This window comes from Lissotriton helveticus, chromosome 1_1 (genome assembly GCF_964261635.1).
Source record: "Lissotriton helveticus chromosome 1_1, aLisHel1.1, whole genome shotgun sequence".
NCBI lineage: Eukaryota > Metazoa > Chordata > Amphibia > Caudata > Salamandridae > Lissotriton > Lissotriton helveticus.
Window position 1 is genome coordinate 1,643,795,975 of NC_136057.1, and position 72,089 is coordinate 1,643,868,063.

Consider the following 72,089-nt stretch of genomic DNA (forward strand, 5'->3'; position numbering starts at 1 on the left):
TTTATTTTTGAACTTCAGTTCACATTTGTAGGTATATCACAGTTTTAGAGCTAAAATTAGCATGTTTAAAGTGATTTTCATGCTTCCAGGGGCCCGGGAAGTGAATTAAATACCATTTGGAGGCGTTTATTGTTCAAGCAAAAACAGGTGATTTTTGACAAAAGAGATAACACCCCCCATTACGTCATTCTTCAGAAAGGTGGAATATGGTCCGTTTTCAAATGTTTTATTTTTGAACGTCAGTTCACTTTTGTAGGTAGATCATCAGTTTTAGAGCTAAAATTAGCATGTTTAAAGTCATTTTCATGCTTCCAGGGGCCCGGGAAATGAATTAAATACCATTTGGAGGCATTTAATGTTCAAGCAAAAACAGGGGATTTTTGACAAAAGAGATAACACCCCCCCATTACGTCATGCTTCAGAAAGGTGAAAAATGGTCCGTTTTCAAATGTTTTATTTTTGAGCGTCAGTTCACTTTTGTAGGTAGATCATCAGTTTTAGAGCTAAAATTAGCATGTTTAAAGTGGTTTTCATGGTTCCAGGGGCCCTAAACACAAGATTTGTGGAATTGTTAAAAGTGCATGAAAATGGCCAATTTACTCACTCTGAGGTCTCAAAAAGTGTTTCTTCACCCTGGGAAGTGAATTAAATACCATTTGGAGGCATTTAATGTTCAAGCAAAAACAGGGGATTTTTGACAAAAGAGATAACACCCCCCCATTACGTCATGCTTCAGAAAGGTGGAAAATGGTCCGTTTTCAAATGTTTTATCTTTGAACGTCAGTTCACATTTGTAGGTAGATCATCAGTTTTAGAGCTAACATTAGCATGTTTAAAGTGATTTTCATGCTTCCAGGGGCCCGGGAAGTGGATTAAATACCATTTGGAGGCATTTAATGTTCAAGCAAAAACAGGTGATTTTTGACAAAAGAGATAACACCCCCCATTACGTCATGCTTCAGAAAGGTGAAAAATGGTCCGTTTTCAAATGTTTTATTTTTGAATGTCAGTTCACTTTTGCAGGTAGATCATCAGTTTTAGAGCTAAAATTAGGATGTTTAAAGGGATTTTCATGCTTCCAGGTGCCCGGGAAGTGAATTAAATACCATTTGGAGGCATTTAATGTTCAAGCAAAAACAGGTGATGTTTGACAAAAGAGATAACACCCCCCCATTACGTCATGCTTCAGAACGGTGGAAAATCGTCCGTTTTCGAATGTTTTAATTTTGAACGTCAGTTCACTTTTGTAGGTAGATCATCAGTTTTAGAGCTAAAATTAGCATGTTTAAAGTGGTTTTCATGCTTCCAGGGGCCCTAAACACAAGATTTGTGGAATGGTTAAAAGTGCATGAAAATGGCCAATTTACTCACTCTGAGGTCTCAAAAAGTGTTTCTTCACCCTGGGAAGTGAATTAAATACCATTTGGAGGCATTTAATGTTCAAGCTAAAATGGCAGATTTTTGACAAAAGAGATAACACCACCCCATTACGTCATGCTTCAGAAAGGTGAAAAATTGTCAGTTTTCAAATGTTTTATTTTTGAACTTCAGTTCACATTTGTAGGTATATCACAGTTTTAGAGCTAAAATTAGCATGTTTAAAGTGATTTTCATGCTTCCAGGGGCCCGGGAAGTGAATTAAATACCATTTGGAGGCGTTTATTGTTCAAGCAAAAACAGGTGATTTTTGACAAAAGAGATAACACCCCCCATTACGTCATTCTTCAGAAAGGTGGAATATGGTCCGTTTTCAAATGTTTTATTTTTGAACGTCAGTTCACTTTTGTAGGTAGATCATCAGTTTTAGAGCTAAAATTAGCATGTTTAAAGTCATTTTCATGCTTCCAGGGGCCCGGGAAATGAATTAAATACCATTTGGAGGCATTTAATGTTCAAGCAAAAACAGGGGATTTTTGACAAAAGAGATAACACCCCCCCATTACGTCATGCTTCAGAAAGGTGAAAAATGGTCCGTTTTCAAATGTTTTATTTTTGAGCGTCAGTTCACTTTTGTAGGTAGATCATCAGTTTTAGAGCTAAAATTAGCATGTTTAAAGTGGTTTTCATGGTTCCAGGGGCCCTAAACACAAGATTTGTGGAATTGTTAAAAGTGCATGAAAATGGCCAATTTACTCACTCTGAGGTCTCAAAAAGTGTTTCTTCACCCTGGGAAGTGAATTAAATACCATTTGGAGGCATTTAATGTTCAAGCAAAAACAGGGGATTTTTGACAAAAGAGATAACACCCCCCCATTACGTCATGCTTCAGAAAGGTGGAAAATGGTCCGTTTTCAAATGTTTTATCTTTGAACGTCAGTTCACATTTGTAGGTAGATCATCAGTTTTAGAGCTAACATTAGCATGTTTAAAGTGATTTTCATGCTTCCAGGGGCCCGGGAAGTGGATTAAATACCATTTGGAGGCATTTAATGTTCAAGCAAAAACAGGTGATTTTTGACAAAAGAGATAACACCCCCCATTACGTCATGCTTCAGAAAGGTGAAAAATGGTCCGTTTTCAAATGTTTTATTTTTGAATGTCAGTTCACTTTTGCAGGTAGATCATCAGTTTTAGAGCTAAAATTAGGATGTTTAAAGGGATTTTCATGCTTCCAGGTGCCCGGGAAGTGAATTAAATACCATTTGGAGGCATTTAATGTTCAAGCAAAAACAGGTGATTTTTGACAAAAGAGATAACACCCCCCCATTACGTCATGCTTCAGAACGGTGGAAAATCGTCCGTTTTCGAATGTTTTAATTTTGAACGTCAGTTCACTTTTGTAGGTAGATCATCAGTTTTAGAGCTAAAATTAGCATGTTTAAAGTGGTTTTCATGCTTCCAGGGGCCCTAAACACAAGATTTGTGGAATGGTTAAAAGTGCATGAAAATGGCCAATTTACTCACTCTGAGGTCTCAAAAAGTGTTTCTTCACCCTGGGAAGTGAATTAAATACCATTTGGAGGCATTTAATGTTCAAGCAAAAATGGCAGATTTTTGACAAAAGAGATAACATCCCCCATTACGTCATGCTTCAGAAAGGTGAAAAATGGTCCGTTTTCAAATGTTTTATTTTTGAATGTCAGTTCACTTTTGCAGGTAGATCATCAGTTTTAGAGCTAAAATTAGCATGTTTAAAGTGATTTTCATGCTTCCAGGCGCCCGGAAGTGTATTAAATACCATTTGGAGGCATTTAATGTTCAAGCAAAAACAGGGGATTTTTGACAAAAGAGATAACACCCTCCCATAACGTCATGCTTCAGAAAGGTGGAAAATGGTCCGTTTTCAAATGTTTCATTTTTGAACGTCAGTTCACTTTTGTAGGTAGATCATCAGCTTTAGAGCTAAAATTAGCATGTTTAAAGTGGTTTTCATGCTTCCAGGGGCCCTAAACACAAGATTTGTGGAATTGTTAAAAGTGCATGAAAATGGCCAATTTACTCACTCTGAGGTCTCAAAAAGTGTTTCTTCACCCTGGGAAGTGAATTAAATACCATTTGGAGGCATTTAATGTTCAAGCAAAAATGGCAGATTTTTGACAAAAGAGATAACATCCCCCATTACGTCATGCTTCAGAAAGGTGAAAAATGGTCCGTTTTCAAATGTTTTATTTTTGAATGTCAGTTCACTTTTGCAGGTAGATCATCAGTTTTAGAGCTAAAATTAGCATGTTTAAAGGGATTTTCATGCTTCCAGGTGCCCGGGAAGTGAATTAAATACCATTTGGAGGCATTTAATGTTCAAGCAAAAACAGGTGATTTTTGACAAAAGAGATAACACCCCCCCATTACGTCATGCTTCAGAAAGGTGGAAAATCGTCCGTTTTCGAATGTTTTAATTTTGAACGTCAGTTCACTTTTGTAGGTAGATCATCAGTTTTAGAGCTAAAATTAGCATGTTTAAAGTGGTTTTCAAGCTTCCAGGGGCCCTAAACACAAGATTTGTGGAATGGTTAAAAGTGCATGAAAATGGCCAATTTACTCACTCTGAGGTCTCAAAAAGTGTTTCTTCACCCTGGGAAGTGAATTAAATACCATTTGGAGGCATTTAATGTTCAAGCTAAAATGGCAGATTTTTGACAAAAGAGATAACACCACCCCATTACGTCATGCTTCAGAAAGGTGAAAAATTGTCAGTTTTCAAATGTTTTATTTTTGAACTTCAGTTCACATTTGTAGGTATATCACAGTTTTAGAGCTAAAATTAGCATGTTTAAAGTGATTTTCATGCTTCCAGGGGCCCGGGAAGTGAATTAAATACCATTTGGAGGCATTTATTGTTCAAGCAAAAACAGGTGATTTTTGACAAAAGAGATAACACCCCTCATTACGTCATTCTTCAGAAAGGTGGAACATGGTCCGTTTTCAAATGTTTTATTTTTGAACGTCAGTTCACTTTTGTAGGTAGATCATCAGTTTTAGAGCTAAAATTAGCATGCTTAAAGTGATTTTCATGCTTCCAGGGGCCCGGGAAGTGAATTAAATACCATTTGGAGGCATTTAATGTTCAAGCAAAAACAGGTGATTTTTGACAAAAGAGATAACACCCCCCCATTACGTCATGCTTCAGAAAGGTGAAAAATGGTCCGTTTTCAAATGTTTTATTTTTGAACGTCAGTTCACATTTGTAGGTAGATCATCAGTTTTAGAGCTAAAATTAGCATGTTTAAAGTGATTTTCATGCGTCCAGGGGCCCGGGAAGTGAATTAAATATCATTTGGAGGCATTTAATGTTCAAGCAAAAACAGGTGATTTTTGACGAAAGAGATAACACCCCCCCATTACGTCATGCTTCAGAAAGGTGAAAAATGGTCCGTTTTCAAATGTTTTATTTTTGAACGTCAGTTCACATTTGTAGGTAGATCATCAGTTTTAGAGCTAAAATTAGCATGTTTAAAGTGATTTTCATGCTTCCAGGGGCCCGGGAAGTGAATTAAATACCATTTGGAGGCATTTAATGTTCAAGCAAAAACAGGGAATTTTTGACAAAAGAGATAACACCCTCCCATTACGTCATGCTTCAGAAAGGTGGAAAATGGTCCGTTTTCAAATGTTTCATTTTTGAACCTCAGTTCACTTTTGTAGGTAGATCATCAGCTTTAGAGCTAAAATTAGCATGTTTAAAGTGGTTTTCATGCTTCCAGGGGCCCTAAACACAAGATTTGTGGGATTGTTAAAAGTGCATGAAAATGGCCAATTTACTCACTCTGAGGTCTCAAAAAGTGTTTCTTCACCCTGGGAAGTGAATTAAATACCATTTGGAGGCATTTAATGTTCAAGCAAAAATGGCAGATTTTTGACAAAAGAGATAACATCCCCCCATTACGTCATGCTTCATAAAGGTGAAAAATGGTCCGTTTTCAAATGTTTTATTTTTGAACGTCAGTTCACATTTGTAGGTAGATCATCAGTTTTAGAGCTAAAATTAGCATGTTTAAAGTGATTTTCATGCTTCCAGGGGCCCGGGAAGTGAATTAAATACCATTTGGAGGCATTTAATGTTCAAGCAAAAACAGGTGATTTTTGACAAAAGAGATAACACCCCCATTACGTCATGCTTCAGAAAGGTGAAAAATGGTCAGTTTTTAAATGTTTTATTTTTGAACGTCAGTTCACATTTGTAGGTAGATCATCAGTTTTAGAGCTAAAATTAGCATGTTTAAAGTGATTTTCATGCTTCCAGGGGCCCGGGAAGTGAATTAAATACCGTTTGGAGGCATTTAATGTTCAAGCAAAAACAGGTGATTTTTGACAAAAGAGATAACACCCCCCCCCCATTACGTCATGCTTCAGAAAGGTGAAAAATGGTCCATTTTCAAATGTTTTATTTTTGAACGTCAGTTCACTTTTGTAGGTAGATCATCAGTTTTAGAGCTAAAATTAGCATGTTTAAAGTGATTTTCATGCTTCCAGGGGCCCGGGACGTGAATTGAATACCATTTGGAGGCATTTAATGTTCAAGCAAAAACAGGTGGTTTTTGACAAAAGAGATAACACCCCCCCCATTACGTCATGCTTCATAAAGGTGAAAAATGGTCAGTTTTCAAATGTTTTATTTTTGAACTTCAGTTCACATTTGTAGGTATATCATCAGTTTTAGAGCTAAAATTAGCATGTTTAAAGTGATTTTCATGCTTCCAGGGGCCCGGGAAGTGAATTAAATACCATTTGGAGGCATTTAATGTTCAAGCAAAAACAGGTGATTTTTGACAAAAGAGATAACACCCCCCCCCCCCATTACGTCATGCTTCAGAAAGGTGAAAAATGGTCAGTTTTCAAATGTTTTATTTTTGAACTTCAGTTCACATTTGTAGGTATATCATCAGTTTTAGAGCTAAAATTAGCATGTTTAAAGTGATTTTCATGCTTCCAGGGGCCCGGGAAGTGAATTAAATACCATTTGGAGGCATTTATTGTTCAAGCAAAAACAGGTGATTTTTGACAAAAGAGATAACACGCCCCATTACGTCATGCTTCAGAAAGGTGAAAAATGGTCCGTTTCCAAATGTTTTATTTTTGAACGTCAGTTCACATTTGTAGGTAGATCATCAGTTTTAGAGCTAAAATTAGCATGTTTAAAGGGGTTTTCATGCTTCCAGGGGCCCGGGAAGTGAATTAAATACCATTTGGAGGCATTTAATGTTCAAGCAAAAACAGGTGATTTTTGACAAAAGAGATAACACCCCCCCCATTACGTCATGCTTCAGAAAGGTGGAAAATCGTCCGTTTTCGAATGTTTTAATTTTGAACGTCAGTTCACTTTTGTAGATAGATCATCAGTTTTAGAGCTAAAATTAGCATGTTTAAAGTGGTTTTCATGCTTCCATGGGCCCTAAACACAAGATTTGTGGAATGGTTAAAAGTGCATGAAAATGGCCAATTTACTCACCCTGAGGTCTCAAAAAGTGTTTCTTCACCCTGGGAAGTGAATTAAATACCATTTGGAGGCATTTAATGTTCAAGCTAAAATGGCAGATTTGTGACAAAAGAGATAACACCCCCCATTACGTCATGCTTCAGAAAGGTGAAAAATGGTCCGTTTTCAAATGTTTTATTTTTGAATGTCAGTTCACATTTGTAGGTAGATCATCAGTTTTAGAGCTAAAATTAGCAGGTTTACAGTGATTTTCATGCTTCCAGGGGCCCGGGAAGTGAATTAAATACCATTTGGAGGCATTTAATGTTCAAGCAAAAACAGGTGATTTTTGACAAAAGAGATAACACCCCCTATTACGTCATGCTTCAGAAAGGTGAAAAATGGTCCGTTTTCAAATGTTTTATTTTTGAACGTCAGTTCACATTTGTAGGTAGATCATCAGTTTTAGAGCTAAAATTAGCATGTTTAAAGTCATTTTCATGCTTCCAGGGGCCCGGGAAATGAATTAAATACCATTTGGAGGCATTTAATGTTCAAGCAAAAACAGGTGATTTTTGACAAAAGAGATAACACCCCCCCATTACGTCATGCTTCAGAAAGGTGAAAAATAGTCTGTTTTCAAATGTTTTATTTTTGAACGTCAGTTCACTTTTGTACGTAGATCATCAGTTTTAGAGCTAAAATTAGCATGTTTAAAGTCATTTTCATGCTTCCAGGGGCCCGGGAAATGAATTAAATACCATTTGGAGGCATTTAATGTTCAAGCAAAAACAGGTGATTTTTGCCAAAAGAGATAACACCCCCCATTACGTCATGCTTCAGAAAGGTGAAAAATGGTCAGTTTTCAAATGTTTTATTTTTGAACTTCAGTTCACATTTGTAGGTATATCATCAGTTTTAGAGCTAAAATTAGCATGTTTAAAGTGATTTTCATGCTTCCAGGGGCCCGGGAAGTGAATTAAATACCATTTGGAGGCATTTAATGTTCAAGCAAAAACAGGTGATTTTTGACAAAAGAGATAACATCCCCCCATTACGTCATGCTTCAGAAAGGTGAAAAATGGTCAGTTTTCAAATGTTTTATTTTTGAACTTCAGTTCACATTTGTAGGTATATCACAGTTTTAGAGCTAAAATTAGCATGTTTAAAGTGATTTTCATGCTTCCAGGGGCCCGGGAAGTGAATTAAATACCATTTGGAGGCATTTATTGTTCAAGCAAAAACAGGTGATTTTTGACAAAAGAGATAACACCCCCCATTACGTCATTCTTCAGAAAGGTGGAATATGGTCCGTTTTCAAATGTTTTATTTTTGAACGTCAGTTCACTTTTGTAGGTAGATCATCAGTTTTAGAGCTAAAATTAGCATGTTTAAAGTGATTTTCATGCTTCCAGGGGCCCGGGAAGTGAATTAAATACCATTTGGAGGCATTTAATGTTCAAGCAAAAACAGGTGATTTTTGACAAAAGAGATAACACCCCCCCATTACGTCAAGCTTCAGAAAGGTGAAAAATGGTCCGTTTTCAAATGTTTTATTTTTGAACGTCAGTTCACATTTGTAGGTAGATCATCAGTTTTAGAGCTAACATTAGCATGTTTAAAGTGATTTTCATGCTTCCAGGGGCCCGGGAAGTGAATTAAATACCATTTGGAGGCATTTAATGTTCAAGCAAAAACAGGTGATTTTTGACAAAAGAGATAACACCCCCCATTACGTCATGCTTCAGAAAGGTGAAAAATGGTCCGTTTTCAAATGTTTTATTTTTGAACTTCAGTTCACATTTGTGGGTAGATCATCAGTTTTAGAACTAAAATTAGCATGTTTAAAGTGATTTTCATGCTTCCAGGGGCCCGGGAAGTGAATTAAATACCATTTGGAGGCATTTAATGTTCAAGCAAAAACAGGGGATTTTTGACAAAAGAGATAACACCCTCCCATTACGTCATGCTTCAGAAAGGTGGAAAATGGTCAGTTTTCAAATGTTTTATTTTTGAACTTCAGTTCACATTTGTAGGTATATCACAGTTTTAGAGCTAAAATTAGCATGTTTAAAGTGATTTTCATGCTTCCAGGGGCCCGGGAAGTGAATTAAATACCATTTGGAGGCATTTATTGTTCAAGCAAAAACAGGTGATTTTTGACAAAAGAGATAACACCCCCCATTACGTCATTCTTCAGAAAGGTGGAAAATGGTCCGTTTTCAAATGTTTTATTTTTGAACGTCAGTTCACATTTGTGGGTAGATCATCAGTTTTAGAACTAAAATTAGCATGTTTAAAGTGATTTTCATGCTTCCAGGGGCCCGGGAAGTGAATTAAATACCATTTGGAGGCATTTAATGTTCAAGCAAAAACAGGGGATTTTTGACAAAAGAGATAACACCCTCCCATTACGTCATGCTTCAGAAAGGTGGAAAATGGTCCGTTTTCAAATGTTTTATTTTTGAACGTCAGTGCACTTTTGTAGGTAGATCATCAGCTTTAGAGCTAAAATTAGCATGTTTAAAGTGGTTTTCATGCTTCCAGGGGCCCTAAACACAAGATTTGTGGAATTGTTAAAAGTGCATGAAAATGGCCAATTTACTCACTCTGAGGTCTCAAAAAGTGTTTCTTCACCCTGGGAAGTGAATTAAATACCATTTGAAGGCATTTAATGTTCAAGCAAAAATGGCAGATTTTTGACAAAAGAGATAACATCCCCCCATTACGTCATGCTTCAGAAAGGTGAAAAATGGTCCGTTTTCAAATGTTTTATTTTTGAACGTCAGTTCACATTTGTAGGTAGATCATCAGTTTTAGAGCTAAAATTAGCATGTTTAAAGTGATTTTCATGCTTCCAGGGGCCCGGGAAGTGAATTAAATACCGTTTGGAGGCATTTAATGTTCAAGCAAAAACAGGTGATTTTTGACAAAAGAGATAACACCCCCCCATTACGTCATGCTTCATAAAGGTGGAAAATGGTCCGTTTTCAAATGTTTTATTTTTGAACGTCAGTTCACTTTTGTAGGTGGATTATCAGTTTTAGAGCTAAAATTAGCATGTTTAACCTTTTCAGCGCGACCGCGTTTCCCCCTCCGGTGCTGGGCCCTAATAGAAACGGGCGTGGTCATGACAGAACGGTTCCGTCATGAGCACAGCTCAACCGTAGCTCATGACGGAACTGTTCCGTCATGAGCATGGAAGGGGTTAAAGTGATTTTCATGCTTCCAGGGGTCCGGGAAGTGAATTAAATACCATTTGGAGGCATTTAATGTTCAAGCAAAAACAGGGGATTTTTGACAAAAGAGATAACACCCCCCCATTACGTCATGCTTCAGAAAGGTGAAAAATGGTCCGTTTTCAAATGTTTTATTTTTGAGCGTCAGTTCACTTTTGTAGGTAGATCATCAGTTTTAGAGCTAAAATTAGCATGTTTAAAGTGGTTTTCATGGTTCCAGGGGCCCTAAACACAAGATTTGTGGAATTGTTAAAAGTGCATGAAAATGGCCAATTTACTCACTCTGAGGTCTCAAAAAGTGTTTCTTCACCCTGGGAAGTGAATTAAATACCATTTGGAGGCATTTAATGTTCAAGCAAAAACAGGGGATTTTTGACAAAAGAGATAACACCCCCCTATTACGTCATGCTTCAGAAAGGTGGAAAATGGTCCGTTTTCAAATGTTTTATCTTTGAACGTCAGTTCACATTTGTAGGTAGATCATCAGTTTTAGAGCTAACATTAGCATGTTTAAAGTGATTTTCATGCTTCCAGCGGCCTGGGAAGTGGATTAAATACCATTTGGAGGCATTTAATGTTCAAGCAAAAACAGGTGATTTTTGACAAAAGAGATAACACCCCCCATTACGTCATGCTTCAGAAAGGTGAAAAATGGTCCGTTTTCAAATGTTTTATTTTTGAATGTCAGTTCACTTTTGCAGGTAGATCATCAGTTTTAGAGCTAAAATTAGCATGTTTAAAGGGATTTTCATGCTTCCAGGTGCCCGGGAAGTGAATTAAATACCATTTGGAGGCATTTAATGTTCAAGCAAAAACAGGTGATTTTTGACAAAAGAGATAACACCCCCCCATTACGTCATGCTTCAGAAAGGTGGAAAATCGTCCGTTTTCGAATGTTTTAATTTTGAACGTCAGTTCACTTTTGTAGGTAGATCATCAGTTTTAGAGCTAAAATTAGCATGTTTAAAGTGGTTTTCATGCTTCCAGGGGCCCTAAACACAAGATTTGTGGAATGGTTAAAAGTGCATGAAAATGGCCAATTTACTCACTCTGAGGTCTCAAAAAGTGTTTCTTCACCCTGGGAAGTGAATTAAATACCATTTGGAGGCATTTAATGTTCAAGCTAAAATGGCAGATTTTTGACAAAAGAGATAACACCACCCCATTACGTCATGCTTCAGAAAGGTGAAAAATTGTCAGTTTTCAAATGTTTTATTTTTGAACTTCAGTTCACATTTGTAGGTATATCACAGTTTTAGAGCTAAAATTAGCATGTTTAAAGTGATTTTCATGCTTCCAGGGGCCCGGGAAGTGAATTAAATACCATTTGGAGGCATTTATTGTTCAAGCAAAAACAGGTGATTTTTGACAAAAGAGATAACACCCCCCATTACGTCATTCTTCAGAAAGGTGGAATATGGTCCGTTTTCAAATGTTTTATTTTTGAACGTCAGTTCACTTTTGTAGGTAGATCATCAGTTTTAGAGCTAAAATTAGCATGTTTAAAGTCATTTTCATGCTTCCAGGGGCCCGGGAAATGAATTAAATACCATTTGGAGGCATTTAATGTTCAAGCAAAAACAGGTGATTTTTGACAAAAGAGATAACACCCCCCCATTACGTCATGCTTCAGAAAGGTGAAAAATAGTCCGTTTTCAAATGTTTTATTTTTGAACGTCAGTTCACTTTTGTACGTAGATCATCAGTTTTAGAGCTAAAATTAGCATGTTTAAAGTTATTTTCATGCTTCCAGGGGCCCGGGAAGTGAATTAAATACCATTTGGAGGCATTTAATGTTCAAGCAAAAACAGGTGATTTTTGCCAAAAGAGATAACACCCCCCATTACGTCATGCTTCAGAAAGGTGAAAAATGGTCAGTTTTCAAATGTTTTATTTTTGAACTTCAGTTCACATTTGTAGGTATATCATCAGTTTTAGAGCTAAAATTAGCATGTTTAAAGTGATTTTCATGCTTCCAGGGGCCCGGGAAGTGAATTAAATACCATTTGGAGGCATTTAATGTTCAAGCAAAAACAGGTGATTTTTGACAAAAGAGATAACATCCCCCCATTACGTCATGCTTCAGAAAGGTGAAAAATGGTCAGTTTTCAAATGTTTTATTTTTGAACTTCAGTTCACATTTGTAGGTATATCACAGTTTTAGAGCTAAAATTAGCATGTTTAAAGTGATTTTCATGCTTCCATGGGCCCGGGAAGTGAATTAAATACCATTTGGAGGCATTTATTGTTCAAGCAAAAACAGGTGATTTTTGACAAAAGAGATAACACCCCCCATTACGTCATTCTTCAGAAAGGTGGAATATGGTCCGTTTTCAAATGTTTTATTTTTGAACGTCAGTTCACTTTTGTAGGTAGATCATCAGTTTTAGAGCTAAAATTAGCATGTTTAAAGTGATTTTCATGCTTCCAGGGGCCCGGGAAGTGAATTAAATACCATTTGGAGGCATTTAATGTTCAAGCAAAAACAGGTGATTTTTGACAAAAGAGATAACACCCCCCCATTACGTCAAGCTTCAGAAAGGTGAAAAATGGTCCGTTTTCAAATGTTTTATTTTTGAACGTCAGTTCACATTTGTAGGTAGATCATCAGTTTTAGAGCTAACATTAGCATGTTTAAAGTGATTTTCATGCTTCCAGGGGCCCGGGAAGTGAATTAAATACCATTTGGAGGCATTTAATGTTCAAGCAAAAACAGGTGATTTTTGACAAAAGAGATAACACCCCCCATTACGTCATGCTTCAGAAAGGTGAAAAATGGTCCGTTTTCAAATGTTTTATTTTTGAACTTCAGTTCACATTTGTGGGTAGATCATCAGTTTTAGAACTAAAATTAGCATGTTTAAAGTGATTTTCATGCTTCCAGGGGCCCGGGAAGTGAATTAAATACCATTTGGAGGCATTTAATGTTCAAGCAAAAACAGGGGATTTTTGACAAAAGAGATAACACCCTCCCATTACGTCATGCTTCAGAAAGGTGGAAAATGGTCAGTTTTCAAATGTTTTATTTTTGAACTTCAGTTCACATTTGTAGGTATATCACAGTTTTAGAGCTAAAATTAGCATGTTTAAAGTGATTTTCATGCTTCCAGGGGCCCGGGAAGTGAATTAAATACCATTTGGAGGCATTTATTGTTCAAGCAAAAACAGGTGATTTTTGACAAAAGAGATAACACCCCCCATTACGTCATTCTTCAGAAAGGTGGAAAATGGTCCGTTTTCAAATGTTTTATTTTTGAACGGCAGTTCACATTTGTGGGTAGATCATCAGTTTTAGAACTAAAATTAGCATGTTTAAAGTGATTTTCATGCTTCCAGGGGCCCGGGAAGTGAATTAAATACCATTTGGAGGCATTTAATGTTCAAGCAAAAACAGGGGATTTTTGACAAAAGAGATAACACCCTCCCATTACGTCATGCTTCAGAAAGGTGGAAAATGGTCCGTTTTCAAATGTTTTATTTTTGAACGTCAGTGCACTTTTGTAGGTAGATCATCAGCTTTAGAGCTAAAATTAGCATGTTTAAAGTGGTTTTCATGCTTCCAGGGGCCCTAAACACAAGATTTGTGGAATTGTTAAAAGTGCATGAAAATGGCCAATTTACTCACTCTGAGGTCTCAAAAAGTGTTTCTTCACCCTGGGAAGTGAATTAAATACCATTTGAAGGCATTTAATGTTCAAGCAAAAATGGCAGATTTTTGACAAAAGAGATAACATCCCCCCATTACGTCATGCTTCAGAAAGGTGAAAAATGGTCCGTTTTCAAATGTTTTATTTTTGAACGTCAGTTCACATTTGTAGGTAGATCATCAGTTTTAGAGCTAAAATTAGCATGTTTAAAGTGATTTTCATGCTTCCAGGGGCCCGGGAAGTGAATTAAATACCGTTTGGAGGCATTTAATGTTCAAGCAAAAACAGGTGATTTTTGACAAAAGAGATAACACCCCCCCATTACGTCATGCTTCATAAAGGTGGAAAATGGTCCATTTTCAAATGTTTTATTTTTGAACGTCAGTTCACTTTTGTAGGTGGATTATCAGTTTTAGAGCTAAAATTAGCATGTTTAACCTTTTCAGCGCGACCGCGTTTCCCCCTCCGGTGCTGGGCCCTAATAGAAACGGGCGTGGTCATGACAGAACGGTTCCGTCATGAGCACAGCTCAACCGTAGCTCATGACGGAACTGTTCCGTCATGAGCATGGAAGGGGTTAAAGTGATTTTCATGCTTCCAGGGGCCCGGGAAGTGAATTAAATACCATTTGGAGGCATTTAATGTTCAAGCAAAAACAGGGGATTTTTGACAAAAGAGATAACACCCCCCCATTACGTCATGCTTCAGAAAGGTGAAAAATGGTCCGTTTTCAAATGTTTTATTTTTGAGCGTCAGTTCACTTTTGTAGGTAGATCATCAGTTTTAGAGCTAAAATTAGCATGTTTAAAGTGGTTTTCATGGTTCCAGGGGCCCTAAACACAAGATTTGTGGAATTGTTAAAAGTGCATGAAAATGGCCAATTTACTCACTCTGAGGTCTCAAAAAGTGTTTCTTCACCCTGGGAAGTGAATTAAATACCATTTGGAGGCATTTAATGTTCAAGCAAAAACAGGGGATTTTTGACAAAAGAGATAACACCCCCCTATTACGTCATGCTTCAGAAAGGTGGAAAATGGTCCGTTTTCAAATGTTTTATCTTTGAACGTCAGTTCACATTTGTAGGTAGATCATCAGTTTTAGAGCTAACATTAGCATGTTTAAAGTGATTTTCATGCTTCCAGGGGCCCGGGAAGTGGATTAAATACCATTTGGAGGCATTTAATGTTCAAGCAAAAACAGGTGATTTTTGACAAAAGAGATAACACCCCCCCATTACGTCATGCTTCAGAAAGGTGGAAAATCGTCCGTTTTCGAATGTTTTAATTTTGAACGTCAGTTCACTTTTGTAGGTAGATCATCAGTTTTAGAGCTAAAATTAGCATGTTTAAAGTGGTTTTCATGCTTCCAGGGGCCCTAAACACAAGATTTGTGGAATGGTTAAAAGTGCATGAAAATGGCCAATTTACTCACTCTGAGGTCTCAAAAAGTGTTTCTTCACCCTGGGAAGTGAATTAAATACCATTTGGAGGCATTTAATGTTCAAGCTAAAATGGCAGATTTTTGACAAAAGAGATAACACCACCCCATTACGTCATGCTTCAGAAAGGTGAAAAATTGTCAGTTTTCAAATGTTTTATTTTTGAACTTCAGTTCACATTTGTAGGTATATCACAGTTTTAGAGCTAAAATTAGCATGTTTAAAGTGATTTTCATGCTTCCAGGGGCCCGGGAAGTGAATTAAATACCATTTGGAGGCATTTATTGTTCAAGCAAAAACAGGTGATTTTTGACAAAAGAGATAACACCCCCCATTACGTCATTCTTCAGAAAGGTGGAATATGGTCCGTTTTCAAATGTTTTATTTTTGAACGTCAGTTCACTTTTGTAGGTAGATCATCAGTTTTAGAGCTAAAATTAGCATGTTTAAAGTCATTTTCATGCTTCCAGGGGCCCGGGAAATGAATTAAATACCATTTGGAGGCATTTAATGTTCAAGCAAAAACAGGTGATTTTTGACAAAAGAGATAACACCCCCCCATTACGTCATGCTTCAGAAAGGTGAAAAATAGTCCGTTTTCAAATGTTTTATTTTTGAACGTCAGTTCACTTTTGTACGTAGATCATCAGTTTTAGAGCTAAAATTAGCATGTTTAAAGTTATTTTCATGCTTCCAGGGGCCCGGGAAGTGAATTAAATACCATTTGGAGGCATTTAATGTTCAAGCAAAAACAGGTGATTTTTGCCAAAAGAGATAACACCCCCCATTACGTCATGCTTCAGAAAGGTGAAAAATGGTCAGTTTTCAAATGTTTTATTTTTGAACTTCAGTTCACATTTGTAGGTATATCATCAGTTTTAGAGCTAAAATTAGCATGTTTAAAGTGATTTTCATGCTTCCAGGGGCCCGGGAAGTGAATTAAATACCATTTGGAGGCATTTAATGTTCAAGCAAAAACAGGTGATTTTTGACAAAAGAGATAACATCCCCCCATTACGTCATGCTTCAGAAAGGTGAAAAATGGTCAGTTTTCAAATGTTTTATTTTTGAACTTCAGTTCACATTTGTAGGTATATCACAGTTTTAGAGCTAAAATTAGCATGTTTAAAGTGATTTTCATGCTTCCAGGGGCCCGGGAAGTGAATTAAATACCATTTGGAGGCATTTATTGTTCAAGCAAAAACAGGTGATTTTTGACAAAAGAGATAACACCCCCCATTACGTCATTCTTCAGAAAGGTGGAATATGGTCCGTTTTCAAATGTTTTATTTTTGAACGTCAGTTCACTTTTGTAGGTAGATCATCAGTTTTAGAGCTAAAATTAGCATGTTTAAAGTGATTTTCATGCTTCCAGGGGCCCGGGAAGTGAATTAAATACCATTTGGAGGCATTTAATGTTCAAGCAAAAACAGGTGATTTTTGACAAAAGAGATAACACCCCCCCATTACGTCAAGCTTCAGAAAGGTGAAAAATGGTCCGTTTTCAAATGTTTTATTTTTGAACGTCAGTTCACATTTGTAGGTAGATCATCAGTTTTAGAGCTAACATTAGCATGTTTTAAAGTGATTTTCATGCTTCCAGGGGCCCGGGAAGTGAATTAAATACCATTTGGAGGCATTTAATCTTCAAGCAAAAACAGGTGATTTTTGACAAAAGAGATAACACCCCCCATTACGTCATGCTTCAGAAAGGTGAAAAATGGTCCATTTTCAAATGTTTTATTTTTGAACTTCAGTTCACATTTGTGGGTAGATCATCAGTTTTAGAACTAAAATTAGCATGTTTAAAGTGATTTTCATGCTTCCAGGGGCCCGGGAAGTGAATTAAATACCATTTGGAGGCATTTAATGTTCAAGCAAAAACAGGGGATTTTTGACAAAAGAGATAACACCCTCCCATTACGTCATGCTTCAGAAAGGTGGAAAATGGTCAGTTTTCAAATGTTTTATTTTTGAACTTCAGTTCACATTTGTAGGTATATCACAGTTTTAGAGCTAAAATTAGCATGTTTAAAGTGATTTTCATGCTTCCAGGGGCCCGGGAAGTGATTTAAATACCATTTGGAGGCATTTATTGTTCAAGCAAAAACAGGTGATTTTTGACAAAAGAGATAACACCCCCCATTACGTCATTCTTCAGAAAGGTGGAAAATGGTCCGTTTTCAAATGTTTTATTTTTGAACGGCAGTTCACATTTGTGGGTAGATCATCAGTTTTAGAACTAAAATTAGCATGTTTAAAGTGATTTTCATGCTTCCAGGGGCCCGGGAAGTGAATTAAATACCATTTGGAGGCATTTAATGTTCAAGCAAAAACAGGGGATTTTTGACAAAAGAGATAACACCCTCCCATTACGTCATGCTTCAGAAAGGTGGAAAATGGTCCGTTTTCAAATGTTTTATTTTTGAACGTCAGTGCACTTTTGTAGGTAGATCATCAGCTTTAGAGCTAAAATTAGCATGTTTAAAGTGGTTTTCATGCTTCCAGGGGCCCTAAACACAAGATTTGTGGAATTGTTAAAAGTGCATGAAAATGGCCAATGTACTCACTCTGAGGTCTCAAAAAGTGTTTCTTCACCCTGGGAAGTGAATTAAATACCATTTGAAGGCATTTAATGTTCAAGCAAAAATGGCAGATTTTTGACAAAAGAGATAACATCCCCCCATTACGTCATGCTTCAGAAAGGTGAAAAATGGTCCGTTTTCAAATGTTTTATTTTTGAACGTCAGTTCATATTTGTAGGTAGATCATCAGTTTTAGAGCTAAAATTAGCATGTTTAACCTTTTCAGCGCGACCGCGTTTCCCCCTCCGGTGCTGGGCCCTAATAGAAACGGGCGTGGTCATGACAGAACGGTTCCGTCATGAGCACAGCTCAACCGTAGCTCATGACGGAACTGTTCCGTCATGAGCATGGAAGGGGTTAAAGTGATTTTCATGCTTCCAGGGGCCCGGGAAGTGAATTAAATACCATTTGGAGGCATTTAATGTTCAAGCAAAAACAGGGGATTTTTGACAAAAGAGATAACACCCCCCCATTACGTCATGCTTCAGAAAGGTGAAAAATGGTCCGTTTTCAAATGTTTTATTTTTGAGCGTCAGTTCACTTTTGTAGGTAGATCATCAGTTTTAGAGCTAAAATTAGCATGTTTAAAGTGGTTTTCATGGTTCCAGGGGCCCTAAACACAAGATTTGTGGAATTGTTAAAAGTGCATGAAAATGGCCAATTTACTCACTCTGAGGTCTCAAAAAGTGTTTCTTCACCCTGGGAAGTGAATTAAATACCATTTGGAGGCATTTAATGTTCAAGCAAAAACAGGGGATTTTTGACAAAAGAGATAACACCCCCCTATTACGTCATGCTTCAGAAAGGTGGAAAATGGTCCGTTTTCAAATGTTTTATCTTTGAACGTCAGTTCACATTTGTAGGTAGATCATCAGTTTTAGAGCTAACATTAGCATGTTTAAAGTGATTTTCATGCTTCCAGGGGCCCGGGAAGTGGATTAAATACCATTTGGAGGCATTTAATGTTCAAGCAAAAACAGGTGATTTTTGACAAAAGAGATAACACCCCCCATTACGTCATGCTTCAGAAAGGTGAAAAATGGTCAGTTTTCAAATGTTTTATTTTTGAATGTCAGTTCACTTTTGCAGGTAGATCATCAGTTTTAGAGCTAAAATTAGCATGTTTAAATGGATTTTCATGCTTCCAGGTGCCCGGGAAGTGAATTAAATACCATTTGGAGGCATTTAATGTTCAAGCAAAAACAGGTGATTTTTGACAAAAGAGATAACACCCCCCCATTACGTCATGCTTCAGAAAGGTGGAAAATCGTCCGTTTTCGAATGTTTTAATTTTGAACGTCAGTTCACTTTTGTAGGTAGATCATCAGTTTTAGAGCTAAAATTAGCATGTTTAAAGTGGTTTTCATGCTTCCAGGGGCCCTAAACACAAGATTTGTGGAATGGTTAAAAGTGCATGAAAATGGCCAATTTACTCACTCTGAGGTCTCAAAAAGTGTTTCTTCACCCTGGGAAGTGAATTAAATACCATTTGGAGGCATTTAATGTTCAAGCTAAAATGGCAGATTTTTGACAAAAGAGATAACACCACCCCATTACGTCATGCTTCAGAAAGGTGAAAAATTGTCAGTTTTCAAATGTTTTATTTTTGAACTTCAGTTCACATTTGTAGGTATATCACAGTTTTAGAGCTAAAATTAGCATGTTTAAAGTGATTTTCATGCTTCCAGGGGCCCGGGAAGTGAATTAAATACAATTTGGAGGAATTTATTGTTCAAGCAAAAACAGGTGATTTTTGACAAAAGAGATAACACACCCCATTACGTCATTCTTCAGAAAGGTGGAATATGGTCCGTTTTCAAATGTTTTATTTTTGAACGTCAGTTCACTTTTGTAGGTAGATCATCAGTTTTAGAGCTAAAATTAGCATGTTTAAAGTCATTTTCATGCTTCCAGGGGCCCGGGAAATGAATTAAATACCATTTGGAGGCATTTAATGTTCAAGCAAAAACAGGTGATTTTTGACAAAAGAGATAACACCCCCCCATTACGTCATGCTTCAGAAAGGTGAAAAATAGTCCGTTTTCAAATGTTTTATTTTTGAACGTCAGTTCACTTTTGTACGTAGATCATCAGTTTTAGAGCTAAAATTAGCATGTTTAAAGTTATTTTCATGCTTCCAGGGGCCCGGGAAGTGAATTAAATACCATTTGGAGGCATTTAATGTTCAAGCAAAAACAGGTGATTTTTGCCAAAAGAGATAACACCCCCCATTACGTCATGCTTCAGAAAGGTGAAAAATGGTCAGTTTTCAAATGTTTTATTTTTGAACTTCAGTTCACATTTGTAGGTATATCATCAGTTTTAGAGCTAAAATTAGCATGTTTAAAGTGATTTTCATGCTTCCAGGGGCCCGGGAAGTGAATTAAATACCATTTGGAGGCATTTAATGTTCAAGCAAAAACAGGTGATTTTTGACAAAAGAGATAACATCCCCCCATTACGTCATGCTTCAGAAAGGTGAAAAATGGTCAGTTTTCAAATGTTTTATTTTTGAACTTCAGTTCACATTTGTAGGTATATCACAGTTTTAGAGCTAAAATTAGCATGTTTAAAGTGATTTTCATGCTTCCATGGGCCCGGGAAGTGAATTAAATACCATTTGGAGGCATTTATTGTTCAAGCAAAAACAGGTGATTTTTGACAAAAGAGATAACACCCCCCATTACGTCATTCTTCAGAAAGGTGGAATATGGTCCGTTTTCAAATGTTTTATTTTTGAACGTCAGTTCACTTTTGTAGGTAGATCATCAGTTTTAGAGCTAAAATTAGCATGTTTAAAGTGATTTTCATGCTTCCAGGGGCCCGGGAAGTGAATTAAATACCATTTGGAGGCATTTAATGTTCAAGCAAAAACAGGTGATTTTTGACAAAAGAGATAACACCCCCCCATTACGTCAAGCTTCAGAAAGGTGAAAAATGGTCCGTTTTCAAATGTTTTATTTTTGAACTTCAGTTCACATTTGTGGGTAGATCATCAGTTTTAGAACTAAAATTAGCATGTTTAAAGTGATTTTCATGCTTCCAGGGGCCCGGGAAGTGAATTAAATACCATTTGGAGGCATTTAATGTTCAAGCAAAAACAGGGGATTTTTGACAAAAGAGATAACACCCTCCCATTACGTCATGCTTCAGAAAGGTGGAAAATGGTCAGTTTTCAAATGTTTTATTTTTGAACTTCAGTTCACATTTGTAGGTATATCACAGTTTTAGAGCTAAAATTAGCATGTTTAAAGTGATTTTCATGCTTCCAGGGGCCCGGGAAGTGAATTAAATACCATTTGGAGGCATTTATTGTTCAAGCAAAAACAGGTGATTTTTGACAAAAGAGATAACACCCCCCATTACGTCATTCTTCAGAAAGGTGGAAAATGGTCCGTTTTCAAATGTTTTATTTTTGAACGGCAGTTCACATTTGTGGGTAGATCATCAGTTTTAGAACTAAAATTAGCATGTTTAAAGTGATTTTCATGCTTCCAGGGGCCCGGGAAGTGAATTAAATACCATTTGGAGGCATTTAATGTTCAAGCAAAAACAGGGGATTTTTGACAAAAGAGATAACACCCTCCCATTACGTCATGCTTCAGAAAGGTGGAAAATGGTCCGTTTTCAAATGTTTTATTTTTGAACGTCAGTGCACTTTTGTAGGTAGATCATCAGCTTTAGAGCTAAAATTAGCATGTTTAAAGTGGTTTTCATGCTTCCAGGGGCCCTAAACACAAGATTTGTGGAATTGTTAAAAGTGCATGAAAATGGCCAATTTACTCACTCTGAGGTCTCAAAAAGTGTTTCTTCACCCTGGGAAGTGAATTAAATACCATTTGAAGGCATTTAATGTTCAAGCAAAAATGGCAGATTTTTGACAAAAGAGATAACATCCCCCCATTACGTCATGCTTCAGAAAGGTGAAAAATGGTCCGTTTTCAAATGTTTTATTTTTGAACGTCAGTTCACATTTGTAGGTAGATCATCAGTTTTAGAGCTAAAATTAGCATGTTTAAAGTGATTTTCATGCTTCCAGGGGCCCGGGAAGTGAATTAAATACCGTTTGGAGGCATTTAATGTTCAAGCAAAAACAGGTGATTTTTGACAAAAGAGATAACACCCCCCCATTACGTCATGCTTCATAAAGGTGGAAAATGGTCCATTTTCAAATGTTTTATTTTTGAACGTCAGTTCACTTTTGTAGGTGGATTATCAGTTTTAGAGCTAAAATTAGCATGTTTAATCTTTTCAGCGCGACCGCGTTTCCCCCTCCGGTGCTGGGCCCTAATAGAAACGGGCGTGGTCATGACAGAACGGTTCCGTCATGAGCACAGCTCAACCGTAGCTCATGACGGAACTGTTCCGTCATGAGCATGGAAGGGGTTAAAGTGATTTTCATGCTTCCAGGGGCCCGGGAAGTGAATTAAATACCATTTGGAGGCATTTAATGTTCAAGCAAAAACAGGGGATTTTTGACAAAAGAGATAACACCCCCCCATTACGTCATGCTTCAGAAAGGTGAAAAATGGTCCGTTTTCAAATGTTTTATTTTTGAGCGTCAGTTCACTTTTGTAGGTAGATCATCAGTTTTAGAGCTAAAATTAGCATGTTTAAAGTGGTTTTCATGGTTCCAGGGGCCCTAAACACAAGATTTGTGGAATTGTTAAAAGTGCATGAAAATGGCCAATTTACTCACTCTGAGGTCTCAAAAAGTGTTTCTTCACCCTGGGAAGTGAATTAAATACCATTTGGAGGCATTTAATGTTCAAGCAAAAACAGGGGATTTTTGACAAAAGAGATAACACCCCCCTATTACGTCATGCTTCAGAAAGGTGGAAAATGGTCCGTTTTCAAATGTTTTATCTTTGAACGTCAGTTCACATTTGTAGGTAGATCATCAGTTTTAGAGCTAACATTAGCATGTTTAAAGTGATTTTCATGCTTCCAGGGGCCCGGGAAGTGGATTAAATACCATTTGGAGGCATTTAATGTTCAAGCAAAAACAGGTGATTTTTGACAAAAGAGATAACACCCCCCATTACGTCATGCTTCAGAAAGGTGAAAAATGGTCCGTTTTCAAATGTTTTATTTTTGAATGTCAGTTCACTTTTGCAGGTAGATCATCAGTTTTAGAGCTAAAATTAGCATGTTTAAAGGGATTTTCATGCTTCCAGGTGCCCGGGAAGTGAATTAAATACCATTTGGAGGCATTTAATGTTCAAGCAAAAACAGGTGATTTTTGACAAAAGAGATAACACCCCCCCATTACGTCATGCTTCAGAAAGGTGGAAAATCGTCCGTTTTCGAATGTTTTAATTTTGAACGTCAGTTCACTTTTGTAGGTAGATCATCAGTTTTAGAGCTAAAATTAGCATGTTTAAAGTGGTTTTCATGCTTCCAGGGGCCCTAAACACAAGATTTGTGGAATGGTTAAAAGTGCATGAAAATGGCCAATTTACTCACTCTGAGGTCTCAAAAAGTGTTTCTTCACCCTGGGAAGTGAATTAAATACCATTTGGAGGCATTTAATGTTCAAGCTAAAATGGCAGATTTTTGACAAAAGAGATAACACCACCCCATTAAGTCATGCTTCAGAAAGGTGAAAAATTGTCAGTTTTCAAATGTTTTATTTTTGAACTTCAGTTCACATTTGTAGGTATATCACAGTTTTAGAGCTAAAATTAGCATGTTTAAAGTGATTTTCATGCTTCCAGGGGCCCGGGAAGTGAATTAAATACCATTTGGAGGCATTTATTGTTCAAGCAAAAACAGGTGATTTTTGACAAAAGAGATAACACCCCCCATTACGTCATTCTTCAGAAAGGTGGAATATGGTCCGTTTTCAAATGTTTTATTTTTGAACGTCAGTTCACTTTTGTAGGTAGATCATCAGTTTTAGAGCTAAAATTAGCATGTTTAAAGTGATTTTCATGCTTCCAGGGGCCCGGGAAGTGAATTAAATACCATTTGGAGGCATTTAATGTTCAAGCAAAAACAGGTGATTTCTGACAAAAGAGATAACACCCCCCATTACGTCATGCTTCAGAAAGGTGAAAAATGGTCCGTTTTCAAATGTTTTATTTTTGAACGTCAGTTCACATTTGTAGGTAGATCATCAGTTTTAGAGCTAAAATTAGCATGTTTAAAGTGATTTTCATGCTTCCAGGGGCCCGGGAAGTGAATTAAATATCATTTGGAGGCATTTAATGTTCAAGCAAAAACAGGTGATTTTTGACAAAAGAGATAACACCCCCCATTACGTCATGCTTCAGAAAGGTGAAAAATGGTCCGTTTTCAAATGTTTTATTTTTGAACGTCAGTTCACATTTGTAGGTAGATCATCAGTTTTAGAGCTAAAATTAGCATGTTTAAAGTGATTTTCATGCTTCCAGGGGCCCGGGAAGTGAATTAAATACCATTTGGAGGCATTTAATGTTCAAGCAAAAACAGGGGATTTTTGACAAAAGAGATAACACCCTCCCATTACGTCATGCTTCAGAAAGGTGGAAAATGGTCCGTTTTCAAATGTTTCATTTTTGAACCTCAGTTCACTTTTGTAGGTAGATCATCAGCTTTAGAGCTAAAATTAGCATGTTTAAAGTGGTTTTCATGCTTCCAGGGGCCCTAAACACAAGATTTGTGGAATTGTTAAAAGTGCATGAAAATGGCCAATTTACTCACTCTGAGGTCTCAAAAAGTGTTTCTTCACCCTGGGAAGTGAATTAAATACCATTTGGAGGCATTTAATGTTCAAGCAAAAATGGCAGATTTTTGACAAAAGAGATAACATCCCCCCATTACGTCATGCTTCATAAAGGTGAAAAATGGTCCGTTTTCAAATGTTTTATTTTTGAACGTCAGTTCACATTTGTAGGTAGATCGTCAGTTTTAGAGCTAAAATTAGCATGTTTAAAGTGATTTTCATGCTTCCAGGGGCCCGGGAAGTGAATTAAATACCGTTTGGAGGCATTTAATGTTCAAGCAAAACAGGGGATTTTTGACAAAAGAGATAACACCCTCCCATTACGTCATGCTTCACAAAGGTGGAAAATCGTCCGTTTTCGAATGTTTTAATTTTGAACGTCACTTCACTTTTGTAGATAGATCATCAGTTTTAGAGCTAAAATTAGCATGTTTAAAGTGATTTTCATGCTTCCAGGCGCCCGGAAGTGTATTAAATACCATTTGGAGGCATTTAATGTTCAAGCAAAAACAGGGGATTTTTGACAAAAGAGATAACACCCTCCCATTACGTCATGCTTCAGAAAGGTGGAAAATGGTCCGTTTTCAAATGTTTCATTTTTGAACGTCAGTTCACTTTTGTAGGTAGATCATCAGCTTTAGAGCTAAAATTAGCATGTTTAAAGTGGTTTTCATGCTTCCAGGGGCCCTAAACACAAGATTTGTGGAATTGTTAAAAGTGCATGAAAATGGCCAATTTACTCACTCTGAGGTCTCAAAAAGTGTTTCTTCACCCTGGGAAGTGAATTAAATACCATTTGGAGGCATTTAATGTTCAAGCAAAAATGGCAGATTTTTGACAAAAGAGATAACATCCCCCATTACGTCATGCTTCAGAAAGGTGAAAAATGGTCCGTTTTCAAATGTTTTATTTTTGAACGTCAGTTCACATTTGTAGGTAGATCATCCGTTTTAGAGCTAAAATTAGCATGTATAACCTTTTCAGCGCGACCGCGTTTCCCCCTCCGGTGCTGGGCCGTAATAGAAACGGGCGTGGTCATGACAGAACGGTTCCGTCATGAGCACAGCTCAACCGTAGATCATGACGGAACTGTTCCGTCATGAGCATGGAAGGGGTTAAAGTGATTTTCATGCTTCCAGGGGCCCGGGAAGTGAATTAAATACCATTTGGAGGCATTTAATGTTCAAGCAAAAACAGGGGATTTTTGACAAAAGAGATAACACCCCCCCATTACGTCATGCTTCAGAAAGGTGAAAAATGGTCCGTTTTCAAATGTTTTATTTTTGAGCGTCAGTTCACTTTTGTAGGTAGATCATCAGTTTTAGAGCTAAAATTAGCATGTTAAAGTGGTTTTCATGCTTCCAGGGGCCCTAAACACAAGATTTGTGGAATTGTTAAAAGTGCATGAAAATGGCCAATTTACTCACTCTGAGGTCTCAAAAAGTGTTTCTTCACCCTGGGAAGTGAATTAAATACCATTTGGAGGCATTTAATCTTCAAGCAAAAATGGCAGATTTTTGACAAAAGAGATAACACCCCCCCATTACGTCATGCTTCAGAAAGGTGAAAAATGGTCCGTTTTCAAATGTTTTATTTTTGAACGTCAGTTCACTTTTGCAGGTAGATCATCAGTTTTAGAGCTAAAATTAGCATGTTTAAGGGGGTTTTCATGCTCCCAGGGGCCTGGGAAGTGAATTAAATACCATTTGGAGGCATTTAATGTTCAAGCAAAAACAGGTGATTTTTGACAAAATAGATAACACCCCCCATTACGTCATGCTTCAGAAAGGTGGAAAATGGTCCGTTTTCAAATGTTTTAATTTTGAACGTCAGTTCACTTTTGTAGGTAGATCATCAGTTTTAGAGCTAAAATTAGCATGTTTAAAGTGGTTTTCATGCTTCCAGGGGCCCTAAACACAAGATTTGTGGAATGGTTAAAAGTGCATGAAAATGGCCAATTTACTCACTCTGAGGTCTCAAAAAGTGTTTCTTCACCCTGGGAAGTGAATTAAATACCATTTGGAGGCATTTAATGTTCAAGCAAAAACAGGGGATTTTTGACAAAAGAGATAACACTCCCCCATTACGTCATGCTTCAGAAAGGTGGAAAATGGTCCGTTTTCAAATGTTTTATCTTTGAACGTCAGTTCACATTTGTAGGTAGATCATCAGTTTTAGAGCTAACATTAGCATGTTTAAAGTGATTTTCATGCTTCCAGGGGCCCGGGAAGTGGATTAAATACCATTTGGAGGCATTTAATGTTCAAGCAAAAACAGGTGATTTTTGACAAAAGAGATAACACCCCCCCATTACGTCATGCTTCAGAAAGGTGAAAAATGGTCCGTTTTCAAATGTTTTATTTTTGAATGTCAGTTCACTTTTGCAGGTAGATCATCAGTTTTAGAGCTAAAATTAGCATGTTTAAAGGGATTTTCATGCTTCCAGGTGCCCGGGAAGTGAATTAAATACCATTTGGAGGCATTTAATGTTCAAGCAAAAACAGGTGATTTTTGACAAAAGAGATAACACCCCCCCATTACGTCATGCTTCAGAAAGGTGAAAAATCGTCCGTTTTCGAATGTTTTAATTTTGAACGTCAGTTCACTTTTGTAGGTAGATCATCAGTTTTAGAGCTAAAATTAGCATGTTTAAAGTGGTTTTCATGCTTCCAGGGGCCCTAAACACAAGATTTGTGGAATGGTTAAAAGTGCATGAAAATGGCCAATTTACTCACTCTGAGGTCTCAAAAAGTGTTTCTTCACCCTGGGAAGTGAATTAAATACCATTTGGAGGCATTTAATCTTCAAGCAAAAATGGCAGATTTTTGACAAAAGAGATAACACCCCCCCATTACGTCATGCTTCAGAAAGGTGAAAAATGGTCCTTTTTCAAATGTTTTATTTTTGAACGTCAGTTCACTTTTGTAGGTAGATCATCAGTTTTAGAGCTAAAATTAGCATGTTTAAAGTGGTTTTCATGCTTCCAGGGGCCCTAAACACAAGATTTGTGGAATGGTTAAAAGTGCATGAAAATGGCCAATTTACTCACTCTGAGGTCTCAAAAAGTGTTTCTTCACCCTGGGAAGTGAATTAAATACCATTTGGAGGCATTTAATGTTCAAGCAAAAACAGGGGATTTTTGACAAAAGAGATAACACCCCCCCATTACGTCATGCTTCAGAAAGGTGGAAAATGGTCCGTTTTCAAATGTTTTATCTTTGAACGTCAGTTCACATTTGTAGGTAGATCATCAGTTTTAGAGCTAACATTAGCATGTTTAAAGTGATTTTCATGCTTCCAGGGGCCCGGGAAGTGGATTAAATACCATTTGGAGGCATTTAATGTTCAAGCAAAAACAGGTGATTTTTGACAAAAGAGATAACACCCCCCCATTACGTCATGCTTCAGAAAGGTGAAAAATGGTCCGTTTTCAAATGTTTTATTTTTGAATGTCAGTTCACTTTTGCAGGTAGATCATCAGTTTTAGAGCTAAAATTAGCATGTTTAAAGGGATTTTCATGCTTCCAGGTGCCCGGGAAGTGAATTAAATACCATTTGGAGGCATTTAATGTTCAAGCAAAAACAGGTGATTTTTGACAAAAGAGATAACACCCCCCCATTACGTCATGCTTCAGAAAGGTGAAAAATCGTCCGTTTTCGAATGTTTTAATTTTGAACGTCAGTTCACTTTTGTAGGTAGATCATCAGTTTTAGAGCTAAAATTAGCATGTTTAAAGTGGTTTTCATGCTTCCAGGGGCCCTAAACACAAGATTTGTGGAATGGTTAAAAGTGCATGAAAATGGCCAATTTACTCACTCTGAGGTCTCAAAAAGTGTTTCTTCACCCTGGGAAGTGAATTAAATACCATTTGGAGGCATTTAATGTTCAAGCTAAAATGGCAGATTTTTGACAGAAGAGATAACACCACCCCATTACGTCATGCTTCAGAAAGGTGAAAAATTGTCAGTTTTCAAATGTTTTATTTTTGAACTTCAGTTCACATTTGTAGGTATATCACAGTTTTAGAGCTAAAATTAGCATGTTTAAAGTGATTTTCATGCTTCCAGGGGCCCGGGTGAATTAAATGCCATTTGGAGGCATTTATTGTTCAAGCAAAAACAGGTGATTTTTGACAAAAGAGATAACACCCCCCATTACGTCATTCTTCAGAAAGGTGGAATATGGACCGTTTTCAAATGTTTTATTTTTGAACGTCAGTTCACTTTTGTAGGTAGATCATCAGTTTTAGAGCTAAAATTAGCATGTTTAAAGTGATTTTCATGCTTCCAGGGGCCCGGGAAGTGAATGAAATACCATTTGGAGGCATTTAATGTTCAAGCAAAAACAGGTGATTTCTGACAAAAGAGATAACACCCCCCCCATTACGTCATGCTTCAGAAAGGTGAAAAATGGTCCGTTTTCAAATGTTTTATTTTTGAACGTCAGTTCACATTTGTAGGTAGATCATCAGTTTTAGAGCTAAAATTAGCATGTTTAAAGTGATTTTCATGCTTCCAGGGGCCCGGGAAGTGAATTAAATATCATTTGGAGGCATTTAATGTTCAAGCAAAAACAGGTGATTTTTGACAAAAGAGATAACACCCCCCCATTACGTCATGCTTCAGAAAGGTGAAAAATGGTCCGTTTTCAAATGTTTTATTTTTGAACGTCAGTTCACATTTGTAGGTAGATCATCAGTTTTAGAGCTAAAATTAGCATGTTTAAAGTGATTTTCATGCTTCCAGGGGCCCGGGAAGTGAATTAAATACCATTTGGAGGCATTTAATGTTCAAGCAAAAACAGGGGATTTTTGACAAAAGAGATAACACCCTCCCATTACGTCATGCTACAGAAAGGTGGAAAATGGTCCGTTTTCAAATGTTTCATTTTTGAACCTCAGTTCACTTTTGTAGGTAGATCATCAGCTTTAGAGCTAAAATTAGCATGTTTAAAGTGGTTTTCATGCTTCCAGGTGCCCTAAACACAAGATTTGTGGAATTGTTAAAAGTGCATGAAAATGGCCAATTTACTCACTCTGAGGTCTCAAAAAGTGTTTCTTCACCCTGGGAAGTGAATTAAATACCATTTGGAGGCATTTAATGTTCAAGCAAAAATGGCAGATTTTTGACAAAAGAGCTAACATCCCCCCATTACGTCATGCTTCATAAAGGTGAAAAATGGTCCGTTTTCAAATGTTTTATATTTGAACGTCAGTTCACATTTGTAGGTAGATCATCAGTTTTAGAGCTAAAATTAGCATGTTTAAAGTGATTTTCAGGCTTCCAGGGGCCCGGGAAGTGAATTAAATACCATTTGGAGGCATTTAATGTTCAAGCAAAAACAGGTGATTTTTGACAAAAGAGATAACACCCCCCCCATTACGTCATGCTTCAGAAAGGTGAAAAATGGTCAGTTTTCAAATGTTTTATTTTTGAACTTCAGTTCACATTTGTAGGTATATCATCAGTTTTAGAGCTAAAATTAGCATGTTTAAAGTGATTTTCATGCTTCCAGGGGCCCGGGAAGTGAATTAAATACCATTTGGAGGCATTTAATGTTCAAGCAAAAACAGGTGATTTTTGACAAAAGAGATAACACCCCCCCATTACGTCATGCTTCAGAAAGGTGAAAAATGGTCAGTTTTCAAATGTTTTATTTTTGAACTTCAGTTCATATTTGTAGGTATATCATCAGTTTTAGAGCTAAAATTAGCATGTTTAAAGTGATTTTCATGCTTCCAGGGGCCCGGGAAGTGGATTAAATACCATTTGGAGGCATTTAATGTTCAAGCAAAAACAGGTGATTTTTGACAAAAGAGATAACACGCCCCATTACGTCATGCTTCAGAAAGGTGAAAAATGTTCCGTTTCCAAATGTTTTATTTTTGAACGTCAGTTCACATTTGTAGGTAGATCATCAGTTTTAGAGCTAACATTAGCATGTTTAAAGTGATTTTCATGCTTCCAGGGGCCCGGGAAGTGGATTAAATACCATTTGGAGGCATTTAATGTTCAAGCAAAAACAGGTGATTTTTGACAAAAGAGATAACACCCCCCATTACGTCATGCTTCAGAAAGGTGAAAAATGGTCAGTTTTCAAATGTTTTATTTTTGAACGTCAGTTCACATTTGTAGGTAGATCGTCAGTTTTAGAGCTAAAATTAGCATGTTTAAAGTGATTTTCATGCTTCCAGGGGCCCGGGAAGTGAATTAAATACCGTTTGGAGGCATTTAATGTTCAAGCAAAACAGGGGATTTTTGACAAAAGAGATAACACCCTCCCATTACGTCATGCTTCACAAAGGTGGAAAATCGTCAGTTTTCGAATGTTTTAATTTTGAACGTCACTTCACTTTTGTAGATAGATCATCAGTTTTAGAGCTAAAATTAGCATGTTTAAAGTGATTTTCATGCTTCCAGGGGCCCGGAAGTGTATTAAATACCATTTGGAGGCATTTAATGTTCAAGCAAAAACAGGGGATTTTTGACAAAAGAGATAACACCCTCCCATTACGTCATGCTTCAGAAAGGTGGAAAATGGTCCGTTTTCAAATGTTTCATTTTTGAACGTCAGTTCACTTTTGTAGGTAGATCATCAGCTTTAGAGCTAAAATTAGCATGTTTAAAGTGGTTTTCATGCTTCCAGGGGCCCTAAACACAAGATTTGTGGAATTGTTAAAAGTGCATGAAAATGGCCAATTACTCACTCTGAGATCTCAAAAAGTGTTTCTTCACCCTGGGAAGTGAATTAAATACCATTTGGAGGCATTTAATGTTCAAGCAAAAATGGCAGATTTTTGACAAAAGAGATAACATCCCCCCATTACGTCATGCTTCATAAAGGTGAAAAATGGTCCGTTTTCAAATGTTTTATTTTTGAACGTCAGTTCACATTTGTAGGTAGATCATCAGTTTTAGAGCTAAAATTATCATGTTTAAAGTGATTTTCATGCTTCCAGGGGCCCGGGAAGTGAATTAAATACCATTTGGAGGCATTTAATGTTCAAGCAAAAACAGGTGATTTTTGACAAAAGAGATAACACCCCCCATTACGTCATGCTTCAGAAAGGTGAAAAATGGTCAGTTTTCAAATGTTTTATTTTTGAACGTCAGTTCACATTTGTAGGTAGATCATCAGTTTTAGAGCTAAAATTAGCATGTTTAAAGTGATTTTCATGCTTCCAGGGGCCCGGGAAGTGAATTAAATACCGTTTGGAGGCATTTAATGTTCAAGCAAAAACAGGTGATTTTTGACAAAAGAGATAACACCCCCCCATTACGTCATGCTTCAGAAAGGTGGAAAATCGTCCGTTTTCGAATGTTTTAATTTTGAACGTCACTTCACTTTTGTAGATAGATCATCAGTTTTAGAGCTAAAATGAGCATGTTTAAAGTGGTTTTCATGCTTCCAGGGCCCCTAACACAAGATTTGTGGAATGTTTAAAAGTGCATGAAAATGGCCAATTTACTCACTCCGAGGTCTCAAAAAGCGTTTCTTCACCCTGGGAAGTGAATTAAATACCATTTGGAGGCATTTAATGTTCAAGCTAAAATGGCAGATTTTTGACAAAAGAGATTACACCCCCCCATTACCTCTTGCTTCAGAAAGGTGAAAAATGGTCCGTTTTCAAATGTTTTATTTTTGAACGTCAGTTCACATTTGTAGGTAGATCATCAGTTTTAGAGCTAAAATTAGCATGTTTAAAGTGATTTTCATGCTTCCAGGGGCCCGGGAAGTGAATTAAATACCGTTTGGAGGCATTTAATGTTCAAGCAAAACAGGGGATTTTTGACAAAAGAGATAACACCCTCCCATTACGTCATGCTTCACAAAGGTGGAAAATCGTCAGTTTTCGAATGTTTTAATTTTGAACGTCACTTCACTTTTGTAGATAGATCATCAGTTTTAGAGCTAAAATTAGCATGTTTAAAGTGATTTTCATGCTTCCAGGGGCCCGGAAGTGTATTAAATACCATTTGGAGGCATTTGATGTTCAAGCAAAAACAGGGGATTTTTGACAAAAGAGATAACACCCTCCCATTACGTCATGCTTCAGAAAGGTGGAAAATGGTCCGTTTTCAAATGTTTCATTTTTGAACGTCAGTTCACTTTTGTAGGTAGATCATCAGCTTTAGAGCTAAAATTAGCATGTTTAAAGTGGTTTTCATGCTTCCAGGGGCCCTAAACACAAGATTTGTGGAATTGTTAAAAGTGCATGAAAATGGCCAATTTACTCACTCTGAGATCTCAAAAAGTGTTTCTTCACCCTGGGAAGTGAATTAAATACCATTTGGAGGCATTTAATGTTCAAGCAAAAATGGCAGATTTTTGACAAAAGAGATAACATCCCCCCATTACGTCATGCTTCATAAAGGTGAAAAATGGTCCGTTTTCAAATGTTTTATTTTTGAACGTCAGTTCACATTTGTAGGTAGATCATCAGTTTTAGAGCTAAAATTAGCATGTTTAAAGTGATTTTCATGCTTCCAGGGGCCCGGGAAGTGAATTAAATACCATTTGGAGGCATTTAATGTTCAAGCAAAAACAGGTGATTTTTGACAAAAGAGATAACACCCCCCATTACGTCATGCTTCAGAAAGGTGAAAAATGGTCAGTTTTCAAATGTTTTATTTTTGAACGTCAGTTCACATTTGTAGGTAGATCATCAGTTTTAGAGCTAAAATTAGCATGTTTAAAGTGATTTTCATGCTTCCAGGGGCCCGGGAAGTGAATTAAATACCATTTGGAGGCATTTAATGTTCAAGCAAAAACAGGGGATTTTTGACAAAAGAGATAACACCCTCCCATTACGTCATGCTTCAGAAAGGTGGAAAATGGTCCGTTTTCAAATGTTTCATTTTTGAACGTCAGTTCACTTTTGTAGGTAGATCATCAGCTTTAGAGCTAAAATTAGCATGTTTAAAGTGGTTTTCATGCTTCCAGGGGCCCTAAACACAAGATTTGTGGAATTGTTAAAAGTGCATGAAAATGGCCAATTACTCACTCTGAGATCTCAAAAAGTGTTTCTTCACCCTGGGAAGTGAATTAAATACCATTTGGAGGCATTTAATGTTCAAGCAAAAATGGCAGATTTTTGACAAAAGAGATAACATCCCCCCATTACGTCATGCTTCATAAAGGTGAAAAATGGTCCGTTTTCAAATGTTTTATTTTTGAACGTCAGTTCACATTTGTAGGTAGATCATCAGTTTTAGAGCTAAAATTAGCATGTTTAAAGTGATTTTCATGCTTCCAGGGGCCCGGGAAGTGAATTAAATACCATTTGGAGGCATTTAATGTTCAAGCAAAAACAGGTGATTTTTGACAAAAGAGATAACACCCCCCATTACGTCATGCTTCAGAAAGGTGAAAAATGGTCAGTTTTCAAATGTTTTATTTTTGAACGTCAGTTCACATTTGTAGGTAGATCATCAGTTTTAGAGCTAAAATTAGCATGTTTAAAGTGATTTTCATGCTTCCAGGGGCCCGGGAAGTGAATTAAATACCGTTTGGAGGCATTTAATGTTCAAGCAAAAACAGGTGATTTTTGACAAAAGAGATAACACCCCCCCATTACGTCATGCTTCAGAAAGGTGGAAAATCGTCCGTTTTCGAATGTTTTAATTTTGAACGTCACTTCACTTTTGTAGATAGATCATCAGTTTTAGAGCTAAAATTAGCATGTTTAAAGTGGTTTTCATGCTTCCAGGGCCCCTAACACAAGATTTGTGGAATGTTTAAAAGTGCATGAAAATGGCCAATTTACTCACTCCGAGGTCTCAAAAAGCGTTTCTTCACCCTGGGAAGTGAATTAAATACCATTTGGAGGCATTTAATGTTCAAGCTAAAATGGCAGATTTTTGACAAAAGAGATTACACCCCCCCATTACCTCTTGCTTCAGAAAGGTGAAAAATGGTCCGTTTTCAAATGTTTTATTTTTGAACGTCAGTTCACATTTGTAGGTAGATCATCAGTTTTAGAGCTAAAATTAGCATGTTTAAAGTGATTTTCATGCTTCCAGGGGCCCGGGAAGTGAATTAAATACCGTTTGGAGGCATTTAATGTTCAAGCAAAACAGGGGATTTTTGACAAAAGAGATAACACCCTCCCATTACGTCATGCTTCACAAAGGTGGAAAATCGTCAGTTTTCGAATGTTTTAATTTTGAACGTCACTTCACTTTTGTAGATAGATCATCAGTTTTAGAGCTAAAATTAGCATGTTTAAAGTGATTTTCATGCTTCCAGGGGCCCGGAAGTGTATTAAATACCATTTGGAGGCATTTGATGTTCAAGCAAAAACAGGGGATTTTTGACAAAAGAGATAACACCCTCCCATTACGTCATGCTTCAGAAAGGTGGAAAATGGTCCGTTTTCAAATGTTTCATTTTTGAACGTCAGTTCACTTTTGTAGGTAGATCATCAGCTTTAGAGCTAAAATTAGCATGTTTAAAGTGGTTTTCATGCTTCCAGGGGCCCTAAACACAAGATTTGTGGAATTGTTAAAAGTGCATGAAAATGGCCAATTTACTCACTCTGAGATCTCAAAAAGTGTTTCTTCACCCTGGGAAGTGAATTAAATACCATTTGGAGGCATTTAATGTTCAAGCAAAAATGGCAGATTTTTGACAAAAGAGATAACATCCCCCCATTACGTCATGCTTCATAAAGGTGAAAAATGGTCCGTTTTCAAATGTTTTATTTTTGAACGTCAGTTCACATTTGTAGGTAGATCATCAGTTTTAGAGCTAAAATGAGCATGTTTAAAGTGATTTTCATGCTTCCAGGGGCCCGGGAAGTGAATTAAATACCATTTGGAGGCATTTAATGTTCAAGCAAAAACAGGTGATTTTTGACAAAAGAGATAACACCCCCCATTACGTCATGCTTCAGAAAGGTGAAAAATGGTCAGTTTTCAAATGTTTTATTTTTGAACGTCAGTTCACATTTGTAGGTAGATCATCAGTTTTAGAGCTAAAATTAGCATGTTTAAAGTGATTTTCATGCTTCCAGGGGCCCGGGAAGTGAATTAAATACCATTTGGAGGCATTTAATGTTCAAGCAAAAACAGGTGATTATTGACAAAAGAGATAACACCCCCCATTACGTCATGCTTCAGAAAGGTGAAAAATGGTCAGTTTTCAAATGTTTTATTTTTGAACGTCAGTTCACATTTGTAGGTAGATCATCAGTTTTAGAGCTAAAATTAGCATGTTTAAAGTGATTTTCATGCTTCCAGGGGCCCGGGAAGTGAATTAAATACCGTTTGGAGGCATTTAATGTTCAAGCAAAAACAGGGGATTTTTGACAAAAGAGATAACACCCCCCCATTACGTCATGCTTCATAAAGGTGAAAAATGGTCCGTTTTCAAATGTTTTATTTTTGAACGTCAGTTCACATTTGTAGGTAGATCATCAGTTTTAGAGCTAAAATTAGCATGTTTAAAGTGATTTTCATGCTTCCAGGGGCCCGGGAAGTGAATTAAATACCATTTGGAGGCATTTAATGTTCAAGCAAAAACAGGTGATTTTTGACAAAAGAGATAACACCCCCCATTACGTCATGCTTCAGAAAGGTGAAAAATGGTCAGTTTTCAAATGTTTTATTTTTGAACGTCAGTTCACATTTGTAGGTAGATCATCAGTTTTAGAGCTAAAATTAGCATGTTTAAAGTGATTTTCATGCTTCCAGGGGCCCGGGAAGTGAATTAAATACCGTTTGGAGGCATTTAATGTTCAAGCAAAAACAGGTGATTTTTGACAAAAGAGATAACACCCCCCCATTACGTCATGCTTCAGAAAGGTGGAAAATCGTCCGTTTTCGAATGTTTTAATTTTGAACGTCACTTCACTTTTGTAGATAGATCATCAGTTTTAGAGCTAAAATGAGCATGTTTAAAGTGGTTTTCATGCTTCCAGGGCCCCTAACACAAGATTTGTGGAATGTTTAAAAGTGCATGAAAATGGCCAATTTACTCACTCCGAGGTCTCAAAAAGCGTTTCTTCACCCTGGGAAGTGAATTAAATACCATTTGGAGGCATTTAATGTTCAAGCTAAAATGGCAGATTTTTGACAAAAGAGATAACACCCCCCCATTACCTCTTGCTTCAGAAAGGTGAAAAATGGTCCGTTTTCAAATGTTTTATTTTTGAACGTCAGTTCACATTTGTAGGTAGATCATCAGTTTTAGAGCTAAAATTAGCATGTTTAAAGTGATTTTCATGCTTCCAAGGGCCCGGGAAGTGAATTAAATACCGTTTGGAGGCATTTAATGTTCAAGCAAAACAGGGGATTTTTGACAAAAGAGATAACACCCTCCCATTACGTCATGCTTCACAAAGGTGGAAAATCGTCAGTTTTCGAATGTTTTAATTTTGAACGTCACTTCACTTTTGTAGATAGATCATCAGTTTTAGAGCTAAAATTAGCATGTTTAAAGTGATTTTCATGCTTCCAGGGGCCCGGAAGTGTATTAAATACCATTTGGAGGCATTTAATGTTCAAGCAAAAACAGGGGATTTTTGACAAAAGAGATAACACCCTCCCATTACGTCATGCTTCAGAAAGGTGGAAAATGGTCCGTTTTCAAATGTTTCATTTTTGAACGTCAGTTCACTTTTGTAGGTAGATCATCAGCTTTAGAGCTAAAATTAGCATGTTTAAAGTGGTTTTCATGCTTCCAGGGGCCCTAAACACAAGATTTGTGGAATTGTTAAAAGTGCATGAAAATGGCCAATTTACTCACTCTGAGATCTCAAAAAGTGTTTCTTCACCCTGGGAAGTGAATTAAATACCATTTGGAGGCATTTAATGTTCAAGCAAAAATGGCAGATTTTTGACAAAAGAGATAACATCCCCCCATTACGTCATGCTTCATAAAGGTGAAAAATGGTCCGTTTTCAAATGTTTTATTTTTGAACGTCAGTTCACATTTGTAGGTAGATCATCAGTTTTAGAGCTAAAATTAGCATGTTTAAAGTGATTTTCATGCTTCCAGGGGCCCGGGAAGTGAATTAAATACCATTTGGAGGCATTTAATGTTCAAGCAAAAACAGGTGATTTTTGACAAAAGAGATAACACCCCCCATTACGTCATGCTTCAGAAAGGTGAAAAATGGTCAGTTTTCAAATGTTTTATTTTTGAACGTCAGTTCACATTTGTAGGTAGATCATCAGTTTTAGAGCTAAAATTAGCATGTTTAAAGTGATTTTCATGCTTCCAGGGGCCCGGGAAGTGAATTAAATACCGTTTGGAGGCATTTAATGTTCAAGCAAAAACAGGTGATTTTTGACAAAAGAGATAACACCCCCCATTACGTCATGCTTCAGAAAGGTGGAAAATCGTCCGTTTTCGAATGTTTTAATTTTGAACGTCACTTCACTTTTGTAGATAGATCATCAGTTTTAGAGCTAAAATTAGCATGTTTAAAGTGGTTTTCATGCTTCCAGGGCCCCTAACACAAGATTTGTGGAATGGTTAAAAGTGCATGAAAATGGCCAATTTACTCACTCCGAGGTCTCAAAAAGTGTTTCTTCACCCTGGGAAGTGAATTAAATACCATTTGGAGGCATTTAATGTTCAAGCTAAAATGGCAGATTTTTGACAAAAGAGATAACACCCCCCCATTACCTCTTGCTTCAGAAAGGTGAAAAATGGTCCGTTTTCAAATGTTCTATTTTTGAACGTCAGTTCACATTTGTAGGTAGATCATCAGTTTAAGAGCTAAAATTAGCAGGTTTAAAGTGATTTTCATGCTTCCAGGGGCCCGGGAAGTGAATTAAATACCATTTGGAGGCATTTAATGTTCAAGCAAAAACAGGTGATTTTTGACAAAAGAGACAACACCCCCCATTACGTCATGCTTCAGCAAGGTGAAAAATGGTCCGTTTTCCAATGTTTTATTTTTGAACGTCAGTTCACATTTGTAGGTAGATCATCAGTTTTAGAGCTAAAATTAGCATGTTTAAAGTCATTTTCATGCTTCCAGGGGCCCGGGAAATGAATTAAATACCATTTGAAAGCATTTAATGTTCAAGCAAAAACAGGTGATTTTTGACAAAAGAGATAACACGGGTACGTCATGCTTCAGAAAGGTGAAAAATAGTCAGTTTTCAAATGTTTTATTTTTGAACGTCAGTTCACTTTTGTAGATAGATCATCAGTTTTAGAGCTAAAATTAGCATGTTTAAAGTGATTTTCATGCTTCCAGGGGCCCGGAAGTGTATTAAATACCATTTGGAGGCATTTGATGTTCAAGCAAAAACAGGGGATTTTTGACAAAAGAGATAACACCCTCCCATTACGTCATGCTTCAGAAAGGTGGAAAATGGTCCGTTTTCAAATGTTTCATTTTTGAACGTCAGTTCACTTTTGTAGGTAGATCATCAGCTTTAGAGCTAAAATTAGCATGTTTAAAGTGGTTTTCATGCTTCCGGGGCCCTAAACACAAGATTTGTGGAATTGTTAAAAGTGCATGAAAATGGCCAATTTACTCACTCTGAGATCTCAAAAAGTGTTTCTTCACCCTGGGAAGTGAATTAAATACCATTTGGAGGCATTTAATGTTCAAGCAAAAATGGCAGATTTTTGACAAAAGAGATAACATCCCCCCATTACGTCATGCTTCATAAAGGTGAAAAATGGTCCGTTTTCAAATGTTTTATTTTTGAACGTCAGTTCACATTTGTAGGTAGATCATCAGTTTTAGAGCTAAAATTAGCATGTTTAAAGTGATTTTCATGCTTCCAGGGGCCCGGGAAGTGAATTAAATACCATTTGGAGGCATTTAATGTTCAAGCAAAAACAGGTGATTTTTGACAAAAGAGATAACACCCCCCATTACGTCATGCTTCAGAAAGGTGAAAAATGGTCAGTTTTCAAATGTTTTATTTTTGAACGTCAGTTCACATTTGTAGGTAGATCATCAGTTTTAGAGCTAAAATTAGCATGTTTAAAGTGATTTTCATGCTTCCAGGGGCCCGGGAAGTGAATTAAATACCATTTGGAGGTATTTAATGTTCAAGCAAAAACAGGTGATTATTGACAAAAGAGATAACACCCCCCATTACGTCATGCTTCAGAAAGGTGAAAAATGGTCAGTTTTCAAATGTTTTATTTTTGAACGTCAGTTCACATTTGTAGGTAGATCATCAGTTTTAGAGCTAAAATTAGCATGTTTAAAGTGATTTTCATGCTTCCAGGGGCCCGGGAAGTGAATTAAATACCGTTTGGAGGCATTTAATGTTCAAGCAAAAACAGGGGATTTTTGACAAAAGAGATAACACCCCCCCATTACGTCATGCTTCATAAAGGTGAAAAATGGTCCGTTTTCAAATGTTTTATTTTTGAACGTCAGTTCACATTTGTAGGTAGATCATCAGTTTTAGAGCTAAAATTAGCATGTTTAAAGTGATTTTCATGCTTCCAGGGGCCCGGGAAGTGAATTAAATACCATTTGGAGGCATTTAATGTTCAAGCAAAAACAGGTGATTTTTGACAAAAGAGATAACACCCCCCATTACGTCATGCTTCAGAAAGGTGAAAAATGGTCAGTTTTCAAATGTTTTATTTTTGAACCTCAGTTCACATTTGTAGGTAGATCATCAGTTTTAGAGCTAAAATTAGCATGTTTAAAGTGATTTTCATGCTTCCAGGGGCCCGGGAAGTGAATTAAATACCGTTTGGAGGCATTTAATGTTCAAGCAAAAACAGGTGATTTTTGACAAAAGAGATAACACCCCCCCATTACGTCATGCTTCAGAAAGGTGGAAAATCGTCCGTTTTCGAATGTTTTAATTTTGAACGTCACTTCACTTTTGTAGATAGATCATCAGTTTTAGAGCTAAAATGAGCATGTTTAAAGTGGTTTTCATGCTTCCAGGGCCCCTAACACAAGATTTGTGGAATGTTTAAAAGTGCATGAAAATGGCCAATTTACTCACTCCGAGGTCTCAAAAAGCGTTTCTTCACCCTGGGAAGTGAATTAAATACCATTTGGAGGCATTTAATGTTCAAGCTAAAATGGCAGATTTTTGACAAAAGAGATAACACCCCCCCATTACCTCTTGCTTCAGAAAGGTGAAAAATGGTCCGTTTTCAAATGTTTTATTTTTGAACGTCAGTTCACATTTGTAGGTAGATCATCAGTTTTAGAGCTAAAATTAGCATGTTTAAAGTGATTTTCATGCTTCCAAGGGCCCGGGAAGTGAATTAAATACCGTTTGGAGGCATTTAATGTTCAAGCAAAACAGGGGATTTTTGACAAAAGAGATAACACCCTCCCATTACGTCATGCTTCACAAAGGTGGAAAATCGTCAGTTTTCGAATGTTTTAATTTTGAACGTCACTTCACTTTTGTAGATAGATCATCAGTTTTAGAGCTAAAATTAGCATGTTTAAAGTGATTTTCATGCTTCCAGGGGCCCGGAACTGTATTAAATACCATTTGGAGGCATTTAATGTTCAAGCAAAAACAGGGGATTTTTGACAAAAGAGATAACACCCTCCCATTACGTCATGCTTCAGAAAGGTGGAAAATGGTCCGTTTTCAAATGTTTCATTTTTGAACGTCAGTTCACTTTTGTAGGTAGATCATCAGCTTTAGAGCTAAAATTAGCATGTTTAAAGTGGTTTTCATGCTTCCAGGGGCCCTAAACACAAGATTTGTGGAATTGTTAAAAGTGCATGAAAATGGCCAATTTACTCACTCTGAGATCTCAAAAAGTGTTTCTTCACCCTGGGAAGTGAATTAAATACCATTTGGAGGCATTTAATGTTCAAGCAAAAATGGCAGATTTTTGACAAAAGAGATAACATCCCCCCATTACGTCATGCTTCATAAAGGTGAAAAATGGTCCGTTTTCAAATGTTTTATTTTTGAACGTCAGTTCACATTTGTAGGTAGATCATCAGTTTTAGAGCTAAAATTAGCATGTTTAAAGTGATTTTCATGCTTCCAGGGGCCCGGGAAGTGAATTAAATACCATTTGGAGGCATTTAATGTTCAAGCAAAAACAGGTGATTTTTGACAAAAGAGATAACACCCCCCATTACGTCATGCTTCAGAAAGGTGAAAAATGGTCAGTTTTCAAATGTTTTATTTTTGAACGTCAGTTCACATTTGTAGGTAGATCATCAGTTTTAGAGCTAAAATTAGCATGTTTAAAGTGATTTTCATGCTTCCAGGGGCCCGGGAAGTGAATTAAATACCGTTTGGAGGCATTTAATGTTCAAGCAAAAACAGGTGATTTTTGACAAAAGAGATAACACCCCCCATTACGTCATGCTTCAGAAAGGTGGAAAATCGTCCGTTTTCGAATGTTTTAATTTTGAACGTCACTTCACTTTTGTAGATAGATCATCAGTTTTAGAGCTAAAATTAGCATGTTTAAAGTGGTTTTCATGCTTCCAGGGCCCCTAACACAAGATTTGTGGAATGGTTAAAAGTGCATGAAAATGGCCAATTTACTCACTCCGAGGTCTCAAAAAGTGTTTCTTCACCCTGGGAAGTGAATTAAATACCATTTGGAGGCATTTAATGTTCAAGCTAAAATGGCAGATTTTTGACAAAAGAGATAACACCCCCCCATTACCTCTTGCTTCAGAAAGGTGAAAAATGGTCCGTTTTCAAATGTTTTATTTTTGAACGTCAGTTCACATTTGTAGGTAGATCATCAGTTTAAGAGCTAAAATTAGCAGGTTTAAAGTGATTTTCATGCTTCCAGGGGCCCGGGAAGTGAATTAAATACCATTTGGAGGCATTTAATGTTCAAGCAAAAACAGGTGATTTTTGACAAAAGAGACAACACCCCCCATTACGTCATGCTTCAGCAAGGTGAAAAATGGTCCGTTTTCCAATGTTTTATTTTTGAACGTCAGTTCACATTTGTAGGTAGATCATCAGTTTTAGAGCTAAAATTAGCATGTTTAAAGTCATTTTCATGCTTCCAGGGGCCCGGGAAATGAATTAAATACCATTTGAAAGCATTTAATGTTCAAGCAAAAACAGGTGATTTTTGACAAAAGAGATAACACGGGTACGTCATGCTTCAGAAAGGTGAAAAATAGTCAGTTTTCAAATGTTTTATTTTTGAACGTCAGTTCACTTTTGTAGGTAGATCATCAGTTTTAGAGCTAAAATTAGCATGTTTAAAGTGATTTTCATGCTTCCAGGGGCCCGGGAAGTGAATTAAATACCGTTTGGAGGCATTTAATGTTCAAGCAAAACAGGGGATTTTTGACAAAAGAGATAACACCCTCCCATTACGTCATGCTTCACAAAGGTGGAAAATCGTCCGTTTTCGAATGTTTTAATTTTGAACGTCAGTTCACATTTGTAGGTAGATCATCAGTTTTAGAGCTAACATTAGCATGTTTAAAGTGATTTTCATGCTTCCAGGGGCCCGGGAAGTGGATTAAATACCATTTGGAGCCATTTAATGTTCAAGCAAACACAGGTGATTTTTGACAAAAGAGATAACACCCCCCATTACGTCATGCTTCAGAAAGGTGAAAAATGGTCAGTTTTCAAATGTTTTATTTTTGAACGTCAGTTCACATTTGTAGGTAGATCGTCAGTTTTAGAGCTAAAATTAGCATGTTTAAAGTGATTTTCATGCTTCCAGGGGCCCGGGAAGTGAATTAAATACCGTTTGGAGGCATTTAATGTTCAAGCAAAACAGGGGATTTTTGACAAAAGAGATAACACCCTCCCATTACGTCATGCTTCACAAAGGTGGAAAATCGTCCGTTTTCGAATGTTTTAATTTTGAACGTCACTTCACTTTTGTAGATAGATCATCAGTTTTAGAGCTAAAATTAGCATGTTTAAAGTGATTTTCATGCTTCCAGGGGCCCGGAAGTGTATTAAATACCATTTGGAGGCATTTAATGTTCAAGCAAAAACAGGGGATTTTTGACAAAAGAGATAACACCCTCCCATTACGTCATGCTTCAGAAAGGTGGAAAATGGTCCGTTTTCAAATGTTTCATTTTTGAACGTCAGTTCACTTTTGTAGGTAGATCATCAGCTTTAGAGCTAAAATTAGCATGTTTAAAGTGGTTTTCATGCTTCCAGGGGCCCTAAACACAAGATTTGTGGAATTGTTAAAAGTGCATGAAAATGGCCAATTTACTCACTCTGAGGTCTCAAAAAGTGTTTCTTCACCCTGGGAAGTGAATTAAATATCATTTGGAGGCATTTAATGTTCAAGCAAAAGTGGCAGATTTTTGACAAAAGAGATAACATCCCCCCATTACGTCATGCTTCAGAAAGGTGAAAAATGGTCAGTTTTCAAATGTTTTATTTTTGAACGTCAGTTCACATTTGTAGGTAGATCATCAGTTTTAGAGCTAAAATTAGCATGTTTAAAGTGATTTTCATGCTTCCAGGGGCCCGGGAAGTGAATTAAATACCGTTTGGAGGCATTTAATGTTCAAGCAAAAACAGGTGATTTTTGACAAAAGAGATAACACCCCCCCATTACGTCATGCTTCAGAAAGGTGGAAAATCGTCCGTTTTCGAATGTTTTAATTTTGAACGTCACTTCAGTTTTGTAGATAGATCATCAGTTTTAGAGCTAAAATTAGCATGTTTAAAGTGATTTTCATGCTTCCAGGGGCCCGGGAAGTGAATTAAATACCGTTTGGAGGCATTTAATGTTCAAGCAAAACAGGGGATTTTTGACAAAAGAGATAACACCCTCCCATTACGTCATGCTTCACAAAGGTGGAAAATCGTCCGTTTTCGAATGTTTTAATTTTGAACGTCAGTTCACATTTGTAGGTAGATCATCAGTTTTAGAGCTAACATTAGCATGTTTAAAGTGATTTTCATGCTTCCAGGGGCCCGGGAAGTGGATTAAATACCATTTGGAGCCATTTAATGTTCAAGCAAACACAGGTGATTTTTGACAAAAGAGATAACACCCCCCATTACGTCATGCTTCAGAAAGGTGAAAAATGGTCAGTTTTCAAATGTTTTATTTTTGAACGTCAGTTCACATTTGTAGGTAGATCGTCAGTTTTAGAGCTAAAATTAGCATGTTTAAAGTGATTTTCATGCTTCCAGGGGCCCGGGAAGTGAATTAAATACCGTTTGGAGGCATTTAATGTTCAAGCAAAACAGGGGATTTTTGACAAAAGAGATAACACCCTCCCATTACGTCATGCTTCACAAAGGTGGAAAATCGTCCGTTTTCGAATGTTTTAATTTTGAACGTCACTTCACTTTTGTAGATAGATCATCAGTTTTAGAGCTAAAATTAGCATGTTTAAAGTGATTTTCATGCTTCCAGGGGCCCGGAAGTGTATTAAATACCATTTGGAGGCATTTAATGTTCAAGCAAAAACAGGGGATTTTTGACAAAAGAGATAACACCCTCCCATTACGTCATGCTTCAGAAAGGTGGAAAATGGTCCGTTTTCAAATGTTTCATTTTTGAACGTCAGTTCACTTTTGTAGGTAGATCATCAGCTTTAGAGCTAAAATTAGCATGTTTAAAGTGGTTTTCATGCTTCCAGGGGCCCTAAACACAAGATTTGTGGAATTGTTAAAAGTGCATGAAAATGGCCAATTTACTCACTCTGAGGTCTCAAAAAGTGTTTCTTCACCCTGGGAAGTGAATTAAATACCATTTGGAGGCATTTAATGTTCAAGCAAAAGTGGCAGATTTTTGACAAAAGAGATAACATCCCCCCATTACGTCATGCTTCAGAAAGGTGAAAAATGGTCAGTTTTCAAATGTTTTATTTTTGAACGTCAGTTCACATTTGTAGGTAGATCATCAGTTTTAGAGCTAAAATTAGCATGTTTAAAGTCATTTTCATGCTTCCAGGGGCCCGGGAAATGAATTAAATACCATTTGAAAGCATTTAATGTTCAAGCAAAAACAGGTGATTTTTGACAAAAGAGATAACACGGGTACGTCATGCTTCAGAAAGGTGAAAAATAGTCAGTTTTCAAATGTTTTATTTTTGAACGTCAGTTCACTTTTGTAGGTAGATCATCAGTTTTAGAGCTAAAATTAGCATGTTTAAAGTGATTTTCATGCTTCCAGGGGCCCGGGAAGTGAATTAAATACCGTTTGGAGGCATTTAATGTTCAAGCAAACACAGGTGATTTTTGACAAAAGAGATAACACCCCCCATTACGTCATGCTTCAGAAAGGTGAAAAATGGTCAGTTTTCAAATGTTTTATTTTTGAACGTCAGTTCACATTTGTAGGTAGATCGTCAGTTTTAGAGCTAAAATTAGCATGTTTAAAGTGATTTTCATGCTTCCAGGGGCCCGGGAAGTGAATTAAATACCATTTGGAGGCATTTAATGTTCAAGCAAAAACAGGTGATTTTTGACAAAAGAGACAACACCCCCCATTACGTCATGCTTCAGCAAGGTGAAAAATGGTCCGTTTTCCAATGTTTTATTTTTGAACGTCAGTTCACATTTGTAGGTAGATCATCAGTTTTAGAGCTAAAATTAGCATGTTTAAAGTCATTTTCATGCTTCCAGGGGCCCGGGAAATGAATTAAATACCATTTGAAAGCATTTAATGTTCAAGCAAAAACAGGTGATTTTTGACAAAAGAGATAACACGGGTACGTCATGCTTCAGAAAGGTGAAAAATAGTCAGTTTTCAAATGTTTTATTTTTGAACGTCAGTTCACTTTTGTAGGTAGATCATCAGTTTTAGAGCTAAAATTAGCATGTTTAAAGTGATTTTCATGCTTCCAGGGGCCCGGGAAGTGAATTAAATACCGTTTGGAGGCATTTAATGTTCAAGCAAACACAGGTGATTTTTGACAAAAGAGATAACACCCCCCATTACGTCATGCTTCAGAAAGGTGAAAAATGGTCAGTTTTCAAATGTTTTATTTTTGAACGTCAGTTCACATTTGTAGGTAGATCGTCAGTTTTAGAGCTAAAATTAGCATGTTTAAAGTGATTTTCATGTTTCCAGGGGCCCGGGAAGTGAATTAAATACCGTTTGGAGGCATTTAATGTTCAAGCAAAACAGGGGATTTTTGACAAAAGAGATAACACCCTCCCATTACGTCATGCTTCACAAAGGTGGAAAATCGTCCGTTTTCGAATGTTTTAATTTTGAACGTCAGTTCACATTTGTAGGTAGATCATCAGTTTTAGAGCTAACATTAGCATGTTTAAAGTGATTTTCATGCTTCCAGGGGCCCGGGAAGTGGATTAAATACCATTTGGAGCCATTTAATGTTCAAGCAAACACAGGTGATTTTTGACAAAAGAGATAACACCCCCCATTACGTCATGCTTCAGAAAGGTGAAAAATGGTCAGTTTTCAAATGTTTTATTTTTGAACGTCAGTTCACATTTGTAGGTAGATCGTCAGTTTTAGAGCTAAAATTAGCATGTTTAAAGTGATTTTCATGCTTCCAGGGGCCCGGGAAGTGAATTAAATACCGTTTGGAGGCATTTAATGTTCAAGCAAAACAGGGGATTTTTGACAAAAGAGATAACACCCTCCCATTACGTCATGCTTCACAAAGGTGGAAAATCGTCCGTTTTCGAATATTTTAATTTTGAACGTCACTTCACTTTTGTAGATAGATCATCAGTTTTAGAGCTAAAATTAGCATGTTTAAAGTGATTTTCATGCTTCCAGGGGCCCGGAAGTGTATTAAATACCATTTGGAGGCATTTAATGTTCAAGCAAAAACAGGGGATTTTTGACAAAAGAGATAACACCCTCCCATTACGTCATGCTTCAGAAAGGTGGAAAATGGTCCGTTTTCAAATGTTTCATTTTTGAACGTCAGTTCACTTTTGTAGGTAGATCATCAGCTTTAGAGCTAAAATTAGCATGTTTAAAGTGGTTTTCATGCTTCCAGGGGCCCTAAACACAAGATTTGTGGAATTGTTAAAAGTGCATGAAAATGGCCAATTTACTCACTCTGAGGTCTCAAAAAGTGTTTCTTCACCCTGGGAAGTGAATTAAATACCATTTGGAGGCATTTAATGTTCAAGCAAAAGTGGCAGATTTTTGACAAAAGAGATAACATCCCCCCATTACGTCATGCTTCAGAAAGGTGAAAAATGGTCAGTTTTCAAATGTTTTATTTTTGAACGTCAGTTCACATTTGTAGGTAGATCATCAGTTTTAGAGCTAAAATTAGCATGTTTAAAGTGATTTTCATGCTTCCAGGGGCCCGGGAAGTGAATTAAATACCGTTTGGAGGCATTTAATGTTCAAGCAAAAACAGGTGATTTTTGACAAAAGAGATAACACCCCCCCATTACGTCATGCTTCAGAAAGGTGGAAAATCGTCCGTTTTCAAATGTTTTAATTTTGAACGTCACTTCAGTTTTGTAGATAGATCATCAGTTTTAGAGCTAAAATTAGCATGTTTAAAGTGGTTTTCATGCTTCCAGGGCCCCTAACACAAGATTTGTGGAATGGTTAAAAGTGCATGAAAATGGCCAATTTACTCACTCCGAGGTCTCAAAAAGTGTTTCTTCACCCTGGGAAGTGAATTAAATACCATTTGGAGGCATTTAATGTTCAAGCTAAAATGGCAGATTTTTGACAAAAGAGATAACACCCCCCCATTACCTCTTGCTTCAGAAAGGTGAAAAATGGTCCGTTTTCAAATGTTTTATTTTTGAACGTCAGTTCACATTTGTAGGTAGATCATCAGTTTTAGAGCTAAAATTAGCAGGTTTAAAGTGATTTTCATGCTTCCAGGGGCCCGGGAAGTGAATTAAATACCATTTGGAGGCATTTAATGTTCAAGCAAAAACAGGTGATTTTTGACAAAAGAGACAACACCCCCCATTACGTCATGCTTCAGCAAGGTGAAAAATGGTCCGTTTTCCAATGTTTTATTTTTGAACGTCAGTTCACATTTGTAGGTAGATCATCAGTTTTAGAGCTAAAATTAGCATGTTTAAAGTCATTTTCATGCTTCCAGGGGCCCGGGAAATGAATTAAATACCATTTGAAAGCATTTAATGTTCAAGCAAAAACAGGTGATTTTTGACAAAAGAGATAACACGGGTACGTCATGCTTCAGAAAGGTGAAAAATAGTCAGTTTTCAAATGTTTTATTTTTGAACGTCAGTTCACTTTTGTAGGTAGATCATCAGTTTTAGAGCTAAAATTAGCATGTTTAAAGTGATTTTCATGCTTCCAGGGGCCCGGGAAGTGAATTAAATACCGTTTGGAGGCATTTAATGTTCAAGCAAACACAGGTGATTTTTGACAAAAGAGATAACACCCCCCATTACGTCATGCTTCAGAAAGGTGAAAAATGGTCAGTTTTCAAATGTTTTATTTTTGAACGTCAGTTCACATTTGTAGGTAGATCGTCAGTTTTAGAGCTAAAATTAGCATGTTTAAAGTGATTTTCATGCTTCCAGGGGCCCGGGAAGTGAATTAAATACTGTTTGGAGGCATTTAATGTTCAAGCAAAACAGGGGATTTTTGACAAAAGAGATAACACCCTCCCATTACGTCATGCTTCACAAAGGTGGAAAATCGTCCGTTTTCGAATGTTTTAATTTTGAACGTCAGTTCACATTTGTAGGTAGATCATCAGTTTTAGAGCTAACATTAGCATGTTTAAAGTGATTTTCATGCTTCCAGGGGCCCGGGAAGTGGATTAAATACCATTTGGAGCCATTTAATGTTCAAGCAAACACAGGTGATTTTTGACAAAAGAGATAACACCCCCCATTACGTCATGCTTCAGAAAGGTGAAAAATGGTCAGTTTTCAAATGTTTTATTTTTGAACGTCAGTTCACATTTGTAGGTAGATCATCAGTTTTAGAGCTAAAATTAGCATGTTTAAAGTGATTTTCATGCTTCCAGGGGCCCGGGAAGTGAATTAAATACCGTTTGGAGGCATTTAATGTTCAAGCAAAACAGGGGATTTTTGACAAAAGAGATAACACCCTCCCATTACGTCATGCTTCACAAAGGTGGAAAATCGTCCGTTTTCGAATGTTTTAATTTTGAACGTCACTTCACTTTTGTAGATAGATCATCAGTTTTAGAGCTAAAATTAGCATGTTTAAAGTGATTTTCATGCTTCCAGGGGCCCGGAAGTGTATTAAATACCATTTGGAGGCATTTAATGTTCAAGCAAAAACAGGGGATTTTTGACAAAAGAGATAACACCCTCCCATTACGTCATGCTTCAGAAAGGTGGAAAATGGTCCGTTTTCAAATGTTTCATTTTTGAACGTCAGTTCACTTTTGTAGGTAGATCATCAGCTTTAGAGCTAAAATTAGCATGTTTAAAGTGGTTTTCATGCTTCCAGGGGCCCTAAACACAAGATTTGTGGAATTGTTAAAAGTGCATGAAAATGGCCAATTTACTCACTCTGAGGTCTCAAAAAGTGTTTCTTCACCCTGGGAAGTGAATTAAATACCATTTGGAGGCATTTAATGTTCAAGCAAAAGTGGCAGATTTTTGACAAAAGAGATAACATCCCCCCATTACGTCATGCTTCATAAAGGTGAAAAATGGTCCGTTTTCAAATGTTTTATTTTTGAACGTCAGTTCACATTTGTAGGTAGATCATCAGTTTTAGAGCTAAAATTAGCATGTTTAAAGTGATTTTCATGCTTCCAGGGGCCCGGGAAGTGAATTAAATACCATTTGGAGGCATTTAATGTTCAAGCAAAAACAGGTGATTTTTGACAAAAGAGATAACACCCCCCATTACGTCATGCTTCAGAAAGGTGAAAAATGGTCAGTTTTCAAATGTTTTATTTTTGAACGTCAGTTCACATTTGTAGGTAGATCATCAGTTTTAGAGCTAAAATTAGCATGTTTAAAGTGATTTTTATGCTTCCAGGGGCCCGGGAAGTGAATTAAATACCGTTTGGAGGCATTTAATGTTCAAGCAAAAACAGGTGATTTTTGACAAAAGAGATAACACCCCCCCATTACGTCATGCTTCAGAAAGGTGAAAAATGGTCCGTTTTCAAATGTTTTATTTTTGAACGTCAGTTCACTTTTGTAGGTAGATCATCAGTTTTAGAGCTAAAATTAGCATGTTTCAAGTGATTTTCATGCTTCCAGGGGCCCGGGAAGTGAATTAAATACCGTTTGGAGGCATTTAATGTTCAAGCAAAACAGGGGATTTTTGACAAAAGAGATAACACCCTCCCATTACGTCATGCTTCACAAAGGTGGAAAATCGTCCGTTTTCGAATGTTTTAATTTTGAACGTCAGTTCACATTTGTAGGTAGATCATCAGTTTTAGAGCTAACATTAGCATGTTTAAAGTGATTTTCATGCTTCCAGGGGCCCGGGAAGTGGATTAAATACCATTTGGAGCCATTTAATGTTCAAGCAAACACAGGTGATTTTTGACAAAAGAGATAACACCCCCCATTACGTCATGCTTCAGAAAGGTGAAAAATGGTCAGTTTTCAAATATTTTATTTTTGAACGTCAGTTCACATTTGTAGGTAGATCGTCAGTTTTAGAGCTAAAATTAGCATGTTTAAAGTGATTTTCATGCTTCCAGGGGCCCGGGATGTGAATTAAATACCGTTTGGAGGCATTTAATGTTCAAGCAAAAACAGGTGATTTTTGACAAAAGAGATAACACCCCCCCATTACGTCATGCTTCAGAAAGGTGAAAAATGGTCCGTTTTCAAATGTTTTATTTTTAAACGTCAGTTCACTTTTGTAGGTAGATCATCAGTTTTAGAGCTAAAATTAGCATGTTTAAAGTGATTTTCATGCTTCCAGGGGCCCGGGAAGTGAATTAAATACCATTTGGAGGCATTTAATGTTCAAGCAAAAACAGGTGATTTTTGACAAAAGAGATAACACCCCCCATTACGTCATGCTTCAGAAAGGTGAAAAATGGTCAGTTTTCAAATGTTTTATTTTTGAACGTCAGTTCACATTTGTAGGTAGATCATCAGTTTTAGAGCTAAAATTAGCATGTTTAAAGTGATTTTCATGCTTCCAGGGGCCCGGGAAGTGAATTAAATACCGTTTGGAGGCATTTAATGTTCAAGCAAAAACAGGTGATTTTTGACAAAAGAGATAACACCCCCCCATTACGTCATGCTTCAGAAAGGTGGAAAATCGTCCGTTTTCGAATGTTTTAATTTTGAACGTCACTTCACTTTTGTAGATAGATCATCAGTTTTAGAGCTAAAATTAGCATGTTTAAAGTGGTTTTCATGCTTCCAGGGGCCCTAAACACAAGATTTGTGGAATAGTTAAAAGTGCATGAAAATGGCCAATTTACTCACTCCGAGGTCTCAAAAAGTGTTTCTTCACCCTGGGAAGTGAATTAAATACCGTTTGGAGGCATTTAATGTTCAAGCAAAAACAGGTGATTTTTGACAAAAGAGATAACACCCCCCCATTACGTCATGCTTCAGAAAGGTGAAAAATGGTCCGTTTTCAAATGTTTTATTTTTGAACGTCAGTTCACTTTTGTAGGTAGATCATCAGTTTTAGAGCTAAAATTAGCATGTTTAAAGTGATTTTCATGCTTCCAGGGGCCCGGGAAGTGAATTAAATACCATTTGGAGGCATTTAATGTTCAAGCAAAAACAGGTGATTTTTGACAAAAGAGATAACACCCCCCATTACGTCATGCTTCAGAAAGGTGAAAAATGGTCAGTTTTCAAATGTTTTATTTTTGAACGTCAGTTCACATTTGTAGGTAGATCGTCAGTTTTAGAGCTAAAATTAGCATGTTTAAAGTGATTTTCATGCTTCCAGGGGCCCGGGAAGTGAATTAAATACCGTTTGGAGGCATTTAATGTTCAAGCAAAAACAGGTGATTTTTGACAAAAGAGATAACACCCCCCCATTACGTCATGCTTCAGAAAGGTGAAAAATGGTCCGTTTTCAAATGTTTTATTTTTGAACGTCAGTTCACTTTTGTAGGTAGATCATCAGTTTTAGAGCTAAAATTAGCATGTTTAAAGTGATTTTCATGCTTCCAGGGGCCCGGGAAGTGAATTAAATACCATTTGGAGGCATTTAATGTTCAAGCAAAAACAGGTGATTTTTGACAAAAGAGATAACACCCCCCATTACGTCATGCTTCAGAAAGGTGAAAAATGGTCAGTTTTCAAATGTTTTATTTTTGAACGTCAGTTCACATTTGTAGGTAGATCATCAGTTTTAGAGCTAAAATTAGCATGTTTAAAGTGATTTTCATGCTTCCAGGGGCCCGGGAAGTGAATTAAATACCGTTTGGAGGCATTTAATGTTCAAGCAAAAACAGGTGATTTTTGACAAAAGAGATAACACCCCCCCATTACGTCATGCTTCAGAAAGGTGGAAAATCGTCCGTTTTCGAATGTTTTAATTTTGAACGTCACTTCACTTTTGTAGATACATCATCAGTTTTAGAGCTAAAATTAGCATGTTTAAAGTGGTTTTCATGCTTCCAGGGGCCCTAAACACAAGATTTGTGGAATGGTTAAAAGTGCATGAAAATGGCCAATTTACTCACTCCCTCACTCCGAGGTCTCAAAAAGTGTTTCTTCACCCTGGGAAGTGAATTAAATACCATTTGGAGGCATTTAATGTTCAAGCTAAAATGGCAGATTTTTGACAAAAGAGATAACACCCCCCCATTACGTCATGCTTCAGAAAGGTGAAAAATGGTCCGTTTTCAAATGTTTTATTTTTGAACGTCAGTTCACTTTTGTAGGTAGATCATCAGTTTTAGAGCTAAAATTTGCATGTTTAAAGTGATTTGCATTCTTCCAGGGGCCCGGGAAGTGAATTAAATACCATTTGGAGGCATTTAATGTTCAAGCAAAAACAGGTGATTTTTGACAAAAGAGATAACACCCCCCCATTACCTCTTGCTTCAGAAAGGTGAAAAAGGTCCGTTTTCAAATGTTTTATTTTTGAACGTCAGTTCACATTTGTAGGTAGATCATCAGTTTTAGAGCTAAAATTAGCATGTTTAAAGTGATTTTCATGCTTCCAGGGGCCCGGGAAGCGAATTAAATACCGTTTGGAGGCATTTAATGTTCAAGCAAAAACAGGTGATTTTTGACAAAAGAGATAACACCCCCCCATTACGTCATGCTTCAGAAAGGTGAAAAATGGTCCGTTTTCAAATGTTTTATTTTTGAACGTCAGTTCACTTTTGTAGGTAGATCATCAGTTTTAGAGCTAAAATTAGCATGTTTAAAGTGATTTTCATGCTTCCAGGGGCCCTGGAAGTGAATTAAATACCGTTTGGAGGCATTTAATGTTCAAGCAAAAACAGGTGATTTTTGACAAAAGAGATAACACCCCCCCATTACTTCATGCTTCAGAAAGGTGGAAAATCGTCCGTTTTCGAATGTTTTAATTTTGAACGTCACTTCACTTTTGTAGATAGATCATCAGTTTTAGAGCTAAAATTAGCATGTTTAAAGTGGTTTTCATGCTTCCAGGGGCCCTAAACACAAGATTTGTGGAATTGTTAAAAGTGCATGAAAATGGCCAATTTACTCACTCTGAGGTCTCAAAAAGTGTTTCTTCACCCTGGGAAGTAAATTAAATACCATTTGGAGGCATTTAATGTTCAAGCAAAAATGGCAGATTTTTGACAAAAGAGATAACATCCCCCCATTACGTCATGCTTCATAAAGGTGAAAAATGGTCCGTTTTCAAATGTTTTATTTTTGAACGTCAGTTCACATTTGTAGGTAGATCATCAGTTTTAGAGCTAAAATTAGCATGTTTAAAGTGATTTTCATGCTTCCAGGGGCCCGGGAAGTGAATTAAATACCATTTGGAGGCATTTAATGTTCAAGCAAAAACAGGTGATTTTTGACAAAAGAGATAACACCCCCCATTACGTCATGCTTCAGAAAGGTGAAAAATGGTCAGTTTTCAAATGTTTTATTTTTGAACGTCAGTTCACATTTGTAGGTAGATCATCAGTTTTAGAGCTAAAATTAGCATGTTTAAAGTGATTTTCATGCTTCCAGGGGCCCGGGAAGTGAATTAAATACCGTTTGGAGGCATTTAATGTTCAAGCAAAAACAGGTGATTTTTGACAAAAGAGATAACACCCCCCCATTACGTCATGCTTCAGAAAGGTGAAAAATGGTCCGTTTTCAAATGTTTTATTTTTGAACGTCACTTCACTTTTGTAGATAGATCATCAGTTTTAGAGCTAAAATTAGCATGTTTAAAGTGGTTTTCATGCTTCCAGGGGCCCTAAACACAAGATTTGTGGAATGGTTAAAAGTACATGAAAATGGCCAATTTACTCACTCCGAGGTCTCAAAAAGTGTTTCTTCACCCTGGGAAGTGAATTAAATACCATTTGGAGGCATTTAATGTTCAAGCTAAAATGGCAGATTTTTTACAAAAGAGAAAACACCCCCCCATTACGTCATGCTTCAGAAAGGTGAAAAATGGTCCGTTTTCAAATGTTTTGATTTGAACGTCAGTTCACTTTTGTAGGTAGATCATCAGTTTTAGAGCTAAAATTTGCAGGTTTAAAGTGATTTTCATGCTTCCAGGGGCCCGGGAAGTGAATTAAATACCATTTGGAGGCATTTAATGTTCAAGCAAAAACAGGTGATTTTTGACAAAAGAGATAACACCCCCCATTACGTCATGCTTCAGCAAGGTGAAAAATGGTCCGTTTTCCAATGTTTTATTTTTGAACGTCAGTTCACATTTGTAGGTAGATCATCAGTTTTAGAGCTAAAATTAGCATGTTTAAAGTCATTTTCATGCTTCCAGGGGCCCGGGAAATGAATTAAATACCATTTGAAAGCATTTAATGTTCAAGCAAAAACAGGTGATTTTTGACAAAAGAGATAACACGGGTACGTCATGCTTCAGAAAGGTGAAAAATAGTCCGTTTTCAAATGTTTTATTTTTGAACGTCAGTTCACTTTTGTAGGTAGATCATCAGTTTTAGAGCTAAAATTAGCATGTTTAAAGTGATTTTCATGCTTCCAGGGGCCCGGGAAGTGAATTAAATACCATTTGGAGGCATTTAATGTTCAAGCAAAAACAGGTGATTTTTGACAAAAGAGATAACACCCCCCCATTACGTCATGCTTCAGAAAGGTGAAAAATGGTCCGTTTTCAAATGTTTTATTTTTGAACGTCAATTCACATTTGTAGGTAGATCATCAGTTTTAGAGCTAACATTAGCATGTTTAAAGTGATTTTCATGCTTCCAGGGGCCCGGGAAGTGTATTAAATACCATTTGGAGGCATTTAATGTTCAAGCAAAAACAGGTGATTTTTGACAAAAGAGATAACAACCCCCCATTACGTCATGCTTCAGAAAGGTGAAAAATGGTCCGTTTTCAAATGTTTTATTTTTGAACGTCAGTTCACATTTGTAGGTAGATCATCAGTTTTAGAGCTAAAATTAGCATGTTTAAAGTGATTTTCATGCTTCCAGGGGCCCGGGAAGTGAATTAAATACCATTTGGAGGCATTTAATGTTCAAGCAAAAACAGGGGATTATTGACAAAAGAGATAACACCCTCCCATTACGTCATGCTTCAGAAAGGTGGAAAATGGTCCGTTTTCAAATGTTTTATTTTTGAACGCCAGTTCACTTTTGTAGGTAGATCATCAGTTTTAGAGCTAAAATTAGCATGTTTAAAGTGGTTTTCATGCTTCCAGGGGCCCTAAACACAAGATTTGTGGAATTGTTAAAAGTGCATGAAAATGGCCAATTTACTCACTCTGAGGTCTCAAAAAGTGTTTCTTCACCCTGGGAAGTGAATTAAATACCATTTGGAGGCATTTAATGTTCAAGCAAAAATGGCAGATTTTTGACAAAAGAGATAACATCCCCCCATTACGTCATGCTTCATAAAGGTGAAAAATGGTCCGTTTTCAAATGTTTTATTTTTGAACGTCAGTTCACATTTGTAGGTAGATCATCAGTTTTAGAGCTAAAATTAGCATGTTTAAAGTGATTTTCATGCTTCCAGCGGCCCGGGAAGTGAATTAAATACCATTTGGAGGCATTTAATGTTCAAGCAAAAACAGGGTTTTTTTGACAAAAGAGATAACACCCCCCCATTAAGTCATGCTTCAGAAAGGTGAAAAATGATCCGTTTTCAAATGTTTTATTTTTGAACGTCAGTTCACATTTGTAGGTAGATCATCAGTTTTAGAGCTAAAATTAGCATGTTTAAAGTGATTTTCATGCTTCCAGGGGCCCGGGAAGTGAATTAAATACCATTTGGAGGCATTTAATGTTCAAGCAAAAACAGGTGATTTTTGACAAAAGAGATAACACCCCTCCATTACGTCATGCTTCAGAAAGGTGAAAAATGGTCCGTTTTCAAATGTTTTATTTTTGAACGTCAGTTCACTTTTGTAGGTAGATCATCAGTTTTAGAGCTAAAATTAGCATGTTTAAAGTGATTTTCATGCTTCCAGGGGCCCGGGAAGTGGATTAAATACCATTTGGAGGCATTTAATGTTCAAGCAAAACAGGGGATTTTTGACAAAAGAGATAACACCCTCCCATTACGTCATGCTTCAGAAAGGTGGAAAATCGTCCGTTTTCGAATGTTTTAATTTTGAACGTCACTTCACTTTTGTAGATAGATCATCAGTTTTAGAGCTAAAATTAGCATGTTTAAAGTGGTTTTCATGCTTCCAGGGGCCCTAAACACAAGATTTGTGGAATGGTTAAAAGTACATGAAAATGGCCAATTTACTCACTCCGAGGTCTCAAAAAGTGTTTCTTCACCCTGGGAAGTGAATTAAATACCATTTGGAGGCATTTAATGTTCAAGCTAAAATGGCAGATTTTTTACAAAAGAGAAAACACCCCCCCATTACGTCATGCTTCAGAAAGGTGAAAAATGGTCCGTTTTCAAATGTTTTGATTTGAACGTCAGTTCACTTTTGTAGGTACATCATCAGTTTTAGAGCTAAAATTTGCAGGTTTAAAGTGATTTTCATGCTTCCAGGGGCCCGGGAAGTGAATTAAATACCATTTGGAGGCATTTAATGTTCAAGCAAAAACAGGTGATTTTTGACAAAAGAGATAACCCCCCCATTACGTCATGCTTCAGCAAGGTGAAAAATGGTCCGTTTTCCAATGTTTTATTTTTGAACGTCAGTTCACATTTGTAGGTAGATCATCAGTTTTAGAGCTAAAATTAGCATGTTTAAAGTCATTTTCATGCTTCCAGGGGCCCGGGAAATGAATTAAATACCATTTGAAAGCATTTAATGTTCAAGCAAAAACAGGTGATTTTTGACAAAAGAGATAACACGGGTACGTCATGCTTCAGAAAGGTGAAAAATAGTCCGTTTTCAAATGTTTTATTTTTGAACGTCAGTTCACTTTTGTAGGTAGATCATCAGTTTTAGAGCTAAAATTAGCATGTTTAAAGTGATTTTCATGCTTCCAGGGGCCCGGGAAGTGAATTAAATACCATTTGGAGGCATTTAATGTTCAAGCAAAAACAGGTGATTTTTGACAAAAGAGATAACACCCCCCCATTACGTCATGCTTCAGAAAGGTGAAAAATGGTCCGTTTTCAAATGTTTTATTTTTGAACGTCAGTTCACATTTGTAGGTAGATCATCAGTTTTAGAGCTAAAATTAGCATGTTTAAAGTGATTTTCATGCTTCCAGGGGCCCGGGAAGTGAATTAAATACCATTTGGAGGCATTTAATGTTCAAGCAAAAACAGGGGATTATTGACAAAAGAGATAACACCCTCCCATTACGTCATGCTTCAGAAAGGTGGAAAATGGTCAGTTTTCAAATGTTTTATTTTTGAACGTCAGTTCACTTTTGTAGGTAGATCATCAGTTTTAGAGCTAAAATTAGCATGTTTAAAGTGGTTTTCATGCTTCCAGGGGCCCTAAACACAAGATTTGTGGAATTGTTAAAAGTGCATGAAAATGGCCAATTTACTCACTCTGAGGTCTCAAAAAGTGTTTCTTCACCCTGGGAAGTGAATTAAATACCATTTGGAGGCATTTAATGTTCAAGCAAAAATGGCAGATTTTTGACAAAAGAGATAACATCCCCCCATTACGTCATGCTTCAGAAAGGTGAAAAATGGTCCGTTTTCAAATGTTTTATTTTTGAACGTCAGTTCACATTTGTAGGTAGATCATCAGTTTTAGAGCTAAAATTAGCATGTTTAAAGTGATTTTCATGCTTCCAGCGGCCCGGGAAGTGAATTAAATACCATTTGGAGGCATTTAATGTTCAAGCAAAAACAGGGTTTTTTTGACAAAAGAGATAACACCCCCCCATTAAGTCATGCTTCAGAAAGGTGAAAAATGATCCGTTTTCAAATGTTTTATTTTTGAACGTCAGTTCACATTTGTAGGTAGATCATCAGTTTTAGAGCTAAAATTAGCATGTTTAAAGTGATTTTCATGCTTCCAGGGGCCCGGGAAGTGAATTAAATACCATTTGGAGGCATTTAATGTTCAAGCAAAAACAGGTGATTTTTGACAAAAGAGATAACACCCCCCCATTACGTCATGCTTCAGAAAGGTGAAAAATGGTCCGTTTTCAAATGTTTTATTTTTGAACGTCAGTTCACTTTTGTAGGTAGATCATCAGTTTTAGAGCTAAAATTAGCATGTTTAAAGTGATTTTCATGCTTCCAGGGGCCCGGGAAGTGAATTAAATATCATTTGGAGGCATTTAATGTTCAAGCAAAAACAGGGGATTATTGACAAAAGAGATAACACCCTCCCATTACGTCATGCTTCAGAAAGGTGGAAAATGGTCCGTTTTCAAATGTTTTATTTTTGAACGCCAGTTCACTTTTGTAGGTAGATCATCAGTTTTAGAGCTAAAATTAGCATGTTTACAGTGGTTTTCATGCTTCCAGGGGCCCTAAACACAAGATTTGTGGAATTGTTAAAAGTGCATGAAAATGGCCAATTTACTCACTCTGAGGTCTCAAAAAGTGTTTCTTCACCCTGGGAAGTGAATTAAATACCATTTGGAGGCATTTAATGTTCAAGCAAAAATGGCAGATTTTTGACAAAAGAGATAACATTCCCCCATTACGTCATGCTTCAGAAAGGTGAAAAATGGTCCATTTTCAAATGTTTTATTTTTGAACGTCAGTTCACATTTGTAGGTAGATCATCAGTTTTAGAGCTAAAATTAGCATGTTTAAAGTGATTTTCATGCTTCCAGGGGCCCGGGAAGTGAATTAAATACCATTTGGAGGCATTTAATGTTCAAGCAAAAACAGGGTTTTTTTGACAAAAGAGATAACACCCCCCCATTAAGTCATGCTTCAGAAAGGTGAAAAATGATCCGTTTTCAAATGTTTTATTTTTGAACGTCAGTTCACATTTGTAGGTAGATCATCAGTTTTAGAGCTAAAATTAGCATGTTTAAAGTGATTTTCATGCTTCCAGGGGCCCGGGAAGTGAATTAAATACCATTTGGAGGCATTTAATGTTCAAGCAAAAACAGGGGATTTTTGACAAAAGAGATACCACCCTCCCATTACGTCATGCTTCAGAAAGGTGGAAAATGGTCCATTTTCAAACGTTTTATTTTTGAACGTCAGTTCACTTTTGTAGGTAGATCATCAGTTTTAGAGCTAAAATTAGCATGTTTAAAGTGGTTTTCATGCTTCCAGGGGCCCTAAACACAAGATTTGTGGAATTGTTAAAAGTGCATGAAAATGGCCAATTTACTCACTCTGAGGTCTCAAAAAGTGTTTCTTCACCCTGGGAAGTGAATTAAATACCATTTGGAGGCATTTAATGTTCAAGCTAAAATGGCAGATTTTTTACAAAAGAGATAACACCCCCCCATTACGTCATGCTTCAGAAAGGTGAAAAATGGTCCGTTTTCAAATGTTTTATTTTTGAACGTCAGTTCACTTTTGTAGGTAGATCATCAGTTTTAGAGCTAAAATTTGCATGTTTAAAGTGATTTTCATGCTTCCAGGGGCCCGGGAAGTGAATTAAATACCATTTGGAGGCATTTAATGTTCAAGCAAAAACAGGTGATTTTTGACAAAAGAGATAACACCCTCCCATTACGTCATGCTTCAGAAAGGTGGAAAATGGTCCGTTTTCAAATGTTTTATTTTTGAACGTCAGTTCACATTTGTAGGTAGATCATCAGTTTTAGAGCTAAAATTAGCATGTTTAAAGTGGTTTTCATGCTTCCAGGGGCCCTAAATACAAGATTTGTGGAATTGTTAAAAGTGCATGAAAATGGCCAATTTACTCACTCCGAGGTCTCAAAAAGCGTTTCTTCACCCTGGGAAGTGAATTAAATACCATTTGGAGGCATTTAATGTTCAAGCTAAAATGGCAGATTTTTGACAAAAGAGATAACACCCCCCCATTACCTCTTGCTTCAGAAAGGTGAAAAATGGTCCGTTTTCAAATGTTTTATTTTTGAACGTCAGTTCACATTTGTAGGTAGATCATCAGTTTTAGAGCTAAAATTAGCATGTTTAAAGTGATTTTCATGCTTCCAGGGGCCCGGGAAGGGAATTAAATACCGTTTGGAGGCATTTAATGTTCAAGCAAAACAGGGGATTTTTGACAAAAGAGATAACACCCTCCCATTACGTCATGCTTCACAAAGGTGGAAAATCGTCAGTTTTCGAATGTTTTAATTTTGAACGTCACTTCACTTTTGTAGATAGATCATCAGTTTTAGAGCTAAAATTAGCATGTTTAAAGTGATTTTCATGCTTCCAGGGGCCCGGAAGTGTATTAAATACCATTTGGAGGCATTTAATGTTCAAGCAAAAACAGGGGATTTTTGACAAAAGAGATAACACCCTCCCATTACGTCATGCTTCAGAAAGGTGGAAAATGGTCCGTTTTCAAATGTTTCATTTTTGAACGTCAGTTCACTTTTGTAGGTAGATCATCAGCTTTAGAGCTAAAATTAGCATGTTTAAAGTGGTTTTCATGCTTCCAGGGGCCCTAAACACAAGATTTGTGGAATTGTTAAAAGTGCATGAAAATGGCCAATTTACTCACTCTGAGATCTCAAAAAGTGTTTCTTCACCCTGGGAAGTGAATTAAATACCATTTGGAGGCATTTAATGTTCAAGCAAAAATGGCAGATTTTTGACAAAAGAGATAACATCCCCCATTACGTCATGCTTCATAAAGGTGAAAAATGGTCCGTTTTCAAATGTTTTATTTTTGAACGTCAGTTCACATTTGTAGGTAGATCATCAGTTTTAGAGCTAAAATTAGCATGTTTAAAGTGATTTTCATGCTTCCAGGGGCCCGGGAAGTGAATTAAATACCATTTGGAGGCATTTAATGTTCAAGCAAAAACAGGTGATTTTTGACAAAAGAGATAACACCCCCCCATTACGTCATGCTTCAGAAAGGTGAAAAATGGTCCGTTTTCAAATGTTTTATTTTTGAACGTCAGTTCACATTTATAGGTAGATCATCAGTTTTAGAGCTAACATTAGCATGTTTAAAGTGGTTTTCATGCTTCCAGGGGCCCTAAATACAAGATTTGTGGAATTGTTAAAAGTGCATGAAAATGGCCAATTTACTCACTCCGAGGTCTCAAAAAGCGTTTCTTCACCCTGGGAAGTGAATTAAATACCATTTGGAGGCATTTAATGTTCAAGCTAAAATGGCAGATTTTTGACAAAAGAGATAACACCCCCCCATTACCTCTTGCTTCAGAAAGGTGAAAAATGGTCCGTTTTCAAATGTTTTATTTTTGAACGTCAGTTCACATTTGTAGGTAGATCATCAGTTTTAGAGCTAAAATTAGCATGTTTAAAGTGATTTTCATGCTTCCAGGGGCCCGGGAAGGGAATTAAATACCGTTTGGAGGCATTTAATGTTCAAGCAAAACAGGGGATTTTTGACAAAAGAGATAACACCCTCCCATTACGTCATGCTTCACAAAGGTGGAAAATCGTCAGTTTTCGAATGTTTTAATTTTGAACGTCACTTCACTTTTGTAGATAGATCATCAGTTTTAGAGCTAAAATTAGCATGTTTAAAGTGATTTTCATGCTTCCAGGGGCCCGGAAGTGTATTAAATACCATTTGGAGGCATTTAATGTTCAAGCAAAAACAGGGGATTTTTGACAAAAGAGATAACACCCTCCCATTACGTCATGCTTCAGAAAGGTGGAAAATGGTCCGTTTTCAAATGTTTCATTTTTGAACGTCAGTTCACTTTTGTAGGTAGATCATCAGCTTTAGAGCTAAAATTAGCATGTTTAAAGTGGTTTTCATGCTTCCAGGGGCCCTAAACACAAGATTTGTGGAATTGTTAAAAGTGCATGAAAATGGCCAATTTACTCACTCTGAGATCTCAAAAAGTGTTTCTTCACCCTGGGAAGTGAATTAAATACCATTTGGAGGCATTTAATGTTCAAGCAAAAATGGCAGATTTTTGACAAAAGAGATAACATCCCCCATTACGTCATGCTTCATAAAGGTGAAAAATGGTCCGTTTTCAAATGTTTTATTTTTGAACGTCAGTTCACATTTGTAGGTAGATCATCAGTTTTAGAGCTAAAATTAGCATGTTTAAAGTGATTTTCATGCTTCCAGGGGCCCGGGAAGTGAATTAAATACCATTTGGAGGCATTTAATGTTCAAGCAAAAACAGGTGATTTTTGACAAAAGAGATAACACCCCCCCATTACGTCATGCTTCAGAAAGGTGAAAAATGGTCCGTTTTCAAATGTTTTATTTTTGAACGTCAGTTCACATTTATAGGTAGATCATCAGTTTTAGAGCTAACATTAGCATGTTTAAAGTGATTTTCATGCTTCCAGGGGCCCGGGAAGTGAATTAAATACCATTTGGAGGCATTTAATGTTCAAGCAAAAACAGGTGATTTTTGACAAAAGAGATAACACCCCCCCATTACGTCATGCTTCAGAAAGGTGAAAAATGGTCCGTTTTCAAATGTTTTATTTTTGAACATCAGTTCACATTTGTAGGTAGATCATCAGTTTTAGAGCTGAAATTAGCATGTTTAAAGTGATTTTCATGCTTCCAGGGGCCCGGGAAGTGAATTAAATACCATTTGGAGGCATTTAATGTTCAAGCAAAAACAGGGGATTATTGACAAAAGAGATAACACCCTCCCATTACGTCATGCTTCAGAAAGGTGGAAAATGGTCCGTTTTCAAATGTTTTATTTTTGAACGTCAGTTCACTTTTGTAGGTAGATCATCAGTTTTAGAGCTAAAATTAGCATGTTTAAAGTGGTTTTCATGCTTCCAGGGGCCCTAAATACAAGATTTGTGGAATTGTTAAAAGTGCATGAAAATGGCCAATTTACTCACTCCGAGGTCTCAAAAAGCGTTTCTTCACCCTGGGAAGTGAATTAAATACCATTTGGAGGCATTTAATGTTCAAGCTAAAATGGCAGATTTTTGACAAAAGAGATAACACCCCCCCATTACCTCTTGCTTCAGAAAGGTGAAAAATGGTCCGTTTTCAAATGTTTTATTTTTGAACGTCAGTTCACATTTGTAGGTAGATCATCAGTTTTAGAGCTAAAATTAGCATGTTTAAAGTGATTTTCATGCTTCCAGGGGCCCGGGAAGGGAATTAAATACCGTTTGGAGGCATTTAATGTTCAAGCAAAACAGGGGATTTTTGACAAAAGAGATAACACCCTCCCATTACGTCATGCTTCACAAAGGTGGAAAATCGTCAGTTTTCGAATGTTTTAATTTTGAACGTCACTTCACTTTTGTAGATAGATCATCAGTTTTAGAGCTAAAATTAGCATGTTTAAAGTGATTTTCATGCTTCCAGGGGCCCGGAAGTGTATTAAATACCATTTGGAGGCATTTAATGTTCAAGCAAAAACAGGGGATTTTTGACAAAAGAGATAACACCCTCCCATTACGTCATGCTTCAGAAAGGTGGAAAATGGTCCGTTTTCAAATGTTTCATTTTTGAACGTCAGTTCACTTTTGTAGGTAGATCATCAGCTTTAGAGCTAAAATTAGCATGTTTAAAGTGGTTTTCATGCTTCCAGGGGCCCTAAACACAAGATTTGTGGAATTGTTAAAAGTGCATGAAAATGGCCAATTTACTCACTCTGAGATCTCAAAAAGTGTTTCTTCACCCTGGGAAGTGAATTAAATACCATTTGGAGGCATTTAATGTTCAAGCAAAAATGGCAGATTTTTGACAAAAGAGATAACATCCCCCCATTACGTCATGCTTCATAAAGGTGAAAAATGGTCCGTTTTCAAATGTTTTATTTTTGAACGTCAGTTCACATTTGTAGGTAGATCATCAGTTTTAGAGCTAAAATTAGCATGTTTAAAGTGATTTTCATGCTTCCAGGGGCCCGGGAAGTGAATTAAATACCATTTGGAGGCATTTAATGTTCAAGCAAAAACAGGTGATTTTTGACAAAAGAGATAACACCCCCCATTACGTCATGCTTCAGAAAGGTGAAAAATGGTCAGTTTTCAAATGTTTTATTTTTGAACGTCAGTTCACATTTGTAGGTAGATCATCAGTTTTAGAGCTAAAATTAGCATGTTTAAAGTGATTTTCATGCTTCCAGGGGCCCGGGAAGTGAATTAAATACCGTTTGGAGGCATTTAATGTTCAAGCAAAAACAGGTGATTTTTGACAAAAGAGATAACACCCCCCCATTACGTCATGCTTCAGAAAGGTGGAAAATCGTCCGTTTTCGAATGTTTTAATTTTGAACGTCACTTCACTTTTGTAGATAGATCATCAGTTTTAGAGCTAAAATTAGCATGTTTAAAGTGGTTTTCATGCTTCCAGGGCCCCTAACACAAGATTTGTGGAATGGTTAAAAGTGCATGAAAATGGCCAATTTACTCACTCCGAGGTCTCAAAAAGCGTTTCTTCACCCTGGGAAGTGAATTAAATACCATTTGGAGGCATTTAATGTTCAAGCTAAAATGGCAGATTTTTGACAAAAGAGATAACACCCCCCCATTACCTCTTGCTTCAGAAAGGTGAAAAATGGTCCGTTTTCAAATGTTTTATTTTTGAACGTCAGTTCACATTTGTAGGTAGATCATCAGTTTTAGAGCTAAAATTAGCATGTTTAAAGTGATTTTCATGCTTCCAGGGGCCCCGGAAGTGAATTAAATACCGTTTGGAGGCATTTAATGTTCAAGCAAAACAGGGGATTTTTGACAAAAGAGATAACACCCTCCCATTACGTCATGCTTCACAAAGGTGGAAAATCGTCAGTTTTCGAATGTTTTAATTTTGAACGTCACTTCACTTTTGTAGATAGATCATCAGTTTTAGAGCTAAAATTAGCATGTTTAAAGTGATTTTCATGCTTCCAGGGGCCCGGAAGTGTATTAAATACCATTTGGAGGCATTTAATGTTCAAGCAAAAACAGGGGATTTTTGACAAAAGAGATAACACCCTCCCATTACGTCATGCTTCAGAAAGGTGGAAAATGGTCCGTTTTCAAATGTTTCATTTTTGAACGTCAGTTCACTTTTGTAGGTAGATCATCAGCTTTAGAGCTAAAATTAGCATGTTTAAAGTGGTTTTCATGCTTCCAGGGGCCCTAAACACAAGATTTGTGGAATTGTTAAAAGTGCATGAAAATGGCCAATTTACTCACTCTGAGATCTCAAAAAGTGTTTCTTCACCCTGGGAAGTGAATTAAATACCATTTGGAGGCATTTAATGTTCAAGCAAAAATGGCAGATTTTTGACAAAAGAGATAACATCCCCCCATTACGTCATGCTTCATAAAGGTGAAAAATGGTCCGTTTTCAAATGTTTTATTTTTGAACGTCAGTTCACATTTGTAGGTAGATCATCAGTTTTAGAGCTAAAATTAGCATGTTTAAAGTGATTTTCATGCTTCCAGGGGCCCGGGAAGTGAATTAAATACCATTTGGAGGCATTTAATGTTCAAGCAAAAACAGGTGATTTTTGACAAAAGAGATAACACCCCCCATTACGTCATGCTTCAGAAAGGTGAAAAATGGTCCGTTTTCAAATGTTTTATTTTTGAACGTCAGTTCACATTTGTAGGTAGATCATCAGTTTTAGAGCTAAAATTAGCATGTTTAAAGTGATTTTCATGCTTCCAGGGGCCCGGGAAGTGAATTAAATACCGTTTGGAGGCATTTAATGTTCAAGCAAAAACAGGTGATTTTTGACAAAAGAGATAACACCCCCCCATTACGTCATGCTTCAGAAAGGTGGAAAATCGTCCGTTTTCGAATGTTTTAATTTTGAACGTCACTTCACTTTTGTAGATAGATCATCAGTTTTAGAGCTAAAATTAGCATGTTTAAAGTGGTTTTCATGCTTCCAGGGCCCCTAACACAAGATTTGTGGAATGGTTAAAAGTGCATGAAAATGGCCAATTTACTCACTCCGAGGTCTCAAAAAGTGTTTCTTCACCCTGGGAAGTGAATTAAATACCATTTGGAGGCATTTAATGTTCAAGCTAAAATGGCAGATTTTTGACAAAAGAGATAACACCCCCCCATTACCTCTTGCTTCAGAAAGGTGAAAAATGGTCCGTTTTCAAATGTTTTATTTTTGAACGTCAGTTCACATTTGTAGGTAGATCATCAGTTTTAGAGCTAAAATTAGCAGGTTTAAAGTGATTTTCATGCTTCCAGGGGCCCGGGAAGTGAATTAAATACCATTTGGAGGCATTTAATGTTCAAGCAAAAACAGGTGATTTTTGACAAAAGAGACAACACCCCCCATTACGTCATGCTTCAGCAAGGTGAAAAATGGTCCGTTTTCCAATGTTTTATTTTTGAACGTCAGTTCACATTTGTAGGTAGATCATCAGTTTTAGAGCTAAAATTAGCATGTTTAAAGTCATTTTCATGCTTCCAGGGGCCCGGGAAATGAATTAAATACCATTTGAAAGCATTTAATGTTCAAGCAAAAACAGGTGATTTTTGACAAAAGAGATAACACGGGTACGTCATGCTTCAGAAAGGTGAAAAATAGTCAGTTTTCAAATGTTTTATTTTTGAACGTCAGTTCACTTTTGTAGGTAGATCATCAGTTTTAGAGCTAAAATTAGCATGTTTAAAGTGATTTTCATGCTTCCAGGGGCCCGGGAAGTGAATTAAATACCGTTTGGAGGCATTTAATGTTCAAGCAAAACAGGGGATTTTTGACAAAAGAGATAACACCCTCCCATTACGTCATGCTTCACAAAGGTGGAAAATCGTCCGTTTTCAAATGTTTTAATTTTGAACGTCAGTTCACATTTGTAGGTAGATCATCAGTTTTAGAGCTAACATTAGCATGTTTAAAGTGATTTTCATGCTTCCAGGGGCCCGGGAAGTGGATTAAATACCATTTGGAGACATTTAATGTTCAAGCAAACACAGGTGATTTTTGACAAAAGAGATAACAGCCCCCATTACGTCATGCTTCAGAAAGGTGAAAAATGGTCAGTTTTCAAATGTTTTATTTTTGAACGTCAGTTCACATTTGTAGGTAGATCGTCAGTTTTAGAGCTAAAATTAGCATGTTTAAAGTGATTTTCATGCTTCCAGGGGCCCGGGAAGTGAATTAAATACCGTTTGGAGGCATTTAATGTTCAAGCAAAACAGGGGATTTTTGACAAAAGAGATAACACCCTCCCATTACGTCATGCTTCACAAAGGTGGAAAATCGTCCGTTTTCAAATGTTTTAATTTTGAACGTCACTTCACTTTTGTAGATAGATCATCAGTTTTAGAGCTAAAATTAGCATGTTTAAAGTGATTTTCATGCTTCCAGGGGCCCGGAAGTGTATTAAATACCATTTGGAGGCATTTAATGTTCAAGCAAAAACAGGGGATTTTTGACAAAAGAGATAACACCCTCCCATTACGTCATGCTTCAGAAAGGTGGAAAATGGTTCGTTTTCAAATGTTTCATTTTTGAACGTCAGTTCACTTTTGTAGGTAGATCATCAGCTTTAGAGCTAAAATTAGCATGTTTAAAGTGGTTTTCATGCTTCCAGGGGCCCTAAACACAAGATTTGTGGAATTGTTAAAAGTGCATGAAAATGGCCATTTTACTCACTCTGAGGTCTCAAAAAGTGTTTCTTCACCCTGGGAAGTGAATTAAATACCATTTGGAGGCATTTAATGTTCAAGCAAAAGTGGCAGATTTTTGACAAAAGAGATAACATCCCCCCATTACGTCATGCTTCATAAAGGTGAAAAATGGTCCGTTTTCAAATGTTTTATTTTTGAACGTCAGTTCACATTTGTAGGTAGATCATCAGTTTTAGAGCTAAAATTAGCATGTTTAAAGTGATTTTCATGCTTCCAGGGGCCCGGGAAGTGAATTAAATACCATTTGGAGGCATTTAATGTTCAAGCAAAAACAGGTGATTTTTGACAAAAGAGATAACACCCCCCATTACGTCATGCTTCAGAAAGGTGAAAAATGGTCAGTTTTCAAATGTTTTATTTTTGAACGTCAGTTCACATTTGTAGGTAGATCATCAGTTTTAGAGCTAAAATTAGCATGTTTAAAGTGATTTTCATGCTTCCAGGGGCCCGGGAAGTGAATTAAATACCGTTTGGAGGCATTTAATGTTCAAGCAAAAACAGGTGATTTTTGACAAAAGAGATAACACCCCCCCATTACGTCATGCTTCAGAAAGGTGAAAAATGGTCCGTTTTCAAATGTTTTATTTTTGAACGTCAGTTCACTTTTGTAGGTAGATCATCAGTTTTAGAGCTAAAATTAGCATGTTTAAAGTGATTTTCATGCTTCCAGGGGCCCGGGAAGTGAATTAAATACCGTTTGGAGGCATTTAATGTTCAAGCAAAACAGGGGATTTTTGACAAAAGAGATAACACCCTCCCATTACGTCATGCTTCACAAAGGTGGAAAATCGTCCATTTTCGAATGTTTTAATTTTGAACGTCAGTTCACATTTGTAGGTAGATCATCAGTTTTAGAGCTAACATTAGCATGTTTAAAGTGATTTTCATGCTTCCAGGGGCCCGGGAAGTGGATTTAATACCATTTGGAGCCATTTAATGTTCAAGCAAACACAGGTGATTTTTGACAAAAGAGATAACACCCCCCATTACGTCATGCTTCAGAAAAATGAAAAATGGTCAGTTTTCAAATGTTTTATTTTTGAACGTCAGTTCACATTTGTAGGTAGATCGTCAGTTTTAGAGCTAAAATTAGCATGTTTAAAGTGATTTTCATGCTTCCAGGGGCCCGGGATGTGAATTAAATACCGTTTGGAGGCATTTAATGTTCAAGCAAAAACAGGTGATTTTTGACAAAAGAGATAACACCCCCCCATTACGTCATGCTTCAGAAAGGTGAAAAATGGTCCGTTTTCAAATGTTTTATTTTTGAACGTCAGTTCACTTTTGTAGGTAGATCATCAGTTTTAGAGCTAAAATTAGCATGTTTAAAGTGATTTTCATGCTTCCAGGGGCCCGGGAAGTGAATTAAATACCATTTGGAGGCATTTAATGTTCAAGCAAAAACAGGTGATTTTTGACAAAAGAGATAACACCCCCCATTACGTCATGCTTCAGAAAGGTGAAAAATGGTCAGTTTTCAAATGTTTTATTTTTGAACGTCAGTTCACATTTGTAGGTAGATCATCAGTTTTAGAGCTAAAATTAGCATGTTTAAAGTGATTTTCATGCTTCCAGGGGCCCGGGAATGAATTAAATACTGTTTGGAGGCATTTAATGTTCAAGCAAAAACAGGTGATTTTTGACAAAAGAGATAACACCCCCCCATTACGTCATGCTTCAGAAAGGTGGAAAATCGTCCGTTTTCGAATGTTTTAATTTTGAACGTCACTTCACTTTTGTAGATAGATCATCAGTTTTAGAGCTAAAATTAGCATGTTTAAAGTGGTTTTCATGCTTCCAGGGGCCCTAAACACAAGATTTGTGGAATGGTTAAAAGTGCATGAAAATGGCCAATTTACTCACTCCGAGGTCTCAAAAAGTGTTTCTTCACCCTGGGAAGTGAATTAAATACCGTTTGGAGGCATTTAATGTTCAAGCAAAAACAGGTGATTTTTGACAAAAGAGATAACACCCCCCCATTACGTCATGCTTCAGAAAGGTGAAAAATGGTCCGTTTTCAAATGTTTTATTTTTGAACGTCAGTTCACTTTTGTAGGTAGATCATCAGTTTTAGAGCTAAAATTAGCATGTTTAAAGTGATTTTCATGCTTCCAGGGGCCCGGGAAGTGAATTAAATACCATTTGGAGGCATTTAATGTTCAAGCAAAAACAGGTGATTTTTGACAAAAGAGATAACACCCCCCATTACGTCATGCTTCAGAAAGGTGAAAAATGGTCAGTTTTCAAATGTTTTATTTTTGAACGTCAGTTCACATTTGTAGGTAGATTGTCAGTTTTAGAGCTAAAATTAGCATGTTTAAAGTGATTTTCATGCTTCCAGGGGCCCGGGAAGTGAATTAAATACCGTTTGGAGGCATTTAATGTTCAAGCAAAAACAGGTGATTTTTGACAAAAGAGATAACACCCCCCCATTACGTCATGCTTCAGAAAGGTGAAAAATGGTCCGTTTTCAAATGTTTTATTTTTGAACGTCAGTTCACTTTTGTAGGTAGATCATCAGTTTTAGAGCTAAAATTAGCATGTTTAAAGTGATTTTCATGCTTCCAGGGGCCCGGGAAGTGAATTAAATACCATTTGGAGGCATTTAATGTTCAAGCAAAAACAGGTGATTTTTGACAAAAAAGATAACACCCCCCATTACGTCATGCTTCAGAAAGGTGAAAAATGGTCAGTTTTCAAATGTTTTATTTTTGAACGTCAGTTCACATTTGTAGGTAGATCATCAGTTTTAGAGCTAAAATTAGCATGTTTAAAGTGATTTTCATGCTTCCAGGGGCCCGGGAAGTGAATTAAATACCGTTTGGAGGCATTTAATGTTCAAGCAAAAACAGGTGATTTTTGACAAAAGAGATAACACCCCCCCATTACGTCATGCTTCAGAAAGGTGGAAAATCGTCTGTTTTCGAATGTTTTAATTTTGAACGTCACTTCACTTTTGTAGATAGATCATCAGTTTTAGAGCTAAAATTAGCATGTTTAAAGTGGTTTTCATGCATCCAGGGGCCCTAAACACAAGATTTGTGGAATGGTTAAAAGTGCATGAAAATGGCCAATTTACTCACTCCCTCACTCCGAGGTCGCAAAAAGTGTTTCTTCACCCTGGGAAGTGAATTAAATACCATTTGGAGGCATTTAATGTTCAAGCTAAAATGGCAGATTTTTGACAAAAGAGATAACATCCCCCCATTACGTCATGCTTCAGAAAGGTGAAAAATGGTCCGTTTTCAAATGTTTTATTTTTGAACGTCAGTTCACATTTGTAGGTAGATCATCAGTTTTAGAGCTAAAATTAGCATGTTTAAAGTGATTTTCATGCTTCCAGCGGCCCGGGAAGTGAATTAAATACCATTTGGAGGCATTTAATGTTCAAGCAAAAACAGGGTTTTTTTGACAAAAGAGATAACACCCCCCCATTAAGTCATGCTTCAGAAAGGTGAAAAATGATCCGTTTTCAAATGTTTTATTTTTGAACGTCAGTTCACATTTGTAGGTAGATCATCAGTTTTAGAGCTAAAATTAGCATGTTTAAAGTGATTTTCATGCTTCCAGGGGCCCGGGAAGTGAATTA